The sequence below is a fragment of the Salmo salar genome, chromosome ssa11 (assembly GCF_905237065.1).
Source record: "Salmo salar chromosome ssa11, Ssal_v3.1, whole genome shotgun sequence".
Taxonomy (NCBI): Eukaryota; Metazoa; Chordata; class Actinopteri; order Salmoniformes; family Salmonidae; genus Salmo; species Salmo salar.
In genome coordinates, this window is record NC_059452.1 from 76,773,233 (window position 1) to 76,845,321 (window position 72,089).

General features: G+C 42.9%; 1 protein-coding gene across 5 annotated transcripts; it reads right to left on the reverse strand.

The window, feature by feature from the left end:
• Positions 1-2,422: 2,422 nt before the first annotated feature.
• LOC106563157 (serine/threonine-protein kinase ULK1) lies at positions 2,423-53,581 on the reverse strand. Of its 5 annotated transcripts, none has more exons than XM_014128423.2 (26): positions 52,897-53,581; positions 48,012-48,104; positions 47,878-47,919; positions 35,825-35,857; positions 31,832-31,868; positions 29,288-29,461; positions 26,177-26,250; positions 25,951-26,052; positions 25,399-25,457; positions 24,982-25,064; positions 24,822-24,872; positions 24,589-24,677; positions 20,431-20,590; positions 20,164-20,227; positions 17,377-17,463; positions 16,162-16,296; positions 11,415-11,569; positions 10,679-10,929; positions 10,222-10,525; positions 7,772-7,894; positions 7,376-7,557; positions 7,070-7,248; positions 6,721-6,839; positions 6,327-6,484; positions 5,772-5,907; positions 2,423-5,344 (listed from the first exon to the last, which is right to left on the reverse strand). In XM_014128423.2, exons 1-26 carry the CDS (start codon positions 52,984-52,986, stop codon positions 5,289-5,291), a joined length of 3,036 nt encoding a protein of 1,011 aa, XP_013983898.2. In that variant the 5' UTR covers positions 52,987-53,581; the 3' UTR covers positions 2,423-5,288. The 5 variants fall into 5 exon arrangements, 4 of the variants coding, with proteins under 4 accessions (XP_013983898.2, XP_013983899.2, XP_013983897.2 ...); XM_014128424.2 differs by having other exon boundaries at positions 20,164-20,224; positions 20,431-20,593; XM_014128422.2 differs by having other exon boundaries at positions 20,431-20,593.
• Positions 53,582-72,089: the final 18,508 nt, after the last annotated feature.

The following is a 72,089-nucleotide window of genomic DNA, read 5'->3' on the forward strand; positions in this document are numbered from 1 at the left end:
CAAAACATCAGCCAGGAAGCATAGGAACTGAGAAGTGGTCTGTGGTCCCCACCTGCAGAACCACTCCTTTATTGGGGGTGTCTTGCTAATTGCCTATAATTTCCACCTGTTGTCTATTCCATTTACACAACAGCATGTGAAATGTATTGTCAATCACTGTTGCTTCCTAAGTGGACAGTTTGATTTCACAGAAGTGTGATTGACTTGGAGTTACATTGTGTTGTTTAAGTGTTCCCTTTATTTTTTTGAGCAGTGTATATATATAATGATTTTTTTACTTCAGTTTATTTCAGTAAATACTTTGTTAACACTTATTTTTCTTAAAACTGCATTGTTGGTTAAGGGCTTGTAAGTAAGCATTTCACTGTAAAATCTACACCTGTTGTATTCTGTTGTAACCCACAGGAGGGTAGCTCTCCAGCAACAGGGCTGTAGAGCCCTGAGCTACACTGATTAAAGTGGATTTAAAAAATGACATCAATAAGGGATTATTGCTTTCACCTGGATTCAGTGGTAGAAAAAGTACCCAATTGTCATACTTGACTATTTTTCTGTCCTGCTAAGCATTCAAAATGTAACAAGTACTTTTGGGTGTCAGGGAAAATGTAAAGAGTAAAAAGCACTTTTTTTTTTAAAGGTATCTGTGACCAACAGATGTATATCTGTATTCCCAGTCATGTGAAATCCATAGATTAATGCCTAATGCATTAATTTCAATTGACTGATTTCCTTATATGAACTGTAACTCAGTAAAATCTTTGAAATTGTTGCATTTATATTTTTGTTCAGTGTAATATTTGATTAAAACAATAATTTTGAACCTTGCTTACATTTTTTTTATGATCACGTACACTGAGTATACAAAACAATAAGAACACCTGCTTTTTACATGACATAGACTGACCAGGTGAATGCAGGCAGTGGTGTAAAGTACTTTAAGTAAAAATACTTTAAAGTATTACTTAGGTTGTTTTTTGGGGTACCTTTATTTATAGTTCTGACAACTTTTACTTCACTACATTCCTAATTTAAAAAAAGTTAGGGGCATGGAACAGAAAATCAGTCCGTATCTGGTGTGACAACCTTTTGCCTCATGCAGCGCAGGCTGTTGATTGTGGCCTGTGGAATGTTGTCCCACTCTAGTTCAATGGCTGAGCCAAGTTGCTGGATATTGGCGGGAACTGGAACTCGCTATTGTACATGTCAACCCAGAGCATTCCAAACATGCTCAATGGGTGACATGTCTGGTGAGTATGCAGGCCATGAAAGAACTGGGACAATTTCAGCTTCCAGGAATTGTGTACAGATCCTTGCCGTGCATTACCATGCTTAAGTATGAGGTGAAGGCGGCGGATGAATGGCACGAAAATGGGCCTCAGGATCTCGTCACGTTATCTCTGTGCATTCAAATTGCCATCGATAAAATGCAATTGTGTGCATTGTCTGTAGTTATGCCATAACCCCACCACCACCATGGGGCACTCCGTTCACAACGCTGACATCAGCAAACTGCTCACCCACATGACGCCATACACACTATCTGCCATCTCCCCGGTACAGTTGAAACCAGGATTCATCCATCGAAGGCCCACTGAAGACGGTCATGACGCCGAACTGCAGTCAGGTCAAGAACCTGGTGAGGACGACGAGCACGCAGATTAGCTTGCTTGAGACGGTTTCTGACAGTTTGTGCAAACATTCTTCGGGTGTGCAAACCCAGTTTCATCAGCTCCCTCAAAACTTGAGACATTTGTGGCATTGTGTTGTGTGACAAAACTGCACATTTTAGAGTGGCCATTTTTTGTCCCCAGCATGGTGCACCTGTGTAATGATCATGCTGTTTAATCAGCTTCTTGATATGCCACACCTGTCAGCTGGATGGATTATCTTGGCAAAGGAGAAATGCTCACTAACAGGGATGTAAACAAATTTGTGCACAACATCAGAGAAATACGTTTTATGTGCGAATGGAACATTTCTGGAATATTTTATTTAAACTTATGAAACATGGGACCAACACTTTACATGTTGCGTTTATATTTTTGTTCAGTGTATATCCGTTTGGCCTTTTCGTGGTCAATTTGTATTACTTGTAATTATGTTCCGGCCCCCTGAACATATGCTACAATATATATATTTTTTAAAAGCATCCTGCAGTTGAATGTACTGTAGTTGATGAACCCTGCCATACGGTCATTGGTGCAAGCGCAAAGAAGTGCTGCTGTTTGCATGGCTACCACTAAAGACACCTTGAAATTGTAACATGCCAATGGTTACAATTAGCATATCAACGTAATAATTGTAGAAGTAAGCTATTAACATCCTTTCAAATAAATAAAATACATTTTCTACCTCAGCTCCAGAAGTATGAACCTCATTTTCAAGAAAGAACCACCAGTAAAAATCAACATACACAACCTAATTCCTTTCACAATTTTATTTCTGCAGCGCCTTTCAAACCAGAAATGTTCACACAGACATTGTAATAGTGTATAGTTTTTTTCTCCTTTTTACAGGCTTAAATGTACAGTCAGAGATATAGCTCCAACAACAGTCTAGAATTGATAGTAGGGAAAGTTTCTATTTCTAATACTTTTCTTTGGATGGGTGGGGAAATTCTGTCCATGCTTTGTAATATATACACATTCAGAGAAATAACTTAATTTACTATCCTTATGTACAAGTGATACTGAGATAGTATGGTCAATATTCAAATCAGCAGTGTGGAAGAAACTTTCAGGTGTACTGCACTTATAATGCCAAAAGCAAAACGGCAAACGTCTTAAGTTGGCAAAACCTTGTTTTCAGTGTTATCCATTATGGAAATAGTGGGTATCATTAGTGTCACGTAAGCACTGGAGTGCAGATCAAGCTTTTACTTCATGGGCCTTTTCAATCAACCAGCCCTGTAAGTTGTCATCCTTCTACAGAGTGACTTACATGACATATGTTGCTTTAGATTCTTACACAACATTAGGATGGCTGCTAGGCTACTGGTCATAAGAAACAAAACAAAAAAGTGACGCATGCATAAAAAACCAAAAGGTCTACCATTGCCTTGCTACCAGCCACTCATTGAACATTTCCCATTTTATAACAACTGATCAGGTGATGAAAGCCATATGAATCACTAGACATGACCACACCATTCATCTGGGATGTATAATATAAACTAGACATTTATGTTGTATGCTTGTGCAACAGAATTTCAGATTGGGATTCTTTTTTTGTACATTTTGCTGACTGGTGAAAGGAAAAAGGCAAGAAAGCATCTATGGGCAAACCAGAATATTCAGACAATCTTCACAGGGGAAAATGCTTCCCTGCCCTTGTTTCTGTTAGTTCCCTGTAGTAAGGAAATATAAAAGCCATTCATTCATTCTTTCAAACAGTTTCACACAAATGCATACACAAAACACACAAGCTTCTTCAAGTGGGTAGAGGTTGCCTCTAACCACCGATCCATTGCACAGTGAGATATTTTGTCTATCCCCTATTGGTTAATGTTGAGGATACAAGCTGTGGTTAGGGAAATATCCACCCACCTCTAATATAAATTCCACAACCGATCCACTACAATTCAATAAACTGTACTGCTTTTCAAAATCCAACACAAGCATCAGTCCTCATTTTGGCTACTCAATACAACAAAAATATTTTTTTCAGTTACACATTTAGCATTTTTCTTCTTTTTTTTTCCTTCTTCAAAGGCACCTTTCAAAGTTTAATAGCTTATGACATTTCCCTGTCAAGATTAAGACAACCATCACACTTCAACATCTGACAATGAATAAACCTAACACAAAACTGCCTAAAACTACAATAAAAACCATAGAAATAACTCCCAAAACAAAATTCACTCCAAGCATGTACATGAAAAACTGAACATATATGTTTCATGTACATCTTATAACTCACCACCCCCGCCCTCTTCTTTCTGTACAGTACTGATAAACCTCAACACAGTGCATTAACACCAGTAGTCTTTGACAGGTGAAGTCCAGTCCGGCACCTCTACTGCTAACAAGTTTTACAAGCAGACCTACATTGAAACTGATTGTGACGGCTGTACTCCATAAGAGGTTTGAATGGGAAAATATTAAATAAATAAAGCTCAACTAAATCTCATGTGTTTGGTCAGAGATCAGTGGCAATAGGTTTCTTTTCCAATCTGGGCAATATTCATTTGTCTAATTTGTCTACAAAGTGATATTCCTGTCTTTTTACTGGTTAAGAACAACTTTAGGAAATAATAAGATGATGATTCATCTCAAGCACTCTGACTAAAAAGCTGAATGGGGAGTATGTGGTTCCAGCTGTTCTTCCAACATGGCTGCCATATCAAACACTGGTCAAAGGGAAATGCTCAGCGAGGCCCATTTCCTGTCTATATTTAATATCCTGTCAAAGGCCCAGTGGCACAGACAGCAATCCTTTCTAGATTCTCCTGTCTATGGTCCAACAATCTACCTACTGGGCAACATTCTCACTCTTAATATGGCAAATGAAGCATCAATAAAGTGTCATAAACAGGGATAAAAAAAAAGTAAAACACTTCTGTAACAGCACCTATACATGGTTCTATCCCAGGCAAGGTCCATAACTTAAAATGACCTATTTTCTACATACAACTCAAAATGGACACACACAGGCCAGTGGGCTGTGACAGGCCATGCAATTGGGTTAACGTTCTTAAACTCTTCTGGTTTCCCTGAAAAACACAGCAAAAATGATATATTATATTTTTACACTGAGTGGCTTCTTATATAGTGAGACCTCATGTCTTAGGAGTGAAGGTTAATTTGTGATTGCTTTGCACTGAATTACTGACAGGACTAAATGGAGCGCGACTGCAGTAGCATCGTCCTGCAGACAGCTTGACTGTGATTGGTCAGGGTAGCGTTCCAGACGGTAAGGGGCTGTGTGTGTGTGTGTGGCTCTGCAGAGAGTCAGTCCATTTAGTGGGGTCCTGTCTGACACACAGAGGAGTGTGTAGTTGCTCCCTCACAAGCCCTTCATCTCCAACATCAGTTCACCTAAGAGTGCTTGGTGGTGGGGCAGACACAGAGACCACCAGTCCAGAGTCTACCCAGTCCAGACTACAGGCACTTCTTAACACACACACACACACACACACACACACACCCCCCCCACCGGCTGACATCTCCATGGAAACTAGAGGGTGGGGGGAAGATACGGAGTTGGTTGGGAGGTTGAATGGGCATGGTGGTGCCGGTCCAGAATGAGTGACATCATAGCATAGCAGCATCACGGGTGCTGAGCAGTCCTCAAACACATAGCCCTGACTGTAGAGCTGTGAGGCGACGCTCAATGCATTCCTTACCTGCCGAGAGAGAAAGTAGAAGTAGTATTATTCATCGATTGATGTTGTGAAAGGGTCAACTCACTAAACTACCAGTAAGTAAAAAAGAACAGCCAAAAGTGTCCAATTACCTTTGTGTAGTCATGGAAATAAAGTCATGTTTTATACAGGTAGCCTAGAGGCAGGTAGCTTAATGGTTAGAGTGTTGGGCCAGACAGAGATGAACAGAAAGGATGCAGGTTCAAATCCCCGAGCCGACAAGGTGAACAAATCTGGCAACGTGCCCTTGAGCAAGGCACTTAACCCTAACTGCTCCTGTAAGTCACTCTGGATAACAGTCTGCAAAATGACTACATTGTAAAATGTTTAAAAAAAATACAGATACGCTACTGCAGTTCAGGCTTAATGGATGTGACGGGTCAGAGGTGAAAGTTCTGAGGTGACTCACACTTGCTGACGCTGAGGATGTCGTTTTGCTCGGTGAGGAGCAGGGACAGGCCCTCCATCAGCAGCAGGGCCTTGTGGTAGCGCAGCACCGACGCCTCTCCTTGGTGGAACATCTCATCCAGAGCAGCAGCCTGCACCTGGGGGGGGGGCAGGGAGGAGAGAGGAAAAATGGCACGATAAAGGTTTGTATATGGGTTTGAATACAGCATGGGATTCCATTTGGCAGTATGGCTGAATAATAGCAACGAGCTATTATTGAAATATCACCTTACTACAGCTACCCACTATATACAGTGATCTTAAACATGTAGCTGTATAAATGGTGCAACGAGTCAACCACAAGCCGAGTAGAGGGCGAAGAAGAGATCAGGGGCCGTATAAAGCATCTCAGAGTAGGAGTGCTGATTTGGGATCAGTTTTGCCTTTTAGGTTACAATGAATAAGATTACATGGACTGGATCCTAGATAAGACCTCCTGCTCACAGAAGCTTGATAAACATGGCCCCAGATGCTGAGATGACAGAAACAGTTGAGCTGAACACAGTGTCTCCCTCACCATCTGAACAGTGTGACTAAACAGCAGCCTCTCGGCGGTGATGGTATTGACGTGGTCCATGAGACGGTGCTTGCGGGAGAAGAAATGCTCCAGCCGTGCGTTGAGGGAGAGGCAGGACGACACGCTGGACTTGTACAGCTCGTTCAGCCTCTTGACCACTAAACACATAGTCACAGAGGAGAGGGCTGAGAGTGGAGCAGTGTTCACGTTGGAAAGAAAGAAAGAGAGAGAGAAAGAGAGAAAGAGAGAGAGAGAGAGAGAAAGTCCTACTCCACAGCAGGATTGGACTCATTACATTTTTTTTAATGATTTATCTGCCATTTGAGTGTAATGTTAAATCCTTCTGTAAATGTTGGCTTTTAATCAGACGTGTTCTAAAGTTGTTGGGTCTCACCTTGTTTGACAGTAGAAGAGGGGTACAGTTTTCCCTGTTTGACGCGCTCCATGGCTGTGTGCAAGGCAGACGACAGAAGCTCTGCAGTCTTCATGTACAACACCAGCTGCTCGGCATAGCTGACACACACACACACACACACACACACACACACACACACACACACAAGTCATGATTTTGTAGCTGCCGCTACAGTCATTGCAAGGTGTCTCTGAATCTCAAAGTGAACAGTAACCAAGGCTGACTCGCTGTTATCATCCATTTGTAAAGATCTCATATTCCATCAAAAGACTCTAGACAAAGTTGTTTCAGTAACAATGGTTTAGCTTCATTAGCTGGTGGCTCTCACCTCCACTCCCGGCTGAGGGAGCTGATCTGGTCAGCCACTAGGCTTTGCTGCTGCAGGAGGGAGGGCGGGGAGGTGTCCCCGTGCTTCGCCCCAGCCCCCCTGACCCCTGCCACCTCCATCAGACAGCGGGCAAAGTCCAGGGTGAAGCGCAGGCTCCTCAGGGTATCTGTGTGCTCCTGCTGCACTCAAGAGAGACAGAGGGAGAGAGAGACGAGGTCACGCACATTGAACGTCATAAAATATAGCCTACAGGGAGATGGGCGTTCAGCAGCAACCCCACATCCCAACCCCTACTCCTCCTCTCACCTCCATCAGTGTCTCCTCTGGCAGCTCAGGGGCCAGGAAGCTAACAGGTCCCCCCATGTTGGCCGTAATTGGGTCTGTGAAGCTGTAGCGTGGTCTGGAAGGACCCTCAAAGCCATCCAGATAGGTACCGGTCTGAAATCGGCTGGTGAAGGACCCCACTGGGCTTATGGAGCTGGAGGAGCCTGTATAGAAATAAGTGGTTTTGTGGTTAGAGCATGGAAAGTACCTCAGAACAGGCCCTTGATGGCACTTAGTCTAAACTGACAGTCGTTTAACTGACACAGAGTAGTGTATTGTGCATATCATTGCCACTAAGATCAGCATCCCTAGGACACTATAATGTATTTGGATGCTGTGTGGAGCAATGACACCTAGCTGCTGAGCCAATCATCTCACCTGAGAACTGTCTGGTCCTGGAGGGCTGTGGAGGGATGCTGCCGCTGGGTGGGGAGCCCACAGTGAACACAACCTGGGCTGGGCGGGCTGAGCCTGCTGCCATGACTCCACCACCAGAGGGTACTGAGGACAGAGACACAGAACTCATCAGACATAACACAGGGAGGATGAATCACGGTAATGACCTAGCTACATGCAGTGGAGCAAGTTAGTAATTTGGCCTGGTAGTTAGTGTTACTGCTTTAAAAGTCCTGTTTGCCCATATTATCAGAGCAGTAGACGTACAACCTTTACCTTCCCCATTCAAAACCTACAACAGGGATATTCAAAACATAATGTTTCTCTACGCACCGATGTGTGAGCTGTAGAAACACATTTCAGTTCCTATAGAAAAAAGCAATGTTCCATTAGAGCAGGGGAGTAGGCTTGGGTGGGCACAGCCCCACCCACTGGGGCCCTGCCAGGCCCACCCAATCAGATTGAGCAAAAACAAAAAAGAATACATAATTATCTCAAAAATACAACAGTCATCAGAACCTTAGAACCAACTTCTCTGGTTTTAAACAGCCTATGTGGCATTGATGAGTCTGAAAATAGTGTCAAAATTGACTACAAAGTGTACATAGGATAATTTTGGTCATAAAGTCAGTCTCGTCTAAAACTGAGTTTTGTAAGTGAGTTAGTCACGACTTACTGGAGGGGTGGGTATGGATTACAATCATGCCAATTTGCCCATGCCCACTAATACGAGATAAGCAGCTGTGCTGATTGCACTGTGCGTGCTCTATCCAATCATAGCAGCCAGAACCTCCAGACAGTGAGACAGACCTGCCCATTACACGGCGCCTCAGGCTTGTTTACATAAGACAACACCTCACCAATGTTATGTTGAAAGAACCCTTAAGCCCTTTATGGAGTGCTCACTTGCTGATGTTTGATAGTGCCAATCACTCGAGTCTGCCACTTTTTGGGGCAAAATTAGAATTGAGATGATCAGAGCGCATTTGTATCAAAACTGCAACTTGTCAATATTCCAAAACCCATTTGCAAGCATCGTGTCCCCCCGCAACCTGTTTTGTAACATTATTCCCTATACAACACTGTCAGACAGACACACACTCTGGTCATAGGTAGTGAGAAGGTTCTAGTGGTGGCGCAGCGGTTTAAGGCACTGCAGTGCTTGAGGCGTCACTACAGATACGGGTTCAATCCTGGGTGGTGTCGCAGCCGGCCGTGACCGGGAGACCCATGAGGCGACGGACATTTGGCCCAGCGTCGTCCGGGTTAGAGGAGGGTTTGGCCGGCCGGGATGTCTTTGTCCCATCGCGCTTTAGCGATTCCTGTGGCAGGCTAGGAGCATGGACGCTGACACGGTCGCCAGTTGTATGGTGTTTCCTCCGACATATTGATGCGGCTAGCTTCTGGGTTAAGCGAGCAGTGTGTCAAGAGGCAGGGTGGCTTGGCAGGGTGGTGTTTCGGAGGATGCATGGCTCTCGACCTTCGCCTCTCCCGAATCCGTAGGGGAGATGCAGCGATGGGACAAGATTGTAACTACCAATTGGATATCATGAAATTGGGGCGAAAAAGACACAAAAATGTTTAATCATAATAAAAAAAAATATATATATAAAAACGGCGCCCAAACGCCATCACTCGCCAGTGACTTGATAAACCAATTGTGGCCTGGCTACTCAATGTGCCTGCTAGCTACTACTGTACTTGCTAGCTTCATTGACAAATGCACAAGTTGGAACCTAGCTAGCTAGCAATTGATTTTGGGCACTAATAAACAGTGCGTAGCTTGTGCTTTATTTAAGATAGTTTGGCAGCTTGCAGATGAAGTTGTAGACATGTTATTGTTCTCAGAAATCAGTTTTCAGCTCGCAGCCAGACTTTCTCTTCATGATAGATTTTAAGGAAGCTATTATTTTGAAGAAGTGGCTGGCCATGTTGTTGCTACGGTGATTCAGTAGGGACAAACAGTACCTGCCATGATACGATATTCGAACATAACACACCCACATAAAACCACACACCCACATAAAACCACACCCCCAAGACAACTCGTTTGCCTTCAGTCATGGCCGCTAGCGTTTCTTAATGAACCACCAACACAAATCCAAATCAGGAAGCGCAGTCATCCATTAAAAAGTTTTGTGTTGGAATTGACTCCTGTGGAACTTCACCCAATTGATACTGTGACCCCAGTCTAAAAAAGAAGTGAGGAAATATGCACAGCTCTGCTGACCTTGGAAGCTCCAAATTCTAACCCCCAAACAGATCTATACGGAGTGACCCACATCCATACAAAGGAAAAACCAAGCCAGTCACTGTGATATTAACTATCTAGTCATCCTCAGTTGGTGAACATAACAGCTCTTTATGCTTTAGTCATTCAGGTAGACAATTACTGAAGGGTAAGACTTGGTGAATAGGTTTACTATGCCCACCTGTGATGTCTCTGTCTGAGTTGAGGTTCTCACTGCTGCCCTGCTCCCCCAGTGGTCCTCCAAACGCAGCCATCAGCAGCATGTCAGACAGACGACCTGCACTCTGAGATCTGCTGAAGCCCTTGTTGTCCTCTGTAGTCCTCTGGCTGTATTGCCCAAGCTGGCCAGTAGGTGGCTGTCCTGGGTACCTGTAGTTTGAGGCAGCCCTGCTGCCGGGCGGGGCCAGAACCAGACCCTGCTGGGCCAAGAAAGTCACCAGGTTGGGGGAACTGGGAGGTTTGGGGAACTCAAAGGGTGGTATGGCCTGTGGACAGGATATCAGTGTCAGATGCAAAGTAGAGTCGAGAGACTATAGACAGTAGAATTGATTGTTTAAAGCAATAGTACAATTGCTGAAGAGTTCAGTTTCCTCTAAAACACAGGCGTTGTACTAGCTGCGTCCTAAACATGAACTCACTCTAGAGGGGGATCCCAGGATGGTGGGGAGGGGGCTGCGCTGCATGAGTTCACACAGTCTGGGGGAGGAGTGCAAGGGCCGCATAGCCATCATGCCGGCCTGCAGGTTGGCCACCACGGGGTCAGAGTGCTGCTTCCTGATCTTCTGCCTGCCGCCACCACTAGTGGCCTCCAAGAGACAGGGGGCGCTGTGGAGCCGGGTGCCCAGGCCTTGCTGCTGAGGGGGAGGCCGTGTGTCGGGGAATTGGAGAGCTGGAGATGGACAGGGGTTAGAAGTTACAGCACAATGTCATCTTTACATTATCAAGATGAGTTACTAACTATACAGCTGAAGGAAAGACACAGGGAAGTAAAACATCTAAAGGTGATGGTTCCTTTAAGTCAGGTTAAAACCCCTCTGATCAAGCCAACAGGAAGTGAATAGCCTTGGTCTACCACAGAGCAACTCCCCAATGCCCCTGACCAGTTTAACCATTTCCACCACTAACAAAACACTAAAACAGTCAGCCCAAAAGTTGGCGCGACGGACAGGGAAGGAGGGAGGGGAACCCCGGATTCCCACCTCCGCCCCGCGACCCCCGCTGCCCGTGTCCAACGGGCGTGCTTGCCCTGGCAGCTCAGGGATGGTGCCCACTTCAGACACAGAGGGAGACGAGAGAGGGAGACAAGAAAAATTAAGGAGAGGAAAGAAAGAAGAGGGGACATTTTGACACATCAATGCACTCTGGCAGACAGACCTTGAGGAGAAAGCTGGAAGGGTCTGGCCCCTCCTACAGACAGCCTGCGGGGGCCAGCTAAGGTCCCGTGGCCTCCTGGGTAAGGCGGCGATGGGCCAGTCCTTCCGAATCCCAGGGAACTATTGCTGCTGCAGCGGCGCACCAGGGTAGACAGCCTGTGGCGGGGGGAGGAACATAGTCACAAAATAAGACAATATTCCCTGTTATCTCCAAGCTAGCAATGTTACTACTGTGCCACAGAAGAGACTGTGTTTATATAAGCTTGTGTGTGTAAGTAATGCATGTGCATGTATTCTGAGTGTAAAAAACATTAAGGACACCTGATCTTTCCATGACAGACTAACCAGGTGAATCCAGTCGAAAGCTATGATCCCTTATTGATGTCACTTGTTAAATCCACTTCAATCAGTGTAGATGAATTGTATTTTTTATTTTTATTGAACCTTTATTTCACTAGACAAGTCAGTTAAGAACAAATTCTTATTTACAATGACGGCCTACCTCGGCCAAACCCTAACCCGGACGACACTGGGCCAATTGTGCGCCGCCCTATGGGACTCCCAATCACGGCCGGTTGTGATACAGCCTGGAATCGTACCAGGGTCTGTAGTGACGCCTCTAGCACTGAGTTAAGTGCCTTTGAATGGGTTATGTTAGTAGGTGCCAGGTGCACGGGTTTGTGTCAAATCAGTCACATGCGCCGAATACAACAACATTTCACCTTACAGTGAAATTCTTACTTACAAGCCATTTAACCAACAATGCAGTTAAGAAAGATGTTACCGTAATTTCCGGACTATTAAGCGCACCTGAATATAAGCCCACTGAATAAAAAAATAAAAAAATATTTAGAACATAAATAAGCCGCACATGTCTATAAGCCGCAGGTGCCTACCGGTACATTGAAACAAATGAACTTTACACAGGCTTTAACGAAACACGGCTTGTAACAAAAATAAATAGGCTTTAACGAAACACGGCTTGTAACAAAAATAAATAGGCTTTAACGAAACACGGCTTGTAACAAAAAATAAAAAAATTGCAGTAAGGTTAAGTTGTCTTTTTGCACTGAGTCAATTCCTCACGCTGCTGTTTCCAACGTCTTATCATCGACTCATTAAGACCAAGCTCCCGTGCAGCAGCTCTATTTCCTTTTCCAACAGCCAGATCAATTGCCTTCAACTTGAAAGCTGCATCATATGCATTTCTCCGTGTCTTTGCCATGATGAGGGTGACAAAATGACTACCGTAATCAGAATGATGGGAAGTTTGAGAGCGCTCGATTTAATCTAAACAGTAAACAAAAAAGTTGTTTGACCTTAACCCGTTCGGCAATTCCATTGGTCTAATGAAAGCTTCATGCCGGCAAAAAACTGAGCACGTCACAGAATGTGTTTTTTTTTAGAAAAAAATTTGAAAGCGGGAAAAATCCATATATTAGCCGCGTCATTGTTTAAGCCACGAGGTTCAAAGCCTGGGAAAAAAGTTGCGGCTTATAGTCCGGAATTTACGGTAAGTAAAAAATAGACAAGTAAAAAAAATCGAAAAAATAAAAGTATCAAATAATTAAAGAGCAGCAGTAAAATAACAGCAGCGAGGCTATATACAGGGGGTACCGGTACAGAGTCAATGTGCGGGGGCACCGGTTAGTCAAGGTAATTGAGGTAATATGTACATGTAGGTAGAGTTAAAGTGAGAATAGCAGCAGCGTAAAGGGGGGGGGCATTGCAAATAGTCTGGGTAGGCATTTGATTAGATGTTCAGGAGTCTTATGGCTTGGGGGTAGAAGCTGTTAAGAAGCCTTTTGGACCTAGACTTGGCACTCCGGTACCGCTTGTCGTGCATTAGCAGAGAGAACAGTCTATGACTAGGGTGGCTGGAGTCTTTGACAATTTTTAGGGCCTTCCTCTGACACCTCCTGGTATAGAGGTCCTGGATGGCAGGAAGCTTGGCCACAGTGATGTACTAGGCCGTATGCACTACCCTCTGTAGTGCCTTGCGGTTGCCATACCAGGCAGTGATGCAACCAGTCAGGACGCTCTCGATGGTGCAGCTGTAAAACTTTTTGAGGATCTGAATACCCATGCCAAATCTTTTCAGTCTCCGGAGGCTTTTGTGTGCCCTCTTCACAATTGCCTTAGTGTATTTAGACCATGATAGTTTGTTGGTGATGTGGACAACAAGGAACTTGAAGCTCTCAACCTGCTCCACTTCAGCCCTGTCGATGAGAATCGGGGCGTGCTCGGTCCTCCTTTTCCTGTCGTCCACAATCATCATCTTTGTCTTGATCATGTTGAGGGAGAGGTTGTTATCCTGGCACCACACGGCCAGGTCTTTGACCTCCTCCCTATAGGCTGTCTCATCATTGTCGGTGATCAGGTCTACCACTGTTGTGTCATTGGCAAACTTAATGATGGTGTTGGAGTCGTGCCTGGCCGTTCAGTCATGAGTGAACAGGGAGTACAGGAGGGGCCTGAGCAAGTACCCTAGAGGGGCCCCTGAGTTGAGGATCAGCGTGGCGGATGTGTTGTTACCTACCTTCCCTTACCACCTGGGGGTGTCCCGTCAGGAAGTCCAGGGTCCAGTTGCAGAAGGTGTTTTGTACCAGGGTCCTTAGCTTAATGATGAGCTTTGAGTGCACTATGGTGTTGAACGCTGAGCTGTAGTCAATGAACAGCATTCTCACATAGGTGTTCCTTTTGTCCAGGTTGGAAAGGGCAGTATGGAGTGCAATAGAGATTGCACCATCTGTGGATCTGTTGGAGCTGTATGCAAATTATGTGGGTCTAAGGTTTCTGGGATGATGGTGTTGATGTGAGCCATGACCAGCCTTTCAAAGCACTTCATGGCTACAGACGTGAGTGCTACGGGTCGGTGGTCATTTAGGCAGGTTACCTTAGTGTTCTTGGGCACAGGGACTATGATGGTCTGCTTGAAACATGTTGCAGACTCAGTCTGGGACAGGTTGAAAATGTCAGTGAAGACACTTGCCAGTTGGTCAGCGCATGCTCGGAGTACACGTCCTGGTAATCCGTCTGTTTAAAGGTCTTATTCACATCGGCTACAGAGAGCGTGATCACACAGCCGTTCAGAACAGCTGATGCTCTCATGCATGTTTCAGTGTTGCTTGCCTCGAAACGAGCATAGTGTACACTTGTCACTGGGCAGCTCGCGGCTGTGCTTCCCTTTGTAGACTGTAATAGTTTGCAAGCCCTGCCACATCTGACGAGCATTGGAGCTGGTGTAGTAGGGTTCAATCTTAGTCCTGTATTGACATGTTGTCTGTTTGATGGTTCGTCGGAGGGCATCGGGGGATCTCTTATAAGCTTCTGGGTAAGAGTCCCGCTCCTTGAAAGCAGCAGCTCTACCCTTTAGCTCAGTGCAGATGTTGCCTGTAATCCATGGCTTCTGGTTGGGGTATGTACGTACAGTCACTGTGGGGATGACGTCATCGATGCACTTATTGATGAAGCCAGTGACTGATGTGGTGTACTCCTCAATGCCATCAGAAGAATCCCGGAACATATTCCAGTCTGTGCTAGCAACACAGTCCTGTAGTTTAGCATCTGCTTAATCTGACCACTTTTTTATTGATCGAGTCACTTGTGCTTCCTGCTTTAGTTTTTGCTTGTAAGCAGGAATCAGGAGGATAGAATTATGGTCAGATTTGCCAAATGGATTGCGAAGGAGAGCTTTAATCGCGTCTCTGTATGTCGAGTAAAGGTGGTCTAATGGTGTTTTTTCCCCTCTGGTTGCACATTTAACATGCTGGTAGAAATTAGATAGAACGGATTTAAGTTTGCCTGCATTAAAGTCCCCGGCCACTAGGAACGCCGCCTCTGTATGAGCGTTTGAGTGCGGACTTAGTGGCAGCATCGGTTTGTGGTGGTAAATAGACAGCTATGAAGAATATAGATGAAAACTGTCTTGGTAAATAGTGTGGTCTTCAGCTTATCATGAGATACTCCACCAAAACCTCCTTACTATTAAATTTCATGCACAAGCTATTGTTTACAAATATACATAGACCACCACCCCTTGTCTTACCAGAGGCGGCTGTTCTATCCTGCCGATACAGTGTATAACCCGCCAGCTGTATGTTATTCATCTCGTCGTTCAGCCACGACTCAGTGAAACATAAGATATTACAGTTTTTATTGTCCCGTTGGTCGGATATACATGATCGTAGTTTGTCTATTTTATTATCCAATGATTGTACTTTGGCTAATAGGACCGATGGTAAAGGCAGATTACCCACTTGCCGTTGGATCCTTACAAGGCACCTGGGCCTACGTCCCCGATATCTCTGTCTCTTTCTGAGTAATCGCTGTCCTGATATCTAGAAGCTCTTTTCGGTCATAAGAGACGGTGACAGAAACATTATGTACAAAATAAGTTACAAGTAACGCAAAAAAACACAATTGCACAATTGGTTCGGGGACTGTAAAACGGAAGCTATCTCCTCCGGCGCCATCAAGAACTACAACGCTGCTGGTTTTCTCACGTTCAACAGCTTCAGTGTGTATCAGAAATGGTCTACCACCCAAAGGACATCCAGCCAACTTGGGCCAGCATCCCTGTGGGCCAGCATCCTTGTGGGCCAGCATCCCTGTGGAACACTTTCGACACCATGTAGAGTCCATGCCCTGATGAATTGAGGCTGTTCTGAGGGCAAAGGGGGTGTGTGCAACTCATATTAGGAAGGTGTCCTTAATGCCTTGTACACTCAGTGTATGTATATACTGACTGTGGGGAGCCATCATGGCTGTGGGAATGAAGGTTCTGCTCCATGCGCTGGTAGTTGGGGACCTGAGTGGGAACAGGAATGGGCACCGACTGACCGTAGTTACCACAGTTACTGCCAGAGAACTCACTTGGCCGACTGAAAGAAGAGAGAAAGCGAGAGTTAGCTACGTTTAACCATTCCCTGTCTGATCAATGCATTAACAAAGAGAGTGAAACAGCAAAAATACTGACAGAATAGTAACCAACAAAACATTATGTAATAGTGAGAGTGAGAGAAAGAGAGCAATGTGAGCCCTTGATTTGTGATTGCTTTGGTAGAGATGATGATGATCAGCTTGACCTACTGAATACGGCTGGGAATTGCCAGGGACCTCACGACACGATATTAATCACGATACTTAGGTGCTGATACGATGTGTATTGTGATTCTCACAATTCTATACAGATTCCGATTTGATAATGCAATTTTATTGCTATTTGATGTTCCAAAAATATTGCTCACTGCTGCAGAGAGAAAAATTGTTTTAAATCAGTCCTGGAAATAAGAGCTGAAAACATATTGGCTCACTATCTTAAAAAATTTCTTTTTTTTTTGCTGTGTAGACTGAGGCTGTAAAGGAACAAAACGTGGAAAAAGTGAAGGGGTCTGAATACTTTCCGAATGCACTGTAGTAGGCCTAGCCTGTAGAATGGGATCCTGCTCTTTTTAATTGAGGCCATCAAAACTCTGTTCTCTCACACAATTGCATAGCCTAAAGAAATGTTGTGCAACATGAGCTCATGGGCTCTCATGAAGTGTTTGATAAGACTACATTTGCTGATGTCAGAGTGATTAGAGCGACAGAGTGCTGAGTACCAGGCAGTTAGCAAGTTTGGTAGGCTACTAATGACCATCAGCAGCATCAGAGACTAAACGGTCACGTGGAATTTGACTGCGGTCAAATGACTTGGGACCGCCGGTGTGGCGGTAATATGGTCACCGTAACAGCCGTACCCATCACTACTACTGACCTAACATATTTTTGTCATCAAGCCTTACAAACGAATCCCCCTACTCTAGAAGGGTATCATTGGCCTGGGCTTCCAGTGCACAATACACATTGACTCACCCAGCTGCCAGACTGAGAGAACTGGCGTTAGCATGTCATGGTTTTAGTATGTCTGAACACTGAGAATAAGTGAATCCCTTTCCAGTAAGAGTGTGATCAGCTCTTACCTGATGGGACTGCGGGAGCCACTGTAGGAGGGGGAGTGGGGTGGGGTCTTGCCCTGACTGCCCAGGCCACCAGAGGCCAGTAGAGAGCTGAGGAGGAGGAGACAAGAGTTTGGGATTGTTCTTGAGCCGGTTTCACATTGGCATTACCCAACAGCATTGTGTACAGGTGCCCACATAAGACCAATGTTAGGGCTGGGAATTGCCGGGGACCTTGCGATACTTAGGTGCCAATACGATATGTATTGCAATTCCCACAATTCTATATGTAAAGCAATTCAATACTGCGATTTTATTGCAATTTGATGTTCCAAACATATTGCTCAGTGTAAGTCTGCTGCAGAGAGACAAGAAACAGCATGGGAAAATACATTTTGATCAGTCATGGAAATAAAAGCGCTGAAAACATGGCTTACTATTTAAAAAGAAGAAAAAGCTATGGAATTAAAGATACCTGAGTTTTGGCACAGGAACAGCTGAGCTATAGATACATAGATAGATAGATATATAAACTCAGCAAAAAAAGAAACGTCCCTTTTTCAGGACCCTGTCTTTCAAAGATAATTTGTGAAAATCCAAATAACTTCACAGATCTTCATTGGAAAGGGTTTAAACACTGTTTCCCATTCTTGTTCAATGAACCATAAACAATTAATGAACATGCACCTGTGGAACGGTCGTTAAGACACTAACAGCTTATAGAGGGTAGGCAATTAAGGTCACAGTTATGAAAACTTAGGACACTAAAGAGGCCTTTCTACTGACTCTGAAAAACACAAAAAGAAAGATGCCCAGGGTCCCTGCTCATTTGCGTGAACGTGCCTTAGGCATGCTGCAAGGAGGCATGAGGACTGCAGATGTGGCCAGGGCAAGAAATTGCAATATCCATACTATGAGACGCCTAAGACAGCGCTACAGGGAGACAGGACGGACAGCTGATCATCCTCGCAGTGGCAGACCACGTGTATAACAACATCTGCACAGGATCGGTACATCCGAACATCACACCTGCGGGACAGATACAGGATAGCAACAACAACTGCCCGAGTTACACCAGGAACGCACAATCCCTCCATCAGTGCTCAGACTCTCCGCAATAGGCTGAGAGAGGCTGGACTGAGGGCTTGTAGGCCTGTTGTAAGGCAGCTCCTCACCAGACATCACCGGCAACAACGTCACCTGTGGGCACAAACCCACCGTCGCTGGACCAGACAGGACTGGCAAAAAGTGCTCTTCACTGACGAGTCGCGGTTTTGTCTCACCAGGGGTGATGTTCGGATTCGCGTTTATCGTCAAAGGAATGAGCGTTATGCCAAGGCCTGTACTCTGGAACGGGATCGATTTGGAGGTGGAGGGTCCGTCATGGTCTGGGGCGGTGTGTCACAGCATCATCGGACTGAGCTTGTTGTCATTGCAGGCAATCTCAACGCTGTGCGTTACCTCCTCCCTCATGTGGTACCCTTCCTGTAGGCTCATCCTGACATGACCCTCCAGCATGACAATGAAACCAGCCATACTGCTCGTTCTGTGCGTGATTTCCTGCTAGACAGGAATGTCAGTGTTCTGCCATGGCCAGCGAAGAGCCCGGATCTCAATCCCATTGAGCACATCTGGGACCTGTTGGATTGGAGGGTGAGGGCTAGGCCATTCCCCCCAGAAATGTCTGGAAACTTGCAGGTGCCTTGGTGGAAGAGTGGGGTAACATCTCACAGCAAGAACTGGCAAATCTGGTGCAGTCCATGAGGCGGAGATGCACTGCAGTACTTAATGCAGCTGGTGACCACACCAGATACTGACTGTTACTTTTGATTTTGACCCCCCTTTGTTCCAGGGAAGCTCATCTGCGTGCTCGTTGTCCTCACCAGGATCTTGACCTGACTGCAGTTTGACATCGTAACCGATTTCAGGGGGCAAATGCTCACTGTTGATGGCCACTGGCATGCTGGAGAAGTGTGCTCTTCACGGATTAATCCTGGTTTCAATTCTACCGGGCAGATGGCGTGTGGGCGAACGGTTTGCTGATGTCAAAAGTTGTGAACAGACTGCCCCATGGTGGTGGTGTTATGGTATGGACAGGCATAAGCCACGGACAACGAACACAATTACATTTTATCGATGGCAATATGAATGCACAAAGATACCGTGACAAGATCCTGAGGCCCGTTGTTGTGCCTTTCATCCGCCGCCATCACGTGATGTTTCAGCATGATAATGCACAGCCCCATGTCGCAAGGATCTGTAGACAATTCCTAGAAGCTGAAAATGTCCCAGTTCTTCCATGGCCTGCATACTCACCTATTAAGCATGTTTGGGATGCTATGGATCGACGTGTACGACAGCGTGTTCCAGTTCCTGCCAATATCCAGAAACTTCGCACAGCCATTGACGAGGAGTGGGACAACATTCCACAGGCCACAATCAACAGCCTGATCAACTCTATGTGAAGGAGATGTGTTGTGCTGCATGAGGAAAATGGTGGTCACACAAAATACTGAGTGGTTTTCTGATCCACGCCCCTACTTTTTTTTTTTTTTTTTTTTTAAAGGTTTCTATGACCAACAGATGCATATCTGTATTAGCAGTCATGTGAAATCCAGAGATTAGGGCCTAATTAATTTATTTAAAGTGACTTGATTTCCTTAGATGAACTGTAATTCAGTAAAATCTTTGAAATTGTTGCAGGTTGCGTTTATATTTTTGTTCAGTGTAAAATCATCCTAAATAATATTACGATATGTAACTGTATCGATTTTTGCCCCCATCTCTAAAGACCATGTCCATTAAACTCACCCGCTGTTCATCAGACTGTCGTGGAACACCTTCCCAGTAGGCCCGTCACAGGTGAGCTCACCTGCTGAGAAACCATGGCAACATGTAAAAGAGGAATGACCATACAGCCAAATAGATGAACCTCAGAATCATCTCAGAAAGTGGACTACACTGCTATTATACCTTCATCTAAACAACTTCTCTCACAATCTCTGGATTCTATACACATGACAGACTGAAGCGCTACAAGAACACCACTTAGTGGTTGAGGAATGAGGATGCGCTTACTGGGAAAGTGGACGGGCACCATGACAAAGTCATCTGTGTCACAAGAGGAGTTCTTGCTGCTGCAGCCTCCTCCAGACGAGTCCTTGAGGAGAAAGCCTGGGGCATCCTGGGTAGGGGAGGCAAGGGTCTTGGCGCGGAGCTGCTGGACCTCAGCCAGAGACTGCTACAGAGAGAGAGAGAGGAACTATGACCACAGCACTGACTCTGAACAACCCACTATATAGTACACTACCGGTAGTACACTACCATTCAAAAGTTTGGGTTCACTTAGAAATGTCCTTGTTTTTGAAAGAAAAGCAAACTGGCTCTAACCAGAATAGAAAGAGTGGGAGGCCACGGTGCACAACTGAGCAAGAGGACAAGTACATCAGAGTGTCTAGTTTGAGAAACAGACGCCTCATAGTCCTCAACTGGCAGCTTCATTAAATAGTACCCGCAAAACACCAGTCTCATTGTCAACAGTGAAGAGGCGACTCCAGGATGCTGGCCTTCTAAGCAGAGTTCCTCTGTCCAGTGTTTGTGTTCTTTTTCACATCCTAATCTTTTCTTTTTATTGGCCAGTCTGAGATATTACTTATTATTTGCAACTCTGCCTAGAAGGCCAGCATCCCGGAGTCTCCAGACATTTCACGTGTTTTCACGGGTGAGTCGCTTCGAAAACCGTGATGCAAGACCAGGCCAGCCGCCAACAAGACAAGTTGGCAGCGATCAGAGAGGTTTGGCACAAGTGGGTGGAGCGCCTGCCACTCATCTATAACCTAAGTCCAGACATCACAGTGGGTGAGCATCTGGTCGCTTTTAGGGGACACTGCCCATTCAAACAGTACATGCCAAGCCAACCGTCTAAATATGAAATAAAGATACGGGCAGCATGTGATGGCAGGACAAGTTATGCCTGGAACATGCAGGTTTTCACTGGGAAACCTGCTGACGGTGTTCCCGAAAGGAACCAGGGGAAGAGGTAGTCCTGGAAATGACTGCAGGCTCTGGATAAGAGCGTCTGCTAAATGACTAAAATGTAAAATGTCTCCAGGGGCACAACATAACATGTGACAATTTCTTCACCTCATATGCTCTTGGTCAGGAGCGGCTCCAAAAGAAAATGACCATGGTGGGGACGGTCAGAAGGAACAGGTCTGAGTTGCCTCCTGCCTTACTCACTACCAAGGACCGGGATCGTTTTTCCTCTAAATCTGCCTTCACCGATAGACACACTCGTGTCCTACTGCCTGAAGATAAAGAAGAATGTGCTCCTGATGACAACTCTGCACCGGGATGCCGCTGTGAGTACCTGGGAGGACAAGAAGCCCAACACTGTCCTGGATTACAACAGGAACAAAGGGGTATGTAACTTTCTTTTCTATAACCAGATTGTTTTATCTGCACCATAAAAACAAGACATGTTGTTGTTTGGTGAAATGCTCATTGAATTTGTGAACAATATGGAGTCAATTCTATTCATTTGAATATGTAAAAATGTTTTAGATGTGATAAATTAAAACAATGCTTTGATGCAATTTTTCACGTTACTATGCAAGACATGAAGTATCACTTGTATGTACTCATTATTTTATTTACTGATTGTTGCACTTTTGCAGGTTACTGGCACATACTCTTGTAAGAGGATAATGGCACATGGTTGTGTTCTTCAACATCCTGGATGTGTCGGCCTACAACGTGTTTGTGGTGTGGATGGAGGTGAATCCAGGCTGGAAGCAGGGGAAATTCTTCAAGAGGAGACTATTCCTAGAAGAGTTGGGGAAAGCCATGGTGGCACCCCTCATTCAAAAGCGCCAACACCTTCCTCCAACACCATCCTCTGCTGGATTGGTGAAAGATATACAAGGGCCAGAAGCTAGATCTATGGCCGCCAGAGACAGAAGAGACAAAAGGAAGGAGGTGCAATCTGTGTGCACCAAGAGATGTCAAAACGAGCATTATGTGCCATAAATGTAGTGCATATATTTGCAAGGGACATACAACCACCACGTATTGTCCAATATGTGCATGAGAACACACAAAATGTAAACACCATTGATTGACAGATTGTGAACATTTTTATGTTTCTGTTAGTGTTACTGTTGTTCTTTAATGTGTTCAGACATTCATTTTGTAATATGGTAAAGTTGTCATCTGTAGTTTTGGGCCTATGTCCTTTCTTTACTAATAAAATCATACCGGTCAGTTTTGTTATAGTCAAAATAATCCATTCATTATGCTTTTTTTTAAACTCAAAAACGAGTTGTATGAGCTCAGGCCAATGAGGCCTACATGCCATCAATAGCAAACAGAAGCTCAAAACTTGTAATGTTCATACGAACTTAAGTTGATAAAAAGATCTAACACAACATTAGGTGATAATATATGTATTATTATGGATTTATTGTCAGCTATAATGGGGCAGTCATTTTGGACCAGGAACACAGAAATAATTAACATGAAACGAACACAACTGGAGGGTTAAAGCAAGGCCCCTGAACTCTCCTGTATTTTCTGGACTATGCAATGATATGGGCAGCGACCATGTAACGCTTTTACAACATACAGAAGCGCGCTGGTTTTCAAGGGGAAAAGTATTGACACGAGTTTAAAGTTTTCTTCACTGACCATCATTTTCACTTGTCTGACCGCTTGCATGATGACGAGTTTCTCACATGACTGTCCTATCTGGGTGATGTTTTTTCTCGCCTGAATTATCTGAATCTAGGATTACAGGGACGCTCCACAACTATATTCAATATGCGAGACAAAATTGAGGCTATGATTTAAGAAGTTGGAGCTTTTCTCTGTCTGCATTAACAAGGACAACACACAGGTCTTTCCATCATTGCATGATTTTCTGTGTGCAAATTAACTCAAGCTTACGTACAATGTCAAATGTGATATAGAGAAGCACCTGAGTGAGTTGGATGCGCAATTACATTTCCGCATCGGATGACACAAACAACTGGATTCATTATCCCTTTCATGCCCTGCCTCCAGTCCACTTATCGATATCTGAACAAGAGAGCCTCATCAAAATTGCAACAAGCGGTTCTGTGAAAATTTAATTTAATCAGAAGCCACTCCCAGATTTCTGGATTGGGCTGCGCTCAGATGATCCTGCCTTGGAAAATCGCGTTGTGAAGACATTGATGCCCTTTGCAACCAAGTACCTATGTGAGAGTGGATTCTCGGCCCTCACTAGTATGAAAACTAAATACAGGCACAGACTGTGTGTGAAAAATTATTTAAGACAGACTCTCTCCAATACAACCCAACATTGCAGAGTTATGTGCATCCTTTCAACCACACCCTTCTCATTAACCTGTGGTGAGTTATTCACAATTTCCGATGAACAAATAAAGTTTTATATGTAAGATGGTTAAATAAAGAGCAGAATTATTGATTATTATTATATTATTATTTGTGCCCTGGTCCTATAAGAGCCCTTTGTCACTTCCCATGAGCTGGGTTGTGACAAAAACTCACACTCATTCTTATGTTTAAAAATTTGTCGTATAGTGTGTGTGTGTGACAGGCTTACAATGATGTCAAAAAACTACATTTGAGAGTGCGCTGACCCTGGTGCTAGAGGGGGTATGCAGCTGGAAGTTGACTGTTTGAAGGGGTACGGGATTATAAAATGTTTGGGAACCACTGCTGTAGACTGACCAGGTGAATCCAGGTGAAAGCTATGATCCCTTATTGATGTCACTTGTTAAATCCACTTCATGAAGGAGAGGAGACAGGTTAAAGAAGGACTTTTAAGCCTTGAGACAATTGAGACATGGATTGTGTATGTGTGCCATTCAGAGGGTGAATGGGCAAGACAAAAGTTTTAAGTGCCTTTTAATGGGCTATGGTAGTAGGTGCCAAGCGCACCGGTTTGTGTCAAGAACTACAACGCTGCTGGGTTTTTCACACTCAACAGTTTCCCGTGTGTATCAAGAATGGTTCACCACCCAAAGGGCATCCAGCCAACTTGACACACGTCGGAAACATTGGAGTCAACATGGGCCAACATCCCTGTGGAACGCTTTCGACACCTTGTAGAGTCCATGTCCCGACGAATCGAGGCTGTTCTGAGGGAAAAAGGGGGTGGAAATGAATATTAGGAAAGTGTATAGCACGCACACAAGCATGTATATACACACACACACACACACACACACTCACCGGTGGAGAGGCTAAATGTGAGTTGGAAGAGCTGCTACAGGAGCTTGCTGAAGCAGAGCTGGGAAAGCATGTCATGGTCACAGCAGGAGCTATATCAAAGAAAAATATCAATATAAATTCTCAAAATAATAAAAACATTAATTCATTTCTAACACAGTCCAATTCATATGATAGATTGGTTTGGATGTTTCAATTAGGGTTGAGAAGATGGATGCATAAGGACTGTTACTCACTCTTCTTCATGGACGAGCTTGTCTCTAGGAAGGGGTGACAGAAGAACTCCTCTACAATGACAAGAGAAAAAGATTGAAAGTGAGGAACTAGCTACTCAATTTTAAATATCTCTTAAATAATGAGCACTGGTATGACCCCTGTGAGTGTGGCCCCACTGACCGAAGTCCATGCGGTCCTTGTGGTTGCGCTGCAGAAGACCCAGCAGCAGATTCCTCAGGTGACACGAGGTCTCTCTGGGGATGCTGGGAGGGGAGACAAACAAGTCACCATGAATGCATGATGGTACTTTACACTTCATTCCTGCTGTAACAATTGATCGGGGGCCTGTTTTGCATTTCCCCACAAATGGTTCATGTTAGGATTGTGGTAGCTGATCCTAATCAAAATGTTAAAAGCAGTGCGTGAGACTATGATAATCATAAGTCATTTGTAACATATCCTGTGGTCAAATCTAGTCTACCACAGCATTAGTTAATTAACATGGAAGCACCATTCAATACACACTCTCATGTGAAAGGAATCTGTACTCTCTATCTCTAAAAACACACAAGACTACTAGAGTTGATCAACACTGACTTGGGGCTGAGGCTCTTGTTTTTCTCATAAAACAGCCGGAGGTCCTGGGGACTGCTAGCCTGTGGGTAGCACACACAGACACATACACACAAATGTTAACAGAACAAATCAACTGTGCAAACTTCAGTGTTCGCATGCACACAAGTTAGTTTAAAAAGGGAGTGTAAAGATCTGAAGAGGAAACAGAGTCAGCTGATCCTGTCTGGCCAGTTTGGGTTACTTGCTTTCCTAAGAGCCTTAGGAAAGGTTGGATAAATAGTCTTGTTGTTTTAACTCTAGCTTGTCTACAGTTTGCGATCTCTCACATTATGTGGAAAGAAAAGCCAGTCTGTTCGGCTAAGCCGAAGAGAAAACCAAAGCTGATTGCTGTCACGCCAGTCTTAAACATTGCATGGAAAGTCAAAAACAAACTGTGGAAATTACTGTTTCTATCGCTCTCTCTCTCGCTGAATGACCCCTTTCTGCATTGAGTGGATTCATTTTAACCATTCAAACACCGCCCCTTTGAGACGGGTATATATGGGTATGATTTGAGTCCTATATCGTGCTCACCTGAAACGGGGCTTTCCCAGTCAGACACTGGAACAAAATGGTACCGATGCTCCACAGGTCAGCCTTGGCATCATAGTTCTGAGCCATGATGACTTCAGGTGCCTGGTGGATACGGGGGAAACATTTCAGAGACGCACACACGACACGTCAGACACGTTACCTAATGGGACAGATACAAACCCTCTGCCTGCCTATGGTCAGGCTGTAAGGAATTAGAAGTGCTCACCATGTACATAGGGGAGCCACACAGAGTGGCAGCCATCATGTTGTTCTGAAGGTAGCGGGCAAACCCAAAGTCAGCTGGAGAGAGGGATAGAAGAAGGACAGCGGGGGGGGGGGGACTCAGATACTCAGCAAAACCTTGGGGCGTTCACAAAATGTTTGCACTGAGCGGAAAAATGTAATACCAGTTGGGAACGACTGAAGAGGTTACAGTGGAGAGGACTCAATTGATTTTCCACTGAGCCACCAAGAGGACCAGTGACTAGAAGTTTTGTAAGAGATTTTTGAAACCTGCCATCTTACTCTTAATTGTCAATTACAGTGTTGCACTGTCAATTACAGTGTTGCACTGTTAACTTCCTTTCAAAGTGAGCAATCCACACACACAACTGTTTAAAGATGTACTATGCAGAAATCCCTCTGCCATTTCCTGGTTGCTATAATTCTAATAGTTTGCCTAACTTCCGTTTATGTGACTCAACAAGCAAGTATAGTGTAGAGAATCATTGTACAAACTAAACTGCTGTAAAATATATTTTCCATAACCAAAAATATTGTATTTTCAGCAATTTGAAACTGGTTTACAAAACCAAAAGTGGCAAAAAAATACACTTTTTTGGTTATCTACCGCTTTTTAGACTTGCTTTCAATGAGAATGACAGACCAATAACTCACATTTCTATGTGCTTTCTGTTGGGTCGCCCAAAAAGAAACATATTGCAGCTTTAAGAGTGTGTGCGGGTGATCTTGGAGCTGAGCAACTTTCAACAGTGGCATGAGGATTATAACACTGTTGTGAGGTATGCTTCAGCCTTCACAAAGGCAATACATTCTATTCTGTCTGCAGGATAAATGGGCTTGAGAGGGATTAATATGAGTGAGTTTTAAACACATACAAAAAACGCTGCTCTTTTGTCTTCAGCCCTGCACTAATTCATTCTTCACACAATGGTGATTATCAGCTATTACATGGGTGTCAATTAATTCGGTGGAAAGATGGAACTCTTGTCGCTATCATTTATATGATGCATTACAGTGCACGTGCATGCACCCACACGAGAAGTACTCAGACCCCTTGACTTTTTCCACATTTTGTTATATTACAGCCTTATTCTGAAATTGATTCAATTGTTTTTTTAATCAATTTGCCCCATAATGCAAAAACAGGTTTTTAGAAATGTTTGCAAATGTGTATATATAAAAAATTAAAAACGGAAATATTACATTTACATAAGGATTCAGGCCCTTTACTCAGTACTTTGTTGAAGCACCTTCGGCAGCGATTACAGCCTCGAGTCTTCTTGGGTAGGATGCTACACAAGCTTGGCACACGTGTATTTGGGGAATTCCTCCAATTCTTCTCTGCAGATGCTCTCAAGCTCGGTCAGGTTGGATGGGGAGCGTCGCTGCACAGCTATTTTCAGGTCTATCGATAGATGTTCGATTGGGTTCAAGTCCGAGCTCTGGCTGGGCCACTCAAGGACATTCAGAGACTTGTGTCGAAGCCACTCCTGCGTTGTCTTGGCTGTGTGCTTTGGGTCATTGTCTTGTTGGAAGGTGAACCTTCGCCCCAGTCTGAGGTCTTGAGCGCTCCAGGGCAGGTTTTCATCAAGGATCTCTCTGTACTTTGCGCCGTTCATCTTTCCCTCGATCCTGACTAGTCTCCCAGTCCCTGCCGCTGAAAAACATCCCCACAGCATGATGCTGGCACCACCATGGTGCCAGGTTTCCTCCAGACGTGACACTTGGCATTCAGGCCAAAAAGAGTTGAATCTTGGTTTCATCAGACCAGAGAATCTTGTTACTCATGGTCTGAGAGTCCTTAAGGTGTCTTATTGGCAAACTTCAAGTGGGCTGTCATGTGCCTTTTACTGAGGAGTGGCTTCCGTCTGGCCACTATACCATAAAGGCCTGATTGGTAGAGTGCTGCAGAGATTGTTGTCCTTCTGGAAGGTTCTCCCATCTCCACAGAGGAACTCTGGAGCTCTGTCAGAATGACCATTGGGTTCTTGATCTCCTCCCTGACCAAGGCCCTTCTCCCCCGACTGGGCGGCCAGCTCTAGGAAGAGTCTTGGTGATTCCAAACTTCTTCCATTTAAGAATGATGTGTCCACTGTGTTCTTTTATTATTATTTTATTATTATTATTATTATTTTATTATTATTACCACCCCTTTTTCTCCCCGATTTCGATCTTGTCTCATCGCTGCAACTCCCCAATGGGCTCGAGAGGTGAAGGTCGAGTCATGTGTCCTCTGAAACATGACCCGCCAAACCGCGCTTCTTAACACCCGCCCACTTAACCCGGAAGCCAGCCGCACCAATGTGTCGGAGGAAACACCATTTACCTGACGACCGAGGTCAGCCTGCAGGCGCCCGGCCCTCCACAAGGAGTTGCCAGAGCACGTTGAGCCAAGTAAAGCCCCCTCGGCCAAACCCTCCCCTAACCCGGGCGACGCTGGGTCAATTGTGCGCCGCCCTATGGAACTTCCGATCATGACCGGTTGTGATACAGCTCGGGATCAAACCCAGGTCTGTAGTGATGCCTCTACCACTGTGATGCAGTGCCTTTGACCACTGCGCCACTCGGGAGGCCCTCTGCAGACATTTTTTGATACCCTTCCCCAGATCTGTGCCTCGACACATTTCTGTCTTGGTGCTCTACGGACAATTCCTTCGACCTCATGGCTTGGTTTTTGCTCTGACATAAACTGTCAACTGTGGGACCTTATATATACAGGTGTGTGCCTTTCCAAATCATGTCCATTCAATTGAATTTACCACAGGTGGACTCCAATCAAGTTGTAAAAACATCTCAAGGATAATCAATGGAAACAGGACGCACCTGAGCTCAATTTCGAGTCTCATAGAAAAGGGTCTGAATACTTATGTAAATAAGGTATTTGTTTTTAATTTTTAATACATTTGCAAGAAATTATAAAAACAGTTTTTCCTTTGTCATTATGTGACATTGCATGTAGATTGATAGATTTATGTAATGTAATCCATGTAAAATGTAATCCATTTTAGAATAAGGTTGTAACGTAACAAAATGGGGGAAAAGTCAAGGGGTCTACATACTTTCCGAATGCACTGCACTGTGCGCATGCACACACCTATCTTGATGCAGGTGTTGGTGGAGTGGGACTTGCGTCCTGTGTGGTAGGAGAGCAGGATGTTCTGGGGTTTGAGGTCTCGGTGGATGATATCCTTGACCTGCAGCACCCTCATGGCTCCGGCTATCTGCTGCAGAAACACCCGGATGGTGTCCTCACTCAGGGTGCCCTTGGCTAGGGGAGAAACAGGGGTGGAGGGGTGGGACAGGACAGCCGGTAAGGGGAAATAAAACGAACTGTATTAACAGAAACATCAGACTTGTTCCTGTTTCACAGCAACCTATGAAAACACAGCTTCCCTGAAGCCTGGGACTGTAGTCTAAATAAATAAGCAGCCCAGGGAGAGAGGGCCTAAACATTCTGTGCTAAATTCAGGACCTGGTTGGTTCAGCCCACACCCTCATTATCCAATGTTACATTACCCTGGCTTTCATTTTCACTTTGCTAACATACCCTTATTCTGATAGTTTGCCTCAATGCTCTATTCAATTTACCCAGCCTTTTACCACACAAGCCAGCTCCAGTCATGGTGCGCTCTGAAACCTTCCCCTATTGAGTTTGCCCCACTATGTGCCACAGAGGCCCAAATTAAGGAAAGTCTAGCAAGCAATTCTAATGAGAGGGTCGTCCTTGAATTACAGTGGCATATTTTTTACTTTGAACTGTTTATCAATGATAAAACATAATGGAAGTCCTTTATACTGCAAAACAGTGGGAGGCCGTTCCTTCTCTTGTTAAAACAAATCCGGTCCATGCTGCGTGCCGACCCGGGTGTAGCGACAAACCTGCAGATTCTGCAACGCTTGTCAGCGGGCTAAAAACTTGATTTTGCGCCAATCAGAGAGCACCAACACCCCCAGGTGGGGGAGCCAACAGGAGTGACAACAAAAAGGAAAAAAAAAAAAAAGAGGGCATTTTCTATTTCATGAGCCAGTCGCACTTCATATGCAATGTAGGCTATGTGATGGTAGCTAGCTAAGTGCACAGACGCAATGCACAAAACACACATACTTTCTCCAGGCTGTAGCTACCCCGGCGAAACCCGGACGACGCCCTATGGGACTCCCAATCATGGCCGGATGTGATATAGCCTGGATTCGAACCAAGGACTGTAGTGACGCCTCTTGCACTGAGATGCAGTGCCTTAGACCGCTGCGCCACTCGGGAGCCCTAAGTATTGCGACAATTTCAACGCAACATGCGACAATTTCAATGATTTTACTGAGTTACAGCTCAGATAAGTCAATTGAAATAAATTCATTTAGGCCCGAATCTACTGATATCAGATTACTGGGCAATCTGAGATAGCTGTGGCATTGAGTTGTGTGACAAAACAGCACATTTTAGAATGGCCTTTTATTGTCCCCAGCACAAGGTGCACCTGTGTAATGATCATGCTGTTTAATCAGCTTCTTGATATGCCACACCTGTCAGGTGGATGGATTATCTTGGCAAAGGAAAAATACTCAGTAACAGGGAAGTAAACAAATTAGCTTGCTAGCTAGCTAGTACATAATGTTGTGGTAGCTAGCGAATATGCTAACATTAGCTAGCTATTTAAACTGGGAGTATGGGATTATGGAGAGTGAATCAAAAGTTTCTTCGTCATCTTACTAGGTATTTATCTAGCTGTGGCCATCTGTCTCAACAAGGGCTTTCTGCAAAATAGCAACATTAGCTCAGCTAGCTAGCTAGCCAACATTGGAATCTAGACCATAAACTAAGCAACACATACATGCATACATTGCCAAACAACACTTCTGCCACCTTCTGGTTTGAAGTATTTTAACAAAGCTTTGTGGCTGACGACTTCAAGGTCTTTGTTGTGTGAACACAAAAGAGATTGACTGCTGACACTGTTCAGAGGTGCTGACACTGTTCAGAGGTGCTAATTACCCTTGGCTGGCGATCGGTAGACAATCCTATGTGTGTGTCCTGCTTGAGAGATATCTATTTATTTTGAATGCTAGAAAGTGAAAAAAATGTATTTAATATATTGTATAGATCAAGAAAACCGCCTTGAAAATCACTCATTACAAACATTTACAAGGTCCTTGAGCATTCTCTCCTGTGGCAAACTGTTATTGGGGAAGGGGTCTACATTAAAGAAAATTATTAGCTAATCACACCCTTTTAGTTTGTCATTATTTGTAAGATTCCATTGATCATTTGGTGTGTATAAATCCAGTGTCACTTGGCGTTACTCAATTTAAATGAACGTAAATAACATTGTGAGCAAAATTATTAATCATATCACTTTACTAAATTAAAGGTCATTATTAAGGATTAATGACCTTAGAACATTTGTGGCCTCCATTTCAGAAAATTCTCACTTAACTAAAATTTGTCATTGGTGTTACTACTCCTACTGGTGGCAATGTTATAATAATGGTACATATTATTTGAAGTCATTGAGCTACCAGATTAGTTGATTTAGAAGATGACAGTTTATTTTTTCCAAAATGCCATGCACAAATGCCACCTTAATTCAAGAAAGACACGAGAGCTTCCCTGGGCGATTGACAGATGAAACAGTCCACTTACAGTGCAGATAGTCCGCCAGGTCCCCACCATTGCAGTACTAGAGAGAGAGGGAGATAAAAAATAATGACATTCGGAGACATACAGTGCATTCGGAAAGTATTCAGAACCCTTCACTTTTTCCACATTTTGTTACGTTATAGCCTTATTCTAAAATGTATTAAAATATATTTTTTTTACTCATCAATCTACTCACAATACCGCATAATGACAAGGCGAAAACAGGTTTATTGACTTTTTTGCAAATTTATTTCAAATAAAAAACAGAAATACCTTATTTACATTAATATTCAGACCCTTTGATATGAGACTCGAAATTGAGCTCAGGTGCATCCTGTTTCCATTGATCAACCTTGAGATGTTTCTACGACTTGATTGGAGTCCACCTGTGGTAAATTCAATTGATTGGACATGATTTGGAAAGGCACACACCGGTCTATATACAGTTGAAGTCAGAAGTTTACATACACCTTAGCCAAATACATTTAAACTCAGTTTTTCACAATTCCTGACATTTAATCCTAGTAAAAAAATACCCGTTTTAGGTCAGTTAGGATCACCACTTTATTTTAAGAATGTGAAATGTCAGAATAATATTAGAGAGAATGATTTATTTCAGCTTTAATTTTTTTCAGCACATTCCCAGTGGGTCAGACGTTTACATACACTCAATTAGTGTTTGGTAGCATTGCCTTAATTGTTTAACTTGGATCAAATGTTTTGGGTAGCCTTCCACAAGCTTCCCACAATAAGTTGGGTGAATTTTGGCCCATTCCTCCTGACAGAGCTGGTGTAACTGAGTCAGGTTTGTCGGCCTCCTTGCTTGCACATGCTTTTTCAGTTCTGCCCACAAATGTTCTATGGGATTGAGGTCAGTGCTTTGTGATGGCCACTCCAATACCTTGACTTTGCTGTCCTTAAGCCATTTTTCCACAACTTTGGAAGTATGCTTGGGGTCATTGTCCATTTGGAAGACCCATTTGCGACCAGGCTTTAACTTCCTGACTGATGTCTTGAGATGTTGCTTCAATATATCAACATAATTTCCTGCCTCATGATGCCATTGATTTTGTGAAGTGCACCAGCTCCTCCTGCAGCAAAGCACCCCCACAACATGATGCTGCCACCCCCGTGCTTCACGGTTGGGATAATGTTCTTCGGCTTGCAAGCCTCCCCCTTTTTCCTCCAAACATAATGATGGTCATTATGGCCAAACAGTTCTATTTTTGCTTCATCAGACCAGAGGACATTTCTCCAAAAAGTACGATCTTTGTCCCCATGTGCAGTTGCAAACCGTAGTCTGGCTTTTTTATGGCGGTTTTGGAGCAGTGGTTTCTTCCTTGCTGAGCAGCCTTTCAGGTTATATCGATATAGGACTCATTTTACTGTGGATATAGATCATTTTGTACCTGTTTCCTTCAGCATCTTCACAAGGTCCTTTGCTGTTGTTCTGGGATTGATTTGCACATCTCGCACCGAAGTACGTTAATCTCTTGGAGACAGAACGCGTCTCCTTCCTGAGCGGTATGACGGCTGCGTGGTCCCAGGGTGTTTATACTTGCGTACTATTGTTTGTACAGATGAACGTGGTACCTTCAGGTGTTTGGAAATTGCTCCCAAGGATGAACCAGACTTGTGGAGGTCTACAATTATTTTCTGAGGTCTTGGCTGATTTATTTTGATTTTCCCATGATGTCAAGTAAAGAGGCACTGAGTCTGAAGGTAGGCCTTGAAATACATCCACAGGTACACCTCCAATTGACTCAAATGATGTCAATTAACCTATCAGAAGCTTCTAAAGCCATGACATCATTTTCTGGAATTTTCTAAGCTGTTTAAAGGCACAGTCAACTTAGTGTATGTACATGTCTGATCACTAGAATTGTGATACAGTGAATTAAAAGTGAAATAATCTGTCTGTAAACATTTGTTTGAAAAATTACTTGTGTCTTGCACGAAGTAAATGTCCTAACTGACTTGACAAAACTATAGATTGTTAACAAGAAATTTGTGGAGTGGTTGAAAAATGAGTTTTAATGACTCCAACCTAAGTGTATGTAAACTTCCGACTTCAACTGTAGGTCCCATAGTTGACAGTGCAAGTCAGAGCAAAAACCAAGCCATGAGGTCTAAGGAATTGCCCGAAGAGCTACGAGACAGGATTGGGTTGAGACACAGATCTGGGCAAAGACACCAAAAAATATCTGCAGCATTGAAGGTCCCCAAGAACACAGTGGCCTCCATCATTCTTAAATGGATGAAGCATGGAACCACCAAGACTCTTCCTAGAGCTGGCCGCCAGGCCAAACTGAGCAATCGGGGGAGAAGGGACATGGTCAGGGAGGGGACCAAGAACCTAATGGTCACTCTGACAGAGCTCCACAGTTCCTCTGTGGAACCTTCAAGAAGGACATCTATCTCTGCAGCACTCCACCAATCAGGCCTTTATGGTAGAGTGACACATCTGGCCGTGATTGGGAGTCCCATAGGGCGGCGCACAATTGGCCCAGCGTTGTCCAGGTTTGGCCGGGGTAGGCCGTCATTGTAAGAAAGAATTTGTTCTTAACTGACTTGCCTAGTTAAATAAAGGTTCAATTAAAAATAAATGTAAAAAAGACAGAGACCACTCCTCAGTAAAAGCCCCATGATTTCCCACTTGGAGTTTGCCATATATGCACTTAAAGGACTCTCAGACCATGAGAAACAAGATTCTCTGGTCTGATGAAACCAAGATTGATTTCTTTGGCCTGAATGCCAAGCGTCACATCTGGAGGAAACCTGGCACCATCCCTACGGTGAAGCATGGTGGTGGCAGCATCATGCTGTGGGGATGTTCTTCACCGGCAGGGGCTGGGAGACTAGTCAGGATTGAGGGAAAGATGACCAGAGCAAAGTACAGAGAAATCCTTGATGAAAACCTGCTCCATAGTGCTCAGGACCTCAGACTGGGGCGAAGGTTCATCTTCCAACAGGACAATGACCCTAAGCACACAGCCAAGACAATGCAGGAGTGGCTCCGGGACAAGTCTTTGAATGTCCTTGAGTGGCCCAGCCAGAGTCCGGACTTGAACCTGATCGAACATCTCTCGATAGACCTGAAAATAGCTGTGCAGCGACGCTCCCCATCCAACCTGACAGAGCTTGAGAGGATCTGCAGAGAAGAGTGGGAGAAACTCCCCAAATACAGGTGTGCCAAGCTTGTAGCTTCATACCCTAGAAGACTTGAGGCTGTAATTTCTGCCAAAGGTGCTTCAACAAAGTACTGAGTAAAGCTATATTTAAGTTTTTTATTCTTAATATATTTTCAAAAATGTCTAAAAACCTGTTTTTAACTTTGTCATTATGGGGTATTGTGTATAGATTGATGAGGGAAAAATACAATTTAATACATTTTAGAATAAGGCTGTAATGTAACAAATGTGGAACAAGTCAAGAGGTCTGAATACTTTCCAAATGCACTGTACATAGGCCTTGTTTGGGAGGCTACTGGCTATCTGAAATATGAAAATAATCAATGAAATCACCAGGTAGCCTATTGTTCTAGCAAAGATGCGTCCGTAGCAGATAGCTGAACTGTATTTTATATGGAGAATATAAACGTAGGCCTACTCTGTTCTTGCCAGCTTTCTGGTCACTAATCTGCATAAGTGCCTTTGCGCACCAATGCTGATGACTGGTCACTGGTCAACAGTCAAGACGCACAACATTTTGGTTTTGAAGCACGTTTTGTGTCTTTGAGACAAGAATTTGGTGCAATACCAAAGCCCTACATTAGTAACCAAATAGAATAGGCAAACATATAAATATAAAACAGGTATATGTAGCCTATTAATATATATAGAAAAAAATGTATTTTTCCCATTCAGCTTCACACTTGCGACCTCTATCAAAACCTTCTTGCGACCACCGGGATGAGAACCAGTTAGAGTAGGAGTGTGTGTGTTGAACCTGACACCAAAACAAGGGCCAAAGACAGAAATGACACAAGTAGCTTACCTCCATGACCAGGTACACAGAACTGGCCGTTTCCTAGAGAGAGACAAACAAACACAAGTCAGGGTTGTGGCAGACAAGAGAAAAACAACAATACAGGTGTCTGGGGTTTTAGCATGTCAACACTTACAATAGGAATGTTGTGAATGTGTGTTATAGAGCAGGAGGTGTTGAACATAACTAGATGGTTACTGTTTCCCTGAAGTAGGAGAGGTAAATGAAGTGATGACTACTGTGAACAGGGACACTTCTAGAGAAGGATATGTTCAGTCAGAAGTTGATGTTAGTCAAATAAAAGTCTACCTCACTGGAACATGTTCCCATCTTATTTGACATAATCCACTATAATGACTACTGACCTTTCAAGTGGTTTGAGCTCAACCCGGAGGTAAAGAATTAATGACACGTCGCTACTCGCTAGCCTAAATCTCTGGGTCATCCATGCAGGGTTAAGGTATGGGCCATGTCTGCTTGGAAGTCACGGAGGTTAGTGCAGAACAGGAGTAGTCAAGAGGCCACAAAACCTCCGTGTGCCGGCTGAAGTGTGAACTATGCTAAAGCTAAAGGAATTTTCTGAGTCTTCACATTCATTCAGCTAAATGTAAAGAGGATCAATATCAGGGTTCTCTAGAACAATAGAACAACAATAGAACTGAGCTCATCGCACATCATACTGAGAGCAAGGATTAGGCCACAGAGCCCTATCAAGAGCAAACAACATGGGGGGTGCATGACAAACAAACAGGAAAATGACACTTTCGGGACTAATAGGCCAGTCGTCGCCCATAGCAACAAGTTGGCACATCAGGCTGAGTCTGCATTACAACTAATTGGATTTTGTGGTGGGGGGGGGGACAGCTCGACTTGACTGACAAAGGCAAAATATTGGATCACCGGGAGGTTAATACTCTTCGAGAGAGCACAAACAAACAGCCCGAGTCACACGCCATATTATGCCAATGTCAGAAGCTTGGCTGCTTTTTGCCACTGAAAACAAATGGGCATTACAGAGCCCAAACAACCATTTTGTCTCTGTCATTTTTACCAACAGCATGTCAGCCATAGCACAGGCCTTACAAAAACAAGACAGTGCAGCCCACTTGAAAAAGCCCTCTTATCAAATAGCAACAGATGACTCTGCTCTTTCTCCCTCTCTAGGTCTCTTTCAACAGCCAATCAGAGCTGAGTAATGGCTCATCCCAGAGTTAACTACTGCCGAGTCAGCGCTTCTGAAGTTGTCTTTTTGGCCATGTTGGTGATTGCAGCCAGCAAGCCAGCCATCTGGTTTCCATTGTGCTTTGCCAGGCAGGCAGGGCCAGACATACTTGTCTACCCGAGGTGGTTTTGGCTTACTGACCTGGTAACATCTCCTGTTTATGACAACCAGCCTATAACAGAGCACGAACAGTGTCGGCTATGTAAAATCATGCAGCACTCCTCCCCAATGCTACGTGCCGAAAAAAGTGTAGGCCTACATGCCAGCCAGGGAGGTGATAAAACTGCCCTGCTCTAAAATCCTGCAGGGGCTGAGATACTGTACACAAGATAACAGGACATATTAACACTTTAGTGATTGACAGAGCTCACCAAATGGAGTGTAGAGTAGGACAATACACTACCCCTCCAATAGGACGCTTCCAAATAGGTCTCACACTGTTTGCCATCAAAGTAGGCCTCATGACTTTGGTTAGCTTCCCATTACACAACACTGTTACCCTAGCCTAGTTTGTACCCTTGCAAGAGTGTGGGAACTCAAAGTTAACAACAGTGTTAGGGCTGTCCACGCCAGAAAAAACTATTGGTAAAATGAAAGTCGTCTGTTCTTTCGACCAATTTTAAAATGTATATTTTTTCATATACAGTGCATTTGGAAAGTATTCAGACCCCTTCACTTTTTCCACATTTTGTTACGTTATAGCCTTATTCTAAAATGGATTAAACAACAAAAAAAAGTCCTCATCAGTCTACACACATTACTCAATCACTTTTCACAGCTACTGTTTACAGGCCTCCTGGGCCGTCTACAGGGTTCTTTACTGAGTTCCCTGAATTCCTATCGGACCTTGTCATGGCAGATAATATTCAACATTTTGGTGACTTTAATATTCACATGGAAAAGTCCACAGACCCACTACAAAAGGGTTTCGGAGCCATCATCGACTCAGTGAGTTTTGTCTGGACCTACTCACTGCCACAATCATACTCTGGACCTAGTTTTGTCCCGTGGAATATTGTGGATCTTAATTGGGGGTGCACGATATATCAGAATCGGCCGATATTAGCTAAAAATGCCAACATCGGTATCGGCCCGATGTCTAGTTTAACACGGATGTTAAAAACCGATGTCAAAGCTACCGCGCATACCTATGTAACGTAGGTACATGACGTAATGACGCCATGTAAACTTTTGCGCTACACGTGCAACACAGCATAACCTAGCCCACAATGTCTGCTGTGTGGATTGAGCAGTCAACAAGTCGAGCAGTCATTTGAAAGAGTAAGAAAATGTCAGCGAGACAACTCAAAGGCGAAATCCATTAAAGCCAAGATAATGGAATTAATTTCCTTTGACAATCAACCGTTCTCCGTTGTGGGTGATGTTGGCTTTCGCCGACTGGTCGAGCACCGGTACACACTACCAAGTGCGCTATTTTTCAGATGTTGCCCTACCGGAGTTACACAGTAATAGTGTCACTGCCATGAGCTTCACGACATGCATACAATGGAACGTTGTTTGGGTCTTTGCGTGTCAAAAAAGATACAGTAGCACTGTTAAAGCTGTACAAAAAAGTCTGCAAACAAGCAAACACCGGCCACGAACGATGTGTTTACAATACCGTGTTGGTAATAAAGCATAATTTGTTCCACCGCAACTTCTGGGGCAGCTAGCTTTAGCTTGGTACCTAGCTAGCACCAATACAACCAGCCTAAAAAAAACAATGACCAGTAGAAACTGCAGTCATTTTCATTATTCTTAGCAATGATTTAGGAATCCTTGTGAGTAAGTATTAGCTAGGTTGCCACTTGTTGTTCGCCTATTGAAATGGAACTTCAGTTCATGAAAATAAATAGCTAGCCAGCTACTTAACCCTTTTGCCCAAAGCTAACGTTATAAGCAGCCAGCTAGCTTCATCTGGCTAGTGAGGCTGGACCGGACCGGGTTATGTGTTGTGTAGTGTTAAGGATGGGGCCGAAGAACATGGCTAACGTTTTACATTCTCCCAACCAATTGTGCTATTTTTTAATCATTTTTTTTGCGTTTTGTGTAACTTCTTTTTTAACTTATTGTGTACATAATGTTGCTGCTACTGCCTCTTATGACCAAAAAGAACTTCTGGACATCAGAAAAGCGCTTACTCACCGCGGACTGGAAGAAACCTTTTCCTTTAACGAGTCCGACGAGAAGGATATCCTGCTTTCACTGGAACAGGCCCAGATCCACGCCTTTTGCATAAAGAAAAGACGCCGGAAAAGGTTTCGCAGATCGCGCATCTTTCTGAAAATCCAGAGGCGAGTGAGTAAACTCCCACTGCCTTCCATTCTTCTTGCTAACATGCAATCATTGGACAATAAAATGGACGACCTACGATTAAGATTATCTTACCAATGGGACATTAAAAATTGTAACATCTTATGTTTCACCGAGACGTGGCTGAACAAAGATACGGACAATACAGAGCTAGCAGGATTTTCCATGCACCGGCAGAACAGAGATGCTACCTCTGATAAGACGAAGGGTGGGGTTGTGTCTTTTTGTCAATAACAGCTGGTGCACAATGTCTAATCTTAAAGAAGTCTCGAGGTATTGCTCGCCTGAGGTAGAGTACCTTATAATAAGCTGTAGACCGCACTATCTACCAAGAGAGTTCTCATCTGTATTATTCGTAGCCTTCTATTTACCACAACAAAACGAAGCTGGCACTAAGACCACTCTCAACCAACTCTATAAGGCCATAAGCAAATAAGAAAATGCTCACCCAGAAGCGGCGCTCCTAGTGGCCAGGGACTTTAATGCAGGCAAACTTAAATCAGTTTTACCAAATTTTTACCAGCATGTCAAATGTGCAACCAGGGAAAATAATCCTGGACAACCTTTACTCCACACAAAGAGATGCATACAAAGCTCTCCCTCGCCCTCCATTTGGCAAATCTGACCACAATTCTATCCTCCTGATTCCTGCTTACAAGCAAAAACTAAAGCAGGAAGTACCAGTGATTCGCTCTATACGGAAGAGGTCAGATGACGCGGATGCTACACGACGGGACTTTTGCTAGCACAGAGTGGAATATGATCCGGGATTCATCCAATGGCATTGAGGAATACACAACCTCAGTCATCGGCTTCATCAATAAGTGCATTGATGACGTTGCATTGATGACGTCGTCCCTACAGTGACTGTACGTACATATCCCAACCAGAAACTATGGATTACAGGCAACATCCGCATCGAGCTAAAGGCTAGAGCTGCCGCTTTCAAGGAGCGGGAGACTAATCCGGACGCTTATAAGAAATCCCGCTATGCCCTTAGACGAACCATCAAACAAGCAAAGCATCAATACAGGATTAAGATTGAATCCTACTACAGCGGCTCTGACGCTCGACGGATGTGTCAGGGCTAAAAAACGATTAAAGACTACAAAGGGAAACCCAGACGCGAGCTGCCCAGTGACGCAAGCCTACCGGACGAACTAAATGCCTTTTAAGCTCGCTTCGAGGCAAGCAACACTGAAGCATGCACGAGAGCACCAGCTGTTCTGGATGACTATGTGATAACGCTCTCGGTAGCCAATGTGAACAAAACCTTTAAACAGGTCAACATTCACAAAGCCGCTGGGCCAAACGGATTACCAGGACGTGTACTTAAGGCACGCGCGGACCAACTGTCAAGTGTCTTCACTGACATTTTCAACCTCTCCATGACCGAGTCTGTAATACCTACATGTTTCAAGCAGACCACCATAGTCCCTGTGCCCAAGGAAGCAAAGGTAACCTGCCTAAATGATTACCGCCCCATGGCACTCGGTAGCCATGAAGTGCTTTGAAAGGCTGGTCATGGCTGACATCAACAGCATCCTCCCGGACACCCTAGACCTACTCCAATTTGCATACCGCCCCAACAAATCCACAGATGACGTAATCTCAATCGCACTCCACACTGCCCTTTCTCACCTGGACAAAAGGAACACCTATGTGAGATTGCTGTTCATTGATTACAGATCAGCGTTCAACACCATAGTGCCCACGAAGCTCATCACTAAGCTAAGGACTCTGGGACTAAACACCTCCCTCTGCAACTGGATCCTGGACTTCCTGATGTGCCACCCTCAGGTGCTAAGAGTAGGCAACAACACGTCTGCCACGCTGATCCTTAACACTGGGGCCCCTCAGGGGAGTGTACTTAGTCTCCTTCTGTATTACCAGTTCACCCGCGACTGCGTGGCCAAACATGACTCCAACACCATCATTAAGTTGGTGTTGACGACACAACAGTGGTAGGCCTGATCACTGACAACGATGAGACGGCCTATAGGGAGGTGGTCAGAGAACTGACAGTGTGGTGCCAGGACAACAACACTCAATGTGAGCAATACAAAGGAGCTGGTCGTGGACCACAGGAAAAGGCGGGCCGAACAGACACCCATTAACATCGACGGGGCTGTAGTGGAGCGGGTCGAGAGTTTCAAGTTCCTTGGTGTCCACACCACCAACTAACTATCATGGTCCAAACATACCAAGACAGTCAGGGCACAACAAAACCAAGAGGGCACCAAGAGGGCACGACAAAACCTTTTCCCCCTCAGGAGACTGAAAAGATTTGGCATGGGGCCCCAAATCCTCAAAAGGTTCTACAGCTGCACAATCGAGAGCATCCTGACCGGTTGTATCACCGCCTGGTATGGCAACTGCTCGGCATCTGACCGTAAGGCACTACAGAGGGTAGTGCGAATGGCCCAATACATCATTGGGACCAAGCTTCTTGCCATCCAGGACCTATATAATTGGCGGTGTCAGAGGAAAGCCCATAAAATTGTCAGAGACTCCAGTCACCCAAGTTATAGACGGTTTTCTCTGCTACCGCATGGCAAGCGGTACCGGAGCGCCAAGTCTAGGACCAAAAGGCTCCTCAACAGCTTCTACCCCCAAGCAATAAGACGGCTGAACAATTCATAAAATCGTCACCGGACAATTTACATTATTTTCTTCTTCTTGAACTGCACTGTTGGTTAAGGGCTTGTAAGTAAGCATTTCACGGTAAAGTCTACACTTGTTGTATTCGGCGCATGTGACAAATCAATCAAATGTTTTTATAAAGCCCTTCTTACATTAGCTGATGTCACAAAGTGCTGTACAGAAACCCAGCCTAAAACCCTAAATAGCAAGCAATGCAGGAATAGAAGCACGGTGGCTAGGAAAAACTCCCTAGAGAAGCCAGAACCTAGGAAGAAACCTAGAGGAACCAGGCTATGAGGGGTGGCCAGTCCTCTTCTGGCTGTGCTGGGTGGAGATAACAGAACAGGAAAATATCAGATATCGGTTTCAGCCAAAAATGTAATGTCGGTGCATCACTAATCTTAATGTTTTTCCTCATAATCCTGGACTATCGAGCCACCAATTTATAACATTTGCAATCGCAACAAATAATCAGCTTTGACCCCAACCAAGGATCATCAAAAGCCATGCTATAAATTCTCGGACAACCCAAAGATTCCTAGATGCCCTTCCAGACTCCCTCCACCAACCCAAGGACGTCAGAGTACAACAATCAGTTAACCACCAAACCGAGGAACTAAATTGAACCTTGCAGTCGTACCACTAAAAACATTTGTCATAAGAAACTAGCTCCCTGGTATACAGAAAATACCTGAGCCCCGAAGAAAGCTTACAGAAAATTGGAACGGAAATGGCGCTACACCAAACTGGAAGTCTTCCAACTAGCTTGGAAAGACAGTACCGTGCAGTATCGAAGAGCCCTCACTGCTGCTCGATCATCCTATTTTTCCAACTTGAGGAGAATAAGCACAAATGAAAACTTATTTTTGATACTGTCGCAAAGCTAACTAAAAAGCAGCATTCCCAAAGAGAGCAGCATTCCTTTAAAAAAAAAATGAAAAAGCTGTTGCGCATCAACTCACTGCCTTCCTGAAGACAAACAATGTATACGAAATGTTTCAGTCTGGTTTTAGACCCCATCATAGCACTGAGACTGCACTTGTGAAGGTGGTAAATCACCTTTTAATGGAGTCAGACCAAGGCTCTGCATCTGTCCTCGTGCTCCTAGACCTTAGTGCTGCTTTTGATACCATCGATCACCACATTCTTTTGGAGAGTTTGGAAATCCAAATTGGTCTACACGGACAAGTTCTGGTCTTGCTTAGATCTTATCTGTCAGAAAGATATCAGTTTGTGGATGGTTTGTCCTCTGACAAATCAACTGTAAATTTCGGTGTTCCTCAAGGTTCCGTTTTAGGACCACTATTATTTTCACTATATATTTACCTCTTGGTGATGTCATTCGGAAACATAATGTTAACTTTCACTGCTATACGGACAATACACAGCTGTACATTTCGATGAAACATGGTGAAGTCCCAAAATTGCCCTCCGTGTGTTTCAGACATAAGGAAGTGGATGGCGGCAATTTCTTTACTTTTAAACTCGGACAAAACAGAGATCTTAGTTCTTGGTCCAAAGAAAGAAAAAGAGATCTTCTGTTGGATCTGACAATTAATCTTGATGGTTGTACAGCCATCTCATATAAAACTGTGAAGGACCTCAGCATTACTCTGGACTCTCTTTTGACTAACATATCAAGACTGTTTCAAGGACAGCTTTTTTTCCATATACATAACATTGCAAAAATCAGAAACCTACTGTCCAAACATGATGCAGAAAAATGTACCCACGCTTTTGTCATTTCTAGATTAGACTACTGCAATGCTCTACTTTCCGGCTACCCACACTAAATAAACTTCAGTTAGTGTTAAACACAGCGGCTAGAATCTTGACTAGAACCTAAAAAATGTATCATATTACTCCAGTGCTAGCCTCTCTACACTGGCTTCCTGCTAGGGCTGATTTCAAGGTTTTACTGCTAACCTACAAAGCATTACATGCTCCTACCTATCTTTCCGATTTGGTCCTGCCATACATACCTACACGTACGCTAAGGTCACAAGACGCAGGCCTCCTTATTGTCCCTAGAATTTGTAAGCAAACAGCTGAAGGCAGGGCTTTCTCCAATAGAGCTCCATTTTTATGGAATGGTCTGACTATTCAAGTGAGAGACGCAGACTCGGTCTCGACCTTTACGTCTTTATTGAAGACTTATCTCTTCAGTAGGTCCTATGATTGAGGGTAGTCTGGCCCAGGGGTGTGAAGGTGAACGGAAAGGCACTGGAGCAACGAACCGCCCTTGCTGTCTCTGCCTGACCGGTTCCCCTCTCTCCACTGGGATTATCTGCCTCTAACCCTATTACGGGGGGCTGAGTCACTGGCTTACTGGTGCTCTTCTATGCCGTCCCTAGGAGGGGTGCGTCACTTGAGTGGGTTGAGTCACTGACGTGATCTTCCTGTCCGGGTTGGCGCCCCACCTCGTGTTCGTGCCGTGGGGGAGATCTTCGTGGACTATACTCTGCCTCGTCTCAGGGTAGTAAGTTGGTGGTTGAAGATGTCCCTCTAGTGGTGTGGGGGCTGTGCTTTGGAAAAGTGGGTAGGGTTATATCCTGCCTGGTTGACCTCGTCCGGGGACAGCGGCAGTGTCTCCTGACCCCTCCTGTTTCAGCCTCCAGTAATTATGCTGAAATAGTTTATGTGTCGGGGATCTAGGCAATGGAACCCTGACCTGTTCACCAGACGTGCTACCTTGTCCCAGACCTGCTGTTTTCAACTCTCTCTCTCTAACTTTGAATGATCGGCTATGAAAAGCCAACTGACATTTACTTCTGGGTTGCTGACCTGTTGCACCCTCTACAACCACTGTGATTATTATTATTATTATTTGACCCTGTTGGTCATTATGAACATTTGAACATCTTGGCCATGTAATGTTATAATCTCCTCCTGGCACAGCCAAAAGAGGACTGGCCACCCCTCAGAGCCTGCTTCCTCTCTAGGTTTATTCCTAGGTTCCTGCATTTCTTGGGCGTTTTTCCTAGCCACCGTGCTTCTACATCTGCATTGCTTGCTGTTTGGGGTTTAAGGCTGGGTTTCTGTATAGCACTTTGTGACATTGGCTGATGTAAAAACGTCTTTATAAATACATTTGATTGATTCATTATCCCATAATCACAAAGCGAAAATGGGTTTTTAGACATTTCTGCTGATTTATACAAAATAAAAAACATAAATATCTTATTTCCATAATTATTCAGACTCTTTGATATGTGACTCAAAATTGAGCTCAGGTGCATCCTGTTTCCATTGATCTTCCTTGAGATGGTTCTACAACATGATTTGACTTTACCACCGGTGGAGTCCATTGATTGGACATTTTATTTTACCTTTATTTAACTAGGCAAGTCAGTTAAGAACAAACTCTTATTTTCAATGACGGCCTAGGAACAGTGGGTTAACTACCTTGTTCAGGGGCAGATTTTTACCTTGTCAGCTCGGGGATTTGATCTTGCAACTTTTCGGTTACTAGTCCAACGCTCTAACCACTAAGCTACCCTGCCGCCCCACATGATGATTTGGAAAGACACACACCGGTCTACATAAGGTCCCACAGTTGACAGTGCATGTCAGAGCAAAAACCAAAACATTTCTGCAGCATTGAAGGTACCCAAGAACAGTGGCCTCCATCATTCTTAAATGGAAGAAGTTTGGAACCATCAAGACTCTTCCTAGACCTGGCCGCCCAGCCGAACTGAGCAATCGGGGGAGAAGGGTCTAGGTCTGGGAGGAGATCAAGTACCAATGGTCATTCTGACAGAGCTTCAGAGCACCTCTGTGGAGATGGGAGAACCTTCCAGGAGGACAACCATCTCTGCAGCACTCCACCAATCAGGCCTTTATGGCAGAGTGGCCAGACGGAAGCCACTCCTCAGTAAAAGGCACATGACAGCCCGCTTGGAGTCTTCCAAAAGGAACCTAAAGGACTCTCAAACCATGAGTAACAAGATTCTCTGCTCTGATGAAACCAAGATTGAACACTTTGGCCTGAACGCCAAGTCAATCAATCAATTTAATCACATTTATTTATAAAGACCTTCTTATATCAGCTGATGTCACAAAGTGCTATACAGAAACCCAGCCTAAAACCCCAAACAGCAAGCAATGCAGGTGTCACGTCTGGAGGAAACCAGGCACCGCTCATCACATGGTCAAAACCATCCCTTGGGTGAAGCATGGTGGTGGCAGCATCATGCTGTGGGGATGTTTTTCAGCGGCAGGATCGAGTCAGGATCGAGGCAAAGATGAACGGAGCAATGTACAGAGAGATCCTTGATGAAAACCTGCTTCAGAGCGCTAAGGACCTCAGACTGGAGGATCACCTTCCAACAGGACAATGACCCTAACCATACAGCCAAGACATCGCAGGAGTGACTTCGGGACAAGTCTCCGAATGTCCTTGAGTGGCCCAGCCAGAGTCCAGACTTGAACCCGATCTAACATCTCTGGAGAGACCTGAAAATAGCTGTGCAGCAACGCTCCCCATCCAACCTGACAGAGCTTGAGAGGATCTACAGAGAATAATGGGAGAAACTCCCCAAATACAGATGTGCAAAGCTTGTAGCGTCATACCCAAGAAGACTCGAGGCTGTAATCGCTGCCAAAGGTGCTTCAACAAAGTAGAGTAAAGGGTCTGAATACTTATGTAAATGTGATATCTGTTTTTTATTTTTAATAAATAAAAAATTTCAAAAAACCAGCTTTTGCCTTGTCATTATGGGGTATTGTGTGTAGATTGATGAGAAAAAACTATTCAATACATTTTTGAATAAGGCTGTAACCTTAACAAAATGTGGAAAAAGTCAAGGGGTCTGAATACTTTCCGAAGGCACTGTATATCCATAAAAACTGTGTCAGCTGATTCATGATTTCGACTGGCTGGGAAACGCTGCCTGCCTCATCCCGACAACTTCATTACTGCGGGACAGCTGGAGATCGAATTTGAATATTGAAACAATGTTGCAAATGTCGGAGAGACAGACAAGGTTTATGCAAACATCCGCTGCTGAAATTGAAATGTTAGTCTAAAAGAAATGTGAGATAATAGACACCGGCTGGAATGTGGTTTTAACCAATCAGCATTCAGGATTAGTGCCACTTGAGTATAATGATTGATAAATGAATTGTACAGAGAAGCTCAGTACAGAACAACAAACTAATGTAACAACCAGCAAGTAATGCAACAAAGATGACATGAAACAAAAGTGGGTCAAAATATGCATTTCACCCCTTCCACCTTGCAAAAATTTGAATAGATAGCCTATCTTCAGTTTGTGACAAAACAAGCAATGTATAATGTAGAGAATCATTGTACCATATAAACTGCTGTGAAATATATTTTCAATAACCCAAAATATTATATTTACAGCTGTTTGAAGCTGGTGTAATAAAACGAAAGTAAAAGACGCCAAAATGAAACTTAAGACCAGGAAGCATATAAATAGCGCACATAGAACAAATCTACCACTTCAGACTTGGTTTCAGTGAGAATGACAGATCTATAACTCACATGTGTGTGTGAATTTGGTCAGGCTGTCCAAAAAAATGACATGTTGTTGCTTCCAAATTCACATCCAAATTTGAGTTATAGAGTTATGTCATTCTCATTGAAAGCAAGTCGAAGAAGGGGTAGATCTGTATTATGTGCACTATTTCTATGCTTCCAGTTCTTAAGTTTTGGTTTTGTACACCAGCTTCAAACAGCTGAAAATACAATATTTTAGGTTATTGACAATGTCTTTCACAGCGGTTTAGATGGTACAATAATTCTCTACACTTCTTTGTCACAAACTGAAATTAGGCGAACTATTCGAATTTTTGCAACCATGAAATGGCGGAGCGATTTCGGCATATTGCACCTTTAAGGATTTGGCTTGATACATACCTGAAAGTCATGTAATGCAACAATGTTCTCATGTTTTAGTTCCTGGGGAAAATAAATGGGAAATGCAAGTTTACAGCTATTCAAATTGAAAGTCTTACTGTATACACTATCGAAAATAAAACTGGTTGCCTTACCTTGAGTATCTTGATCTCTTTTCCCAAAAGGGTCTGAGATTTTGCCAAGTTTTTCTTGTTTATGCATTTCACAGCCACCTCCCAGTCATGTTTCTATAGACAAACAAAAATAATGAAAAATTATAATACACATTTTTCCTAATGTTTTATGGGTGCATGTAATGCCGTTTAATGAATGCTTATCGGTGAAAGGCATGGAACATAAGGAAGTGGAAAGGTAGCCTACTATAAAGCCTTCTGCGTGCTTTGGTTCGTCTGGTGGCTAGGCAAACCGAATGAGTGTGCTTGCATACTCCCTTAAAAGACATTAATTGAAAAACGAGAAAAAAGCAGCAATAGAACTGTTTGTCCATCTTGAGACACCGTAGCCAGTATACACTTCCTCAAATTAGTCCGAATTAATCTAACTCAAGAAATCTGTCATTCATTTTGACGTTTTTTGCAGAGGAGCTCTTAGTCGTGCAATTTTATTTTTGGTGCAGTATATCTCAAGTGAAAAAACGTGCATGAAAACTATGTCTCTCGTTGTATGACAAACAGTTCATTGAATAATCCCTAATGTTGACCAATCACCAACGAAGGGGCGTAGACTTCGGCTTACCTCGGGGGAAAAAATGTGTGTACGAACAGCTGAAAAAAACCCTTGCTGAAGACCAAAACTTCACAAAATGTCATTGGCGTCATAATATATGCACAAACTGTTCCGGATGAAAAGCAAATCATGCAGACGCCTTTAGACATAGCCTGCGGTCCAAACACTTAAAGACACACCCTCGTCCACTTACCCTCACCTTATGCCCTTGGGGGAATCCCCGTCACCATCTTGGAGGGTGGTCCAAATAATTAGCCAAGCAAGGGAAGTTTGCAACGTATGCCCCTCAGCCCTCGTTTTTAGTCGGCTTTGCGAGTGTACAATTATGTTCACTCCGGGGCCTGAAACTCCCCATAATTCAATTCGCGACGATTGCACATCCGCTAAGAAAAGTCAGCGAAAAGTTAAAAACTAAATCAATGGAGAAGTCAACATACAAGTGTAAGTAAAAATGAATGCAATTAAGTTTGACATTTTGCTACTATGTAAAAAGTAAATATGTTTTTTTCTTTTGGAAATTGCAGAAAGAAAATATTTTTCTTCAGAAGTTCCAGATAGGCAGGCTAACGTTAGTTAGCTAATTAATTTGCTAGCTATCATACAGTAGGCGTATATTAATAATTATATATTTAATATAAGCAGACATGCACTCATAATTGACTGTAGCAAAGCACCCACAAACTACCCGGTGGCTGAAAACACAATCATCGCGGGACGAACGAGTGAAGAATTTCCGGCCAAAGGTGGTCCATTTAGAAATCATTCCCTCACCCCTTGCCCTGCAAGTGTATACCCGTCAGACGTCATGATATGTCATCAGAAGTGTCCCCTTAATTTGAGGGCTGAGGGAATAGGGTGTGTCTTAAGTGTTTGGACCACAGCCATGGTAACAATCAATGTTGCTTAAGCTGTGCTCCTGCTCCACACAGCTCCCTGGAACAACCCACAGAAATATCAGCCACGGCATTCCTAGTCAATCTGCAAACATTTCTGTAAAAAAAAAAACTAACAATAAAACCTTGTGTTCCTATTTAAATTTTTTGGTCTCGGGCTGTTGACTTTAGGTGCAATCGATTCAGCAGGGTAGGAGAACTGTTTCCATTTTTAACCATTTCATGTGTCTGAAGGTACAAACTCTGCCTTCCCGGTGAGCCCAGAGAGCAAATCAAGTGCCCTATAGGTCTACTGCTGGCCAATCGGATGGCTCAGATTACCATCTCCGAGGTAACGTAGCAGGCATAAAAGAAAGCTACAGCAAAGTTGATACTGTGAGATTTCAAAACGTATAAAACCATGACTAGAGGAAAGACCGTCAACGAATACAGCTAAGAGATGCTGTTTTTATGAGTAATTTCATGTTTAAAGTTCTTACTCAGCACTGTCAACACTTTGTAGGCTATTCAACACTTTTATAAGCCATAAAATGCACGTTCTTCCTATTTCCACTGAGTGCTACAACAAGCACTGTAGCAGTAATGAATGCGTAGGAAAATGTATCTGTAGGCTTGCATTGTTGTTATTATTATTAGCGGCTTGGGTCTTTTTAATATTGCGGAATAGTCCACTTTCTCTGTTCATAGGAGTAACAACAAGAATTTGTGCATGAAGCAAAAATAATGAGGTGTGACTCGAGTTTCGCCATCAGCTGGAAGACAGTGTCCTTTTTTGGTCAGTGTCAGTGGAGCAAAGGGAGAGCAGAGGGATGTTGAGAGGCGGGGCCCTCAGATGCAGGCACCATCAGCCCAGTAAAATTAAAATAAAAAGGACATTATTTAAATGTATTCTCACTTAGCTGTGCTTCACAAGTAATACAACAACGGATGTATTACCAGTGTGATCATATAGCCAACCTCAAATGTTGAAATATATATTTGTAATGGCCCAAACAACAATGCAATTCAAGCAAAGTCAATATGCAGGCATACCTGTTAATTGAAATGCATTCCAGGTTACTACCTCATGAAGCTGGTTGAGAGGATGCCAAGAGTGTGCAAAGCTGTCATATGTGTTATTTCATAGATTTGATGTCTTCACTATTATTCTACAATGTAGAATAATTGTAAAAAATAAAGAAAAACCCTTGAATGAGTAGGTTTGTCCAAACTTTTGACTGGTACTGTATATTATTTAGTATATGTAAAGACAAGATTACATCAAGAATAGTCCGATGGGTGACAACATTAGCCTATAGCTTGTGAATAATGCCCAGATTGTGTGCAGTAAAGCAAGAAACGCATGCCTTTTTTGTGTGACTTTTCTAATCATAGTCACACTCCTCATGTAGCCTAGCCCATAGTCCTATATGTATTGATAAGGTTTGTATCACAACTAAAGTAGCCAAATAACTTCTTAATATTAAGCACATTAAATCAGCTTTACAATGGGTTTAGAGCCTAACTGGCATACATACACTACAGAGCACGTGAGTTTTACGTTTGGGGGAGATAATGTTTACCATAAAAATGCACCTTTAGAATAAAAGCATTACATACATAAATCGCATTTGTGGTCACAGAATGGTGTTTTCCAGCTAATGGAACATTTGCGCTTATAGCCTACTGCCATGTGAGCATTGCTGCATAATGTGATGAAATAGCCTAATAGTTTATCAACATTTTAAGCTAAATGTTCTGATCTGTGACAGCCTCATTGCGTCAAAAAGTTTTTTTTGATGCTAGTGGTTGAATTTATTTGGGATCTATCCCACAACTGTCCCAGACTGTTTGGAATTTCTTTCTCACACAGAATATAATGGCTAAACTTTTGTAATTTGGGGGATAGTAGATTGACATAGGCTCAAGCTTTTGCTGTTCGTTAGGCCTACTCATCTTGTTGGCTGATGAAAATTAAACGTGGACAGTTCTTCCAATATCTTCAATATGCGCCTCGTCCCTGACGTGTCTGTCTTTACTTGTAGCCTGTGAGAAAGAACCATTCACGTGACGGAGAGACGTTTGAGTGAGAGGAGCTTTGGAGCATGCAGCAGGGAGAAGGGAATTATCATTATTATGTTCAGCCAAGGGCACAACGGCCACTGGCTACAAAAGGCATGGATTTTTTTAGGGCATTACGGCCACACAAAGGGGAAGCCGCCGGGCAATTCGAGGCATTATCAAGAGTTTGTCAAGTTGTGAATGAGAGAATGATAAAGTTTCATGGAATGTAGGCCTACATTGAACACCACACATTGGCTGCTACTGTAGGCTGAATGACAGAACAGCTATTGCCATGTTAAATTGTTATTGAATGCATTTTCTCCATTGTTTTTGATGGTAGGCCACTCTGGTAGGCCCACATTATGATCAAATAGCTACAGTAGTCTTCATGGCCACTGTTAAAACTGTAACTTAAAGCAGGTACAGCCTCAGCGTTCACAGTAAATGCACACTGGAAGTTGCACAGAATTTTCACAACTTTCAAGTTTGGCTCAGCAGACCTGAAATTTGCTCAGTGCTGACATTTTTGACATTGGTAACAACTTGTGCTGGGAATTGGCAGGGACTTTAAATTATGTTTTGCGATTCGATACTGTGATTTTTTGCGATTTGATGTTCCAAACATATTGCTCACCATATATCTGCTGTAGAGGGACACGAGAGAGTCATGCGAAAACACGTTTTTATAAGTCATGGGAAAAAAAAAATCCTTAAAACAAATTGCCTCCCTATGAAAAATAATATGGAGAACAAGCTATGAATTAAACAAAATACTGGTACAGGTGCAGCCAACTAGTGATATTGTCAAAACGATACAATATAATCAAAAATAATATCCCAATATGTAACTGTATCTCTGCCCCCCCCCCATCACTAGTAACAACATACAGTGGAATGAATAAAGTAGGCCTGGCTTTCCATTTTCCCCATGGACCAGAATTCTCCCTCCTCAGCATAAAGTGTGTTGTTGTTGGACAAACATGTCTCAACATGCCATTGTGAACAATGGTCAAGTTTGGACTTTTGAAACAGACAAAAGCCCCCCCCAACATAGAATTATAATAGGCTAGATGTTCGACCATCCCCATCAAACACACCCACCAAAACTGTGAAAGACAAATAGTCATTTAGGTTCATAATGCACTTGTAATAAATTAGTCATATTTCATCTGCAAATGGCTGTTCATATTTTTCATCCTCAAACCAGATGATTGCATCTTTCAGCTGCCATGTCCAAATTAAGGTCGTACGACAACATACAAATGATAACAATGCAGACGCAACTATTTCATTTGGATAATAGTTACATTTACACAATCCAGGTTTACACAATAACATTGCCACATCGTTCCCTCACCTCTCTATTCCTGCCTTTGAACACCACCGCAAATGCACCGTGTCCTATCAAGTCCTTCCTGCTGAACTCGAATTTCCCGACGGTCTCCATCGCTCCAGAACCTCGGGGTTTTATTTTGAAGTGAAATTACAAGCGTTGCACGGTCGCATATCTCCTCTCTCGGAAGTCCCTTTCTCCTCCGTGAAGTCGGGGCAGCAGGAAAGTTCACCCAGTCTTTCAATTGCCATGAACTGCCTTCTTAAGAAAGAACGACTTTCTTCTCTCATGTTTAGGTAACGAATGGAAAGGAGTCAGCCTCCTTTTAACAATATACGAGTCCCATGTTTTTTTGTTTTGGTAGCTAGCTAGCTAACACAACTGACGCAGTGTTTACAAAGACACAATGCCCCAATGTACGCTAGCTAGCTGCTAGCAAAACATATCCACCTTAAAAACAGAAGGCACGCCTGGGTGTTTTTGTTGATATACAGAGGATATCATTGGCTCCGTTGCAACCCGTTCAATAATGTGTTTTAATTTGTTCCAATGCAAGTCCATAACATTTATGCAAGCGGCATCTCGTAATATTTTCAATGGGCTTGAGAAGCTAATAGTTCCCCCCCTAGAGGAATCCTCGTATCGATTATGGTCTCAACAAGGTTAGTGCACGCCTTCAGTTGCTCTCCAAGCCCCGCAACTTTGCGCACGCGCACAAGCTACAGCTGTATTGTCTTTTACGTCAAACTAGGGTGGTGTCACATCAAGTGTGTTGTTGTTTTTGTTGGCCCACTTTTCTGCATGCAACCACCTAGACTAGACCTATTACCTGGACAGCAAAGTAAATAACAGTAACCTAACCTACAATTGGCTGACATCAACAGAAATTGCCTGCTATCTTTGATAGCAGAACTGATGTAGAGTGTTATTATGGCCCAAGCACAAATTGTATGGAATCTTTTATAGCCTATACACATTTTTGGTGAAGTGAAATAACATGATGTGTGTTTGTATGATGTTCTCATAGGAACAGGTATGGACTGAGTCAATCATTAACTGTCTTTAGTTGAAACCAAGTTTACATCTCTCTACTGGCACCATGTGTTATAAATCAGTGTTGCATGAGGGTCATGCAAGCGACAGACCAGACACAACACATTTTGTTTTGTCATTTAGCAGACACTTACAGGAGCAATTGGGGTTAAGGGCCTTGCTCAAAAGCCTGGTCTCATAGACTAGACATATTACATGTAAATCCGGGATGCTAAAATTAGTATGATATGTTACATAAGATAGAAGGTTACTTAAGGCAAAAATGAAAGGAGGGTGGTTGGTCAAGGTGGATGAGTGTGCATATAATTGGAACATCCAGCAACAGGTTAAGGTTAGGGTTAGCTAAAAGGGTTAGGGGAAGGGTTAGCTAACATGCTAAGAAGTTGCAAAGTAGCTAAAAAGTAGTAAGTAGTTGCAAAGTTACTAATTAGCTACAATTGTCCGTAATGAGATTTGAATATGCAACCTTTGGATTGCTAGACGTTGCAAAGGATGCGTGTTTGAATCTCATCGAGGACAACTTTAGCATTTTAGCTAGTTAGAAACTACTTACTACTTTACAGCTACTTTGCAACTACATAGAATGTTGGCTAACCTTAACCCTTTTAGCTAACCCTTCAAATAACCTTAACATTAGCCCTTTAACCTAACTCCTAACCTTAACCCTAACACCTAGCCTAGCTAATGTTAGCCAGCTAGCTAATGTTAGCGTTGGCCAACTATTCGTAACATATTGTACGTTTTGCAAACATATTGTGCGAATTGTAATTCATAACATATCATACAAAATGGATATCCACAAATTAATACTAACCATACTAAATGGAGTGTTTGGATTTACGTACAGAATAACCCAAAATCCTCTGAGACCAGGTTGTGCTTAAGGCCATGTCAACAGATTTTTCACCTAGTCAGTTTGGGGATTCAAACCAGTGACCTTTCGGTTACTGGCCCAATGCTCCTAACCGCTAGGCTACCTGACACATCTCCCACATTGTCTGTGTGCGTGTGCATGCGAATTATGCCTAATTATTATAGTTTATAATATGAATATTGAATAGGAACATGTAAGAAAGGTCCATTACTATGAATACTAGCAGCAAGCCTATTAAAATATAAGTATGTGTTGTCCTGAGTGTTCTATCATGGCTACAAAACATCATGTAGGCTAATAATGAGGTTTGATACCACAATAGAATAGAATGTGAGAATATAATGTTGTCTACTCTGCAGTAGATTGGGCAGTGTCTCTAATTCTAGGGACAACCTGACTAACAGACAGTACTTCAATTCGATGCAATGTACAGTATTTTCCCTTGAAGGAATTTGAGGAGGCTACGTAGAAGACAACACAGACTCAAATAACATAGAGGACAGGACATAGAGAACAAAACATCAAGAACAGCAGCTTACAGCAGATAAGGTTAGCTCATGTTGATATTTGTTTGCCATTATTTAAAAAACATAGTTTTTTTTTCAAACATCATAAAGTACAACCCACTGGGCACAGAAGTCAATTCACTGTCTATTCCACGTTGGTTCAATGTAATTTCATTGAAATTACGTGGAAACAACATTGATTCAACCAGTGTGTGCCCAGTGGAAACCACTTATGAGACAAATAATGTATTGTTTAAGAATCTTTACTTTGTACATAAAAAAATAAATAAAATCAAATCAAAAGGCTAGGCTACTTATTATGGGTGCTTAGAGGACACAGTCAGAATCTACCTACAACATGACGTATTACAGTAACCTAATGTCCGGAGATGAGTTTCCTATCATCAATCTTAACCAAATGGACATCTCAGCACAGAAAGTTGGATGTGCGATTCAACGCATACAGTACAAGGGTGAAGAAAAGATAAGCTACTAAATGGAATGTGGAAGCATTTTAAGTAGAATGTGCTCAATTGTAGTGTGGTTATTAATGACGATAATGATCTAGGCCTAATTATCTAGTTCAGGCTTCTACTAAATGATATCATTAGCCTATCTTGTCATTATTTATTCGTTTCATAGGCAAATTTGTGTAAAAGTATCAACATGGTCAGTAAAGCAAGTTCGAGCTTTGTGGTGGTCACATATACAGTGCCTTCAAAATGATTCACACCCCTTGACTATTTCCACATTTTGTTGTCTTACAAAATGGGAAAAAATTGCTTTAATTGTCTTTTTTTGTCAACGATCTACAAAGAAAAACGGAAATGGAAAATAGATTAGATAAGTATTCAACCCCCTGAGCCAATACTTGTTAGAATCACCATTGACAGAGATTACAGCTGTGAGTCTTTCTGGGTAAGTCTCTAAGAGCTTTGCAAACCTGGATTGTACAATATTTGCCCATTATTCTTTTAAAAAATCTTGAAGCTCTGTCAAGTTGGTTGTTGATCATTGCTAGACAGCCATTTTCAAGTCTTGCCATAGATTTTCAAGCCGATTTAAGTCAAAACTGCAACTAGGCCACTCAGGAACATTCAAATGTTGTCTTGGTAAGTAACTCCAGTGTATATTTGGCCTTGCGTTTTATGTTATTGTCCTGCTGAACGGTGGATTTGTCTCCCACTGTCTTTTGTAAGCCAACTGAACCAGGATTTCCTCTCAGACTTTTCCTGTGCTTAGCTTCCTTCTATTTCTTTTCATCCTAAAAAACTCCTTGGTCCTTGCCGATGACAAGCATACCATAACATGATGCAGCCACCGCCATGCTTTGCCCCAAACATAATGCTTTGTATTCAGAACAAAACGTTTTTTCTAGTATTGCTTTAGTGCCTTATTGCAAACAGGATGCATGTTTTTGAATATTTTCATTCTGTACAGGCTTCCTTCATTTAGGTTAGTATTGTGGAGTAACTACAATGTTGTTGATCCATCCTCAGTTTTCTCCTATCACAGCTGTAACTGGGTTAAAATAACAATTGGCCTCATGGTGAAATCCCTGAGTGGTTTCCTTCCTCTCTATACACTGAGTCACCTGTATCTTTGTAGTGACTGGGTGTATTGATACACCATCCAAAATGTGATTCACAGAGTGAGTCCATGTAACTTATTATCTGACTTGTGTTGTGGAAATTCAACACCAGGGACACCTGAAGTCATTTTTTAAAATGTTATTTAACTTTAATTAAGATAGGATCCTAGGTGTAATTTAGATTTTGTCCACAAGATGGCAGAAGTGTGTGTGCAAAGTTTCAGGCTGATCCAGTGAAGATTACCCCACTACACATATTGAGCAACAACCGTCCCGGTTTAGGGACACCGATCCCGTAGAGGTTATTAATAAGTGTGAAGCAGAAAGTGGATATCCAACAGAGATTTGTAATAAATATATGGAGTAACATTGTTAGGGTAGACTAAAATTAAAACAATGCCTTCCAATAAGGATCATGTTATCATGTTTGTTTAGGTTTTTAACGTTACAATAAGGGTAAAAGAAGAACATTGTTTGAGAGGGATCCGTGTGTATTAGCAGTAGTGATTGAGAGGGTCTTCCTATTGGGAAGAAAGAGTCCTAGTTGAAGGAAACAGATATGGACACTAGTGAAGGTAACAAAGTGAATGGTAATATTAGTGGCTTTCAGATAACACTCTAATAATGCAATACATTTACATTTACATTTTAGTCATTTAGCAGACGCTCTTATCCAGAGCGACTTACAGTAGTGAATGCATACATTTCATTTCATGCCTTATTTTTTAAATTTTTAAATTTTTTGTAATACTGTAATACTGTAAATTCTTTAGTAATTTGAAGAAGTAAATGTTTCAATATAAGGTCACATGAAGAACAGAAGGATTGAGCCTTGGGACTGATTATGTTAGAGGCTGCCATCTGGTGTTTGGGTTAGATATAAGCTCCCTGTGGATAAATAGATAAGCAGCCAGTGAAAATGAGTGGTAGTCACTGAACTCAAACAGGCTCTAAGGGACACAGTGGGACATTTAGAGGTATGAATAATTGAATAAGAGACGTTTTTGACTATTTCCTATTATTATTACTAAATTCTATAGTTTGGGTAAACCAGTGATTTAAGGAAGAAGGTAATGTCATCTAAAACAATAATCTGTTTCCATTATGTGGAACTGGGTCCAAAATTGAACTAGATCCAAGTAAATGTTTTTAGTACCGAATAAAGCCAGCACCAACTTTTTGAAGGACCTAGCATATTAGTTAAACAACAGGTTTCATATTTTGGCTAGTTTATGTCACAGGGACAGTCAGTACAGGACATATGTCAGTGCAACAGGTCAAAATGATAAGATTACAAGAAAGGGGATCTGGGATTGTTTACTTTAGAAGGTGCCTATTACGCTTAACGGGAAACAATATCATCTGATGTGTCTGAAATATGATTCTGCACACGCATACATTTTCAGATATTACACATTTCTAATTTTTTCAGATTTGCATTGCTAGTTATAGCCTAATGTTAGCTAGCTAACGTTGTACCTGGTTGGGCTCTGGCTGGGCCACTCAAGGACATTCAGAGACTTGTTTCCGAAGCCACTCCTGCGTTGTCTTGACTGTGTGCTTAGGGTAGTTGTCCTCTTAGAAAGTGAACCTTCGCCCCAGTCTGAGTTCCTGAGCACTCTGGAGCAGGTTTTAATCAAGGATCTCGCTGTACTTTGCTCTGTTCATCTTTCCCTCAATCCTGACTAATCTCCAAGTCCCTGCCGCTGAACATCACCCCTACAGCATGATGCTGCCACCACCATGCTACACCGTAGGGATGGTGTCAGGTTTCCTCCAGACGTGACGTTTGGCATTCAGTCCAAAGAGTTCAATCTGGGTTTCATCAAACCAGATAATCTTGTTTCTCATGGTCTGAGTCCTTTAGGTGCCTTTTGGCAAACTCCAAGCGGGCTGTCATGTGCCTTTTACTGAGGAGTGGCTTATGTCTGGCCACTCTACCACAAAGGCCTGATGGGTGGAGTGCTGCAAATATGGTTATCCTTCTGGAGGAACTGTGGAGCTCTGTCAGAGTGACCATCGGGTTCTTGGTCACCTTCCTGACAAAGGCCTTTCTCCCCCGATTTCTCAGTTTGGCCAGGCAGCCAGCTCTAGGAAGAGTCTTGGTGCTTCCAAACTTCTTCCATTTAAGAATGATGGAGGCCACTGTGGTCTTGGGGACCTTCAATGCCGCAGAAATTGTTTGGTACCCTTCCCCAGATCTGTGCACCGAAACAATCCTGTCTCGGAGCTCTGCGGACAATTATTTTGAACTCATGGCTTGGTTTTGCTCTGACATGCACTGTCAACTGTGGGACCTTATATAGACATGTGTGCCTTTCCAAATCTTTAACAACCTTTTTCGCTTTGTCATTATTGTAACAGGTGCATCAAAGCTGGGACCGAGAGACTGAAAAACAGCTTCTATCTCAAGGTTATCAGACTGTTAAACAGCCATCACTAACATTGAGTGGCTGCTGCCAACATATTGACTCAAATCTCTAGCCACTTTAATAATAAAAAATTGGATGTAATAAATGTATTACTAGTCACTTTAAACAATGCCACTTTATATAATGTTTACATACCCTACATTACTCATCTCATATGTATATACTGTACTCTATACCATCTACTGCATCTTGCCTATGCCGCACGGCCATCGCTCATCCATATATTTATATGTACATATTCTTATTCATTCCTTTACACTTGTGTGTTTAACCTCTCTAGGGTAGGGGGCAGTATTTGCACGGCCGGATAAAAAACGTACCCAATTTAATCTGGTTATTACTACTGCCCAGAAACTAGAATATGCATATAATTGTTTGATTTGGATAGAAAACACCCTAAAGTTTCTAAAACTGTTTGAATGGTGTCTGTGAGTATAACAGAACTCATATGGCAGGCAAAAACCTGAGAAGATTCCTTACAGGAAGTGCCCTCTCTGACCATTTCTTGGCCTTCTACACTCTCTTTATTGAAAACTGAGGATCTCTGCTGTAACGTGACACTTCCTACGGCTCCCATAGGCTCTCAGAAGGCGGCAGAATGTTGAATGATGACTTTGCAGGCCATTGCTGAAAAACAGTAACGCATTTGGATAGTGGTCGATCAGAGAACAATGAGCCTGGGGGCGCGCGTGCACGAGAAGAGTCCATTTTAGATTTTCTGTCTTTGAACGAAAACAGGGTTTCCCGGTCGGAATATTATCGCTTTTTTACGAGAAAAATCGCATAAAAATTGATTTTAAACAGCGGTTGACATGCTTCGAAGTACGGTAATGGAATATTTAGAATTGTTTTGTCACGAAACGCGTCGGGCGCGTAACCCTTCGTCACCCTTCGGATAGTGTCTTGAACGCACGAACAAAACAGAGGATATTTGAACATAACTATGGATTATTTTGAACCAAACCAACATTTGTTATTGAAGTAAAAGTCCTGGGAGTGCATTCTGACGAAGAACAGCAAAGGTAATCCAATTTTTCTTATAGTAAATCTGAGTTTGGTGAGTGCCAAACTTGGTGGGTGTCAAAATAGCTAGCCCGTGATGGCGAGCTATCTACTCAGAATATTGCAAAATGTGCTTTTGCCGAAAAGCTATTTTAAAATCGTACATAGCGATTGCATAAAGGAGTTCTGTATCTATAATTCTTAAAATAATTGTTATGCTTTTTGTGAACGTTTATCGTGAGTAATTTAGTAAATTCACCGGAAGTTTGCGGTGGGTATGCTAGTTCTGAACGTCACATGCTAATGTAAAAAGCTGGTTTTTGATATAAATATGAACTTGATTGAACAAAACATGCATGTATTGTATAACATAATGTCCTAGGAGTGTCATCTGATGAAGATCATCAAAGGTTAGTGCTGCATTTAGCTGTGGTTTGGGTTTATGTGACATTATATGCTAGCTTGAAAAATGGGTGTCTGATTATTTCTGGCTGGGTACTCTGCTGACATAATCTAATGTTTTGCTTTCGTTGTAAAGCCTTTTTGAAATCGGACAGTGTGGTTAGATTAACGAGAGTCTTGTCTTTAAAATGGTGTAAAATAGTCATATGTTTGAGAAATTGAAGTAATAGCATTTCTAAGGTATTTGAATATCGCGCCACGGGATTCCACTGGCTGTTGAGTAGGTGGGACGATTTCGTCCCACATACCCTAGAGAGGATAAGGTTGTTGTTGTGAAATTGTTAGATCACTTGTGGGATATTACTGCACAGTCGGAACTAGAAGCACAAGCATTTCGCTACACTCGCATTAACATCTGCTAACCATGTGTATGTGACCAATAAAATTTGATTTGATGAACTCAGTCACCGTGTCCATGTATACGTCAATGTTATTCTCAGAGGCTACCCAGAACATATCCCAGTCCTCGTGATTAAAACAATCTTGAAAGATGAATTCCAATTGGTCAGACCAGCATTGAATATACCTTAGGACTGCTACTTCCTGTTTGAGTTTCTGCCTATAGGAAGGAAGGAGCAAAATGTAGACTAATCAGATTTGCCGAAGGGAGGTTGGGGGAGGGCCATGTAGGCATTTCGAAAGGGAGAGTAGCAGTGGTCCAGTGTTTTACCAGTGTGAGTACTACAGTCAATCTGTTGGTAGGACTTCGGTAGCGTTTTCCTCAAATTTGCTTTGTTAAAATCCCCAGCTACAATAAATGCGGTGTAGTTCCTTGAGGGCTGTCGTGGTATCGGCTTGAGAGTTATAGTTTCAGGTAGCCTATACAGGACAGTTGTAAATTCAAAAAAATCTATTTGTAGCTGATTAGTATGCTATTGCAATAGCAACTTTAATTATTGAACAAGTAATGACATTATTGCCACCAGCCAGCAGTCTAAAAATGGCAGCATTAGGACACTGTATATAGCTTCGTGAAATGTTAGGCTTAACATGAGAAAATGACGACCAAATAAACCTTTATCCATTAGCTATAGAAAAGCTACACATGCCCTGGAACCCAGAGTGCAAATTACACCATGACATTGGGGGTTGCTATTGAGGTCAGGCGTTTGCACATGCACAAATGTATTTATGGGCTAAATAATAAAGACATCATTTAAATGGTAAACATTTATTACCTTTTAATGTGGCATGAACACAACCAGTCATGATATTTTCATTTGATTGTCAAACAAATCACTTTAAAAAGTAGTCTACCTGTGCATGTTCGTCCAATAATTCCAGCATCCAAACTATATGTACTGTATACTCTCGCCATTTGATAAATTTAAATAGACATCTGTTACAAAACAACAAAAATTGTGCTTAATGTCTTTCGGCAATTGCCATTGATTAGGCCTACATTAATTGATGCATCTTGCTGACAAATTGACCTTTTGTGTAGCCTGAAAAGTTGGGACATCTGAAATGGGGCTGAAACTGTTCTGGGAAAAACATGATGGTCACCCTAATACACATGGTCAATTTAGGTCAATTTGCTACACTGGGCTACAATGTGTATTACCATGAACTTCTAATAGGCCTACCCGTAGCCAGTGATGTAGTAGTAAAACAATTGATGGCTAAACTCTTATTGCCAGTCACGGTAAAAAAAAAAGTTATGCTCCCTGTACTTTCAATGCATTTTTCTGAAAAAGGTGGGTAAACTTGCGCTTACCCTCCAGTAGGCCTACAGCACTGCAGGTAGTCTACCCTCTCAGCCGAGGCAATTTTACACACGTTGTAACACACATGAACACACACAGAACAAGTAGCCTACATGCAATATAATAGCCTACATGAGTTTAATCAAAACATGTTTTACACCCTAGTTTATGAGTTGTCCATAATTCATGAATGAATGCTTGGAGTCTTCACAGATCGAAACGCAAACCGTGCCAATATGTCCTCCAAACACCGTCTTCGAGGGCATTATCACTTTTATACAACCGGTTACCAACATATTTAAATAATGATTGACATATTTTCATTACAAATGTTATATTGAGGAATTTATTCATACTATTTCATCCTTCCACAAGATATAGTCCCGGCACAAATTTAGGGTTGCTACCCAAGCTGGCTGGTCGTTCATTCTATTGGCTTGGTTGCTAGAGACCCGACCCAGTTGTTCAGTCTTTTTGTTCTGTGTCTATGAACCCGACCCAGTCGTTTGTTCTAAATTTTATCCATTGCCATATTGGCTGGCAACGTTCTTATCCCTTGCTTGCTAGCTAGCCAACTACGGCTAACTTATATTCAAGTCAAACAGTGCCGCCAGAATAACAGCAAAGTAGCCACATTTGCATTTTTTAAAGCTGTTTTCTAGTGACATTTATTTGGATACATCCATAACAATGAGCTAATGAGGCGCGTTTTCGCCCTGGCACAGAAAATGTGCTCTCTCGTCAGGACACTGTTGTTCAGAGCTAGCCAACAACACCGCTAACACAATTGCTTCAAACTGAAGCTTGAAAGACTGCAAACTAGCTGCACTTAATTTCATTTTACCTTTTTTCAATTGACATTCCTTTGTATATATACATAAAAATTATGCCAGCTGATTCATGATTTCGACTGGCTGAGAAACGCTGCCTGCCTGTCTGTCTCGTCCCGACTCCCGACACGTTCATTATGCTCCCTGAAACACTTCAGCGAGCAGGCCTTTCTAATCGACCTGGCCCGGGTATCCTGGAAGGATATTGACCTCTTCCCTTCAGTAGAGGATGCCTGGTTATTTAAAAAAATGCCTTCCTCACCATCTTAAATAAGCATGCCCTATTCAAGAAATGTAGAACCAGGAACAGATATAGCCCTTGGTTCTCTCCAGACCTGACTGCCCTTAACCAACACAAAAACATCCTGAGGCATTCTGCATTAGCATCGAACAGCCCCTGTGATATGCAACTTTTCAGGGAAGTTAGAAACCAATATACACAGGCAGTTAGAAAAGTAAAGGCTAACGTTTTCAAGCAGAAATTTACTTCCTGCAACACAAACTCAAAAAAGTTCTGGGACACTGTAAAGTCCTTGGAGAATAAGAACACCTCCTCCCAGCTGCCCACTGCACTGAGGATAGGAAACTCTGTCACCACCGATAAATCCACTATAATTGAGAATTTCAATAAACATTTTTCTACGACTGGCCATGCTTTCCACCTGGCTACCCCTACGCCGGTCAACAGCACTGCACCCCCCACAGCAACTCACCCAAGCCTTCCCCATTTCTCCTTCTCCCAAATCCAGTCAGCTGATGTTCTGAAAGAGCTGAAAAAATCTGGACCCCTACAAACCAGCCGGGCTAGACAATCTGGACCCTTTCTTTCTAAAATGATCTGCCGAAATTGTTGCAACCCCTATTACTAGCCTGTTCAACCTCTCTTTCGTGTCGTCTGAGATTCCCAAAGATTGGAAAGCAGCTGCGGTCATCCCCCTCTTCAAAGGGGGATAACCCAAACTGCTACAGACCTATATCTATCCTACCATGCCTTTCTAAAGTCTTCGAAAGCCAAGTCAACAAACAGATTTCCGACCATTTCGAATCCCACCGCACCTTCTCCGCTATGCAATCTGGTTTCAGAGCTGGTCATGGGTGCACCTCAGCCACACTCAAGGTCCTAAACGATATCTTAACCGCCATCGATAAGAAACAATACTGTGCAGCCGTATTCATGGACCTGGCCAAAGCTTTCGACTCTGTCAATCACCACATCCTCATCGGCAGACTCAATAGCCTTGGTTTCTCAAATGATTGCCTCGCCTGGTTCACCAACTCCTTCTCTGATAGAGTTCAGTGTGTCAAATCGGAGGGCCTGTTGTCCGGGCCTCTGGCAGTCTCTATGGGTGTGCCACAGGGTTCTATTCTTGGGCCGACTCTTTTCTCTGTATACATCAATGATGTCACTCTTGCTGCTGGTGAGTCTCTGATCCACCTCTATGCAGACGACACCATTCTCTATACTTCTGGCCCTTCTTTGGACACTGTGTTAACTACCCTCCAGACGAGCTTCAATGCCATACAACTCTCCTTCCGTGGCCTCCAACTGCTCTTAAATACAAGTAAAACTAAATGCGTGCTCTTCAACTGATCGCTGCCTGCACCTGCTCGCCCATCCAGCATCACTACTCTGGACGGTTCTGATTTAGAATATGTGGACAACTACAAATACCTAGGTGTCTGGTTAGACTGTAAACTCTCCTTCCAGACTCACATCAAACATCTCCAATCCAAAGTTAAATCTAGAATCGGCTTCCTATTTCGCAAAACAAAGCATCTTTCACTCATGCTGCCAAACATGCCCTCATAAAACTTACCATCCTACCGATCCTCGACTTCGGCGACGTCATTTACAAAATAACCTCCAATACCCTACTCAACAAATTGGATGAAGTTTATCATAGTGCCATCCGTTTTGTCACCAAAGCCCCATATACTACCCACCATTGCGACCTGTACGCTCTCGTTGGCTGGCCCTCGCTTCATACTCGTCGCCAAACCCACTGGCTCCAGGTCATCTACAAGACCCTGCTAGGTAAAGTTCCCCCTTATCTCAGCTCGCTGGTCACCATAGCAGCACCCACTTGTAGCACACGCTCCAGCAAGTATATCTCTCTGGTCACCCCCAAAGCCAATTCCTCCTTCGGCCGCCTCTCCTTCCAGTTCTCTGCTACCAATGACTGGAACGAACTACAAAAATCTCTAAAACTGGAAACACTTATCTCCCTCACTAGCTTTAAGCACCAGCTGTCAGAGCAGCTCACAGATTACTGCACCTGTACATAGCCCATCTATAATTTAGCCCAAACAACTCCCGCTTCCCCTACTGTATTTATTTATTTATTTTGCTCCTTTGCACCCCATTATTTCCATTTCTACTTTGCACTTTCTTCCACTGAAAATCTACCATTCCAATGTTATACTTGCTATATTGTATTTACTTCGCCACCATGGCCTTTTTTGCCTGTACCTCCCTTATCTCACCTCATTTGCTCACTTTGTATATAGACTTATTTTTCTACTATATTATTGACTGTAGGTTTGTTTTACTCCATGTGTAACTCTGTGTTGTTGTATGTGTCGAACTGCTTTGCTTTATCTTGGCCAGGTCGCAATTGTAAATGAGAACTTGTTCTCAACTTGCCTACCTGGTTAAATAAAGGTGAAATAAAAATAAATAAAATAAATAAATAAAAATTACTATTGGACAGCTGGAGATCAAATTTGAATATTGAAACAATGTTGCACATGTCGGAGAAACAGACAGCAAGGTTTATACAAATCTAAATGTTAGTCTAAAAGAAGTGTGAGATAATGTCTAGAAGCTTCTTATAGTGGAGATGAAGTTTATAAATTGCCTGGCTGGGCTGATGAGACGGTGGATTGCGTAGTCAGATGGAACAGAGTAAATAGGCATTTTAATGTCATAGATTTAGCCAGTGGTAACTTGTGGAATAGACACCATCTGGAATGCGGTTTTAACCAATCAGCATTCAAGATTAGACCCACCCGTTGTATAATTGTCATTATTAAGCATTTAACAATTGAATTAGAACATTGAACTTAAACCCTGTATGAGTCATGGACCTTGGAGATCTCGAAAATTGCACTGTTAATGTAACTATGGCAATGTATCATTTCATTATGTTTCACCGTGAAAACAGTTCTCATGGTCACACAAATCCAAAATAATGTAGTCCTATGCCAATACAAAATCAAATGCTTCTAACCTAACTTTCCATTCTTCTAACCGAAAGAGTCACCTTACTGCCATTATGTATAGGCTACTTGTTGGATGGATTGGATGCGCATCAGTGTCTAGCTGTAGGCTAGTTGTCTAGTGATATTGTCGACCAGCATCAGCTGATCTGGGAAAGAAAACAAATAATAGAGCTAAATAAATGGTCTACTACTTCTGGCCAAGGATGGCACAGAGAACACCAGTATGCGCACACCTGAGCACTCTAAACAGCTGACTGACAAAAGCAAACAATGATAAATCAACAGATAAATCTAATGCATTGGAATAAAGGCATAGGTTATTCTTTTTATCAAGGATGCATGGAAAACAAATGGTGAAAATGATGAGGTACAAAGGAAATCTATGCATAAAGGAGCTCAGCTTGAGGCCGAAATTCAGCACTACTGAGTGGACAGCAACTGCCACATAGAAATCAATGGTTGAAACCATAACAGACAGGTGTGTGTGTTTGTTTAATTTGGAAGCTTTTATTTTCATATTTACCACTGTAAAACATATTTACCACTACATTTGAAACAAATAGGGAATGGATACATTTGTGTTTTTTAGAGATCCCCCAAAGTTGGACTTTGTTGCTTTTAGGGGAGCTAATGTCTAATTCAGGGGAGCTTAACCCCCCCTGACTCCCCTGTAATTTGCACCCTGCTAGCACTACAGAAAGCCTACCAAGGATTCGATAGATATGCAACCACATACATAGACGTGTCACAATTTCAGCACCATGGACAGCGATCAGTAGTTTATACTTTGTGAGTGGCTGTCTGTCTGGCTGAACACATTCGAGGTCTCTGGCCTCCAACATTGCGGGGGTCCAGAGAAACTGCATTACGCCAGTGTGAACAGGGTAAAAAATGCACCTACCATTGGATTGTATTCAAATTTCCCAAATTTCCCAAAGTATTTCATAGTTTTGATGTCTTCACTACTTTTCTTCAATGTAGAAAATAGTAAAAATAAAGAAAAACCATTGAATTAGTAGGTGTTCTAGAACTTTTGACCGGTAGTGTATATGCCTAAAATATTTAGTCATGGCTCCGAATGTCTTGGACGTGAGATATAGAATACATTAGAATAGATTAGAATTTAATTGAATACTGAATAGAGCATTGCTTCATTATTCTCAGATGGAACTTCATAATTAGGCTAGTTAGAAGTGGTAATGGCAATGTTGCAATAGGCTACATGGATGGTCACACTGTCCAACATAGGCTATTAAATAAAACGCAGTAATGTCATATGGCTGCATCATTAAGCTTAAAACACATTAGCTGTTTGTTACAGCACTTATTGATCATAACACATTGGCTTAAAACTCATTAGCTGTTTGTTACAACATTTATTGATCACAAAACATTGGCTTTATTGGCTGTGTGTTGTGTAATGTGGGTACAATTGAAGCCTCATACACTCAAAAAGACAGCCAAAAGTTAGTTGAATTTCCAATATGTTGTCACTATGCTTTCAAACATTTATAAGCACAGCAAAGTTCAAAATAGCAGAACCAAATGACCTGGATTGTAGTTGAGATTACATTAAAGTACATGGTGCAAGTGATCAATGCCGTTTGAGATTCTGCACAGATTATTACAGAAATTCTGAATATCTCCACAGACCTGCAACGACTTATGCATGATATCTTGAACATGCATGCTTTATATAACAAAGGAGTTGATTGTTGACTTCAGGAAGCAGAGGGAACATGACCCAATCCACATCAACAGGACTGTAGTAGAGAGAGTCAGCAGTTTTAAGTTCCTCTGCTGTCTATGTCCACATCAGCGAGGACTTGTCATGGACCACCAATACCACCACTCTTGTCAAGAGGGTGCAATAGCATCTCTACTTCCTAAGGCGTCTGAAGAAATTTGTCATGCCACCGCGGGTCCACGCCAAATATTACCGCTGCACCATCGAGAGCGTCCTGACCAGTTGCATCACGGCCTGGTACGGAAATTGCTCCGTCCATGACCACAAGGCCCTTCAGCGGGTGGTGAAGACGGCCCAGCACATCACTGGACTCCATCGAGGACTCTGATTATGATTGCTAAATACTGCACAATTCAAACACTTGCCCCTCAATCCCCCCTTCCCCAAAACACGTGTAAGTATTGGACTATAAATTGTGCCTTCCTGTATTATACTTAGGCTAAAATATTTATTCTATTCTACTGAGCCATATACAGTTGAAGTCAGAAGGTTACATACACTGTAGCCAAGTACATTTAAACTCAGTTTTTCACAATTACTGACATTTAATGAGTAAAAATTCCCTGTCTTAGGTCAGTTAGGATCACCACTTTATTTTAAGAATGTGAAATGTCAGAAAAATAGTAGTGAGAATGATTTCTTTCTTTCATCACATTTCCAGTGGGTCAGAAGTTTACATACACTCAATTAGTATTTGGTAGCATTGCCTTTAAATTGTTTAACTTGGGTCAAACATTTCAGGTAGCCTTCCACAAGCTTCCCACAATAAGTTGGGTGAATTTTGGCCCATTCCTCCTGACAGAGCTGGTGTAACTGAGTCAGGTTTGTAGGCCTCCTTGCTTTCACAGATTTTCTATAGGATTGAGGTCAGGGCTTCGTGATGGCCACCTTGACTTTGTTGTCCTTAAGCCATTTTGCCACAACTTTGGAAGTATGCTTGGGGTCATTGTCCATTTGGAAGACCCATTTGCGACCAAGCTTTAACTTCCTAACTGATGTCTTGTGATGTTGCTTCAATATATCCACATAATTTTCCTACCTCATGATGCCATCGATTTTGTGAAGTGCACCAGTCCCTCCTGCAGCAAAGCACCCCCACAACATGATGCTGCCACCACCGTCCTTCACGGTTGGAATGGTGTTCTTCGGCTTGCAAGCCTCCCCCTTTTTCCTCCAAACATAACGACGGTCATTATGGCCAAACGGTTCTATTTTTGTTTCATCAGACCAGAGGACATTTCTCCAAAAAGTAAAATCTTTGCCCCCATGTGCAGCTGCAAACCGTAGTCTGACTTTTTTATGGCGGTTTTGGATTAGTGGCTTCTTCCTTGCTGAGCGGCCTTTCAGGTCATGTCGATATAGGACTCGTTTTACTGTGGATATAGATATTTTTGTACCTGTTTCCTCCAGCATCTTCACAAGGTCCTTTGCTGTTGTTCTGGGATTGATTTGCACGTCTCGCACCAAAGTACGTTCATCTCTAGGAGACAGAACACGACTCCTTCCTGAGAGGTATGACGGTCCTATGGTGTTTATACTTGCATACTATTGTTTGTTAACTAGAAATTTGTGGAGTGGTTGAAAAACGAGTTTTAATGACTCCAACCTAAGTGTATGTAAACTTCCGACTTCAACTGTATTAACTTACATTGATGTGATAACAGTCTGTTTGCCATGACAATGAATGAGCATGGCAAAGGGGAATTGGCTAGCCCAATAGTTTCATTGAACAAAATTATGAATATGTTGGGACAGGAGGACTGAATGGTTTATTGGTCTATAATCAGGCATTGGGATTAAAGACATGATGCATGTTTGTTTGTTTCTACTCAGCGGCAGACGAGCCACTTGGGTTGGAACAGAACAATTCTATCATTGGTTCCTAAATCAACTAGGGCTAGTTGTGCAACAACCTAATAACAGTGTTTACATTATCGATCCAGGAACCAAATAAGTATTGGGGACGCATTTACAAGTTTTACTTTGAGTGGTTGTTGTTGCAGAACAAATGGGCTATGACTTTGATGTAATGCTGGCTGAGCTGTGATAAAATATGAGTAGGTTAGAGTTATTTGTTTGGACTTTCCAGAGATGCAAAATAAAAAAAGAGATGAGATCTCAAGAGGACAGGCAAAAAGAGACGAGGGGTTCAAAGAAGAAAGTTTGCAGTTGGAGACAGGAACATCCTGTGAGAAAGTTGAGAGTGATTGACACAGTTTCAATAGTTCTGTATAATCAATACCATTGGTGTATAGAAAGTCACAAGCATGGAGGATCCTATAATTCATTGATCTATTCAATTCTGTAGCCACAAGTACACTATATGTACAAAAGTATGTGGACACCCCTTCAAATTAGTGGATTCGGCTATTTCAGCCACACCCGTTGCTAACAGGTGTATAAAATTGAGCACACAGCCATGCAATCTCCAAAGACAAACATTGGCAGTAGAATGGCCTTACTGAAGAGCTCAGTGACTTTCAACTTGGCACCTTCATAGGATACCACCTTTCCAACAAATGTCTGCCCTGCTGGAGCTTCCCCGGTCAACTGTAAGTGCTGTTATTGTGAAGTGGAAATATCTAGGATCAACAACGACTCAGCCGCGAAGTGATAGGCCACACAAGCTCACAGAAGGGGACCACTGAGTGGTGAAGCATGTAAAAAATCATCTGTCCTTGGTTGCAACACTCACTACCAAGTTACAAACTGCCTCTGGAAGCAACGTCAGCACAAGAACCGTTTGTTGGGAGCTTCATAAGATAGGTTTCCAAGGCCGAGCAGCCGCACACAAGCCTAAGATCACCATACGCAATGCCAAGCGTCGACTGGAGTGGTGTAAAGCTCGCCGCCATTGGACTCTGGAGCAGTGGAAACATGTTCTCTGGAGTGATGAATCACGCTTCACCATCTGGCAGTCCGACGGACTAATCTGGGTTTGCCGGATACCAGGAGAATGCTACATCCCCCAATGCATGGTGCCAACTGTAAAGGTTGCTGGAGGAAGAATAATTGTCTGTGGCTGTTTTTCATGGTTCAGGCTAGGCCGCTTAGTACCAGTGAAGGGAAATCTTAATGCTACAGCATACAACGGCATTCTAGACAATTCTGTGCTTCCAACTTTGTGGCAACAGTTTGGGGAAGGTCCTTTCCTGTTTCAGCATGACAATGCCCCAGTGCACAAAGCGAGGTCAATACAGAAATGGTTTGTCTCGAGATCGGTGTGGAAGAAGTTGACTGACCTGCACAGAGCCCTGACCTCAACCCTATCGAACATGTTTGGGAGGAATTGGAACGTTGACTGCTTGCCAGGCCTAATCGCTAAACATCAGTACCCGACCATAATGCCCATGATTTGGAATGAGATGCACGAGGAGCAGGTGTCCACATACTTTTGGTCATGCAGTGTATCTTATGAGCCATTTACACATTCACTTTGTATTTCAGAACAAGGGCAAGGGATTGAAAACTCAAACTAAAGAATCTATCCTGCGAGAGTGGGACATTCAGACTAAGAGAAAGAACAAATAAATAAAATATACACTGGTCTACAGAGAGGCAACAGGGGAGACTGAGAGTGATGGCAATAATGGAAGCAGTTTTGAGAGAACATCAGGAGACAGGGGAGGACATTCAGGAATTAAAGACATCGGCAGAGAGGATAGATGCGATGCATGAGAGAAAGATGGAGGAGATGCACTGGGAGATTGAGATATTTAGAGAGATGGTGAGAAAGGGGCCGTGTTTGAGAGGGACGGAGAGATTAGTACACATGGAGAGAGAAATGGAAGA

Excerpts from the sequence above, each read along its gene's own strand:
- LOC106563157 (XM_014128422.2), bottom strand. The coding sequence starts at position 52,986 with ATGGAGACCGTCGGGAAATTCGAGTTCAGCAGGAAGGACTTGATAGGA. Across the intron at positions 26,251-29,287 it reads CAACACCTGCATCAAGATAG|CTGACTTTGGGTTTGCCCGC; the intron begins GTGTGTGCATGC and ends CCCTCTCTCCAG. Across the intron at positions 5,345-5,771 it reads CATCCTCAGCGTCAGCAAGT|GTAAGGAATGCATTGAGCGT; the intron begins GTGAGTCACCTC and ends CTCTCTCGGCAG.